General features: G+C 43.1%; 1 protein-coding gene across 10 annotated transcripts; it reads right to left on the reverse strand.

Annotated features, from left to right (window-relative positions):
- FCGR2B (Fc fragment of IgG, low affinity IIb, receptor (CD32)) lies at positions 629-19,831 on the reverse strand. Of its 10 annotated transcripts, none has more exons than XR_001308300.2 (9): positions 19,607-19,829; positions 14,452-14,472; positions 12,706-12,963; positions 6,861-7,115; positions 6,320-6,373; positions 6,060-6,179; positions 1,940-2,077; positions 1,333-1,370; positions 629-1,211 (listed from the first exon to the last, which is right to left on the reverse strand). XR_001308300.2 is itself a non-coding variant. In XM_021088750.1 (9 exons), exons 1-9 carry the CDS (start codon positions 19,716-19,718, stop codon positions 1,122-1,124), a joined length of 1,002 nt encoding a protein of 333 aa, XP_020944409.1. In that variant the 5' UTR covers positions 19,719-19,829; the 3' UTR covers positions 629-1,121.

Raw genomic sequence — 62,443 nt, forward strand, 5'->3', positions numbered from 1 at the left:
AAGGTCACATCTTTCTGGTAACTAATAGAAGGGCAGGGCAGGAAGAGTCAGCAGTCTCCACTGGGGACTCATCTGAAGCTTGGCTTCCTGAAAACTGGTGTTGCAAAGTGATTGTTTATTTGCCACGGAAGGAAGAGGAAGAGCACAAATTCACTGAGAGAAGGGTATTTGGTTTTAAGAAGAGGGACACTTGTCCTACATTCTAAATCTTTCCTTTCCTCTACCTCCTACCCATTACTACCTTCCCAAGATTCTTTTATCTTTTCTTTTCTTTTTTTTTCCCATTCTTTTGTCTTTTTAGGGCTGCACCTGTGGCATATGGAAGTTCCTGGGCTAGAGGTCTAACTGGAGCTGCAGCTGCTGACCTATGCCACAGTCTCAGCAACAGGAGGTTGGGGGTGGGGGAAGATGGAGCCATATCTGCGACCTACACTGCAACTTGCAGCAACACTGGGTCCGTAACCCACTGAGCAAGGCCAGGAATTTAACCCTCATCCTCATGGATTCTAGTTGGGTTCTTAACCCACTGAGCCCCAATGGGAATTCCCCAAGATTCTTACCATTGAAAACAAATGCATCGGATCAGTCTACGTCTCCAATTAATACAGCCTTTAAAAGGTAAAGAGAATGTTGTTTGTGTAGTATTTTATTATGAAAGTAATATATGATCTACACAGAAAAATAAAGGAAATGAAAAGCGCCAATAATTCCATCACCCTGAAACAATTGCTTTTAATATATTGGCATATGTTAGTCTGTTTCAACATTTCTGAAATCATGTATATTTATATAATTTTTCTCATGTCATCTGTAACATAAGTATTTCCCGTGTTGCTACAATCTCTTATTAAAAGTAATTTTCACTGGCTGTGTGGAAGTCTAACAGAAGAGTCCTAATGGTGAGAAGTGCTGAGGCACAGAAGAAATCAGCAGGTCAGTTATCTGAGACGGTATTGTCTGTGGCTTTCAGAAAAGGGAGCTTCAGGATTCATGTAGATAACTCTGGAGGGGTCGTTTTCCTTTGCAACTGCGAAATTCTCTTCTCCTCCCTAAGAGGAATTCAGGGCAGAAAACACCAAATCCTTATTCTCTTCCCCAAGTCCCAGGCAAGATAATGAAATTTAAATGTGGTTCTGGTAATCTGAAGCCTCTGCTTCTCCTTCTGCAGCTTCCGGATGCAAGAGAAGTGAATAGGTGATTGTATCCTCAGCCTAGAGAAAGCAGAAAGGAGTAAGGGGGATCCATAGAGAGGTCACAGGAATGGAGGCAACAAAAGAGGAGGCAGGGAGGGGTAGGAAGGAGAAGAAAAAGCAGGAGGCTGGCATGGCTCACCTCAATTTTGGCAGCCTCTTCAGCATCAGTGTGATTGGCTGTGGGCAAAAAAACAGTGATCAGCCAGGGCACTGCTATGGAATAGGGCCTACCCATGCTGCTGCTGAGACCCAAACCAGGCTTGAGGCAAGGACCACTGACTCCAACTCAGGCCTGTAGGCCAAGAGCTCCATTTCCCACCCACCCTCAGTATCCTAGACATGGCCTCTCCCACTGGCCACACTGATAAAAGGAAGTAGTCACTGGTGTTGCATTCTTTTTTTCAGAGAATCACTGAGTTTTCCTCAGAGCAAACCAGGCAGCTTTAGGGATCTGAGATCTTGGGGAAGAGATGGGGGGTGTTCAGTATTAGGGTGAAGTAATCCAGATTTTTGCCAGCCATAGTTGTGGCCTTTCCATATTAGCCAGATGTAATATATCTTTGTTGGAATTTTGAAGACCCTGATACTCACTGACCTCAAGAAGAAAAAAAGCATGAGAATGAGAGTGAGCAAGGGAGGCTGGAAGGAAGGAGAGAAGGAAGCAAGCAAGCCAGCCAGCGAATATTCTCCCTGGTTAACACCTAAAGCACATCCAAATTTCCTCATGTTTTTGCCAATAAACTCACTTTGCCAGTGCAAAAAGCAGCCTCAGTATCTGCAAAGCAGCATTCCTTAAGAAGTGGGGAAGGAGTCTGAGACAATGCATCTAGTGTCTTCATTCATCTCCAGGACATAAGGAGTTTCTGTGTCCCACGCTCCACATTCTGGAACAAACCATGCCCTGAATTCTCCTTCTAATGTATCCCTCAACAATCCCAGCAAACTAGTTGTGCTTTTTGAGAGACCATCAATCCCAGTGCCTTCTTGTGAAATAAATGCCTGGTGAAATACATTTATGCCAGGTAGAACCAAACATCAAAGGTGTTAGTCCACTTGTGTTTGGATTTGTTTCTACATTGGTTTTGTCCTGGTGCAAACTCAGGTCCACATCCCCACTTGGGCTGGCCAAGGGACATAGGGACTTTGCGCTAAGCGCAGCTAGGCAGCTGGGCCATTTTGCTCAAGCTCTCAAAGCTGTTGGCTCTGTTCTGAGTCATACTCCAGCCATCAGAGGTGGCGTCCTCAAAGGCTTCTTTTTCCTGTCCATTTCTGCTGTCTGGGAGCTTCCAGAGAAAGCTCCAGGTTTCCTTATGCTCTGGCTTTACCTACAGTCAGGAAATTGCCTGGAATACTCCTGTTCCTTTAACATACTCCCAGCTGGGCCAGGAGCTGGATGGTTACTGACCCTCAGAATGTCAGACCTGAAAGGACTCAGAGGTCCTCCAGGCCAACCTACTCATTTGCCCCCGAGAGGTGACTAAACCTCAGGATGAGGAATGACACTAAGGATTCCATTATACAATGGTGACAGGGCTAGTGCCAGGCCTGCATGTAATAAACCTACACAAGTGGGCATTAGAGCCAAGCTTTGCCCACAGAGTAAAGACCACTAATGCACCTAGTACCCCAGCACTTTCTTAAGCCAAAAATCTGCCCTTAATGTTCCACTAAGAGCTGAGCTCGGTTACCCTTTCCCTGTCACTCCACAGAGGGACACTCTGCTGCAAATCTAGGGTTTATTCCTTTGGCCTCCCTCTCCTTTCCTCCTAGAATCTTATCCCCTCAATTCTATTTGCCTCAGTCTTACAATTTCTAACCCCTGTCCTGTGCCAGCCCTTCCAAGTTTCCATGGAAAGACCTAAATATCTCTGATGTCCTGCTCTGGAAATATCCAGCTGGTCTAACCCCAGAAACTCGGACAAGGCCCTCCCCTCTCTATCTTGGACAGGTGTTCATATCTTCTCCCCATCTCCAGTGAGGTCCTCCTTAAGCCCAGGAGTTAGTCTCAGAACTGACCAAGAGATTTGAGCCCCTGCCCTCCTCCCACTGCCCCCCTCCCTCTCCTGTGCTCCCAGCAGAACTCACACAAGCCACTTCTGATGCACAAGGTGGGGCGTCACTGAGCCCCCAGAGGAGGAGCTGCACTCACCTGGTTCCTCAGGGAGGGTATCTCCCTTTTCCCTGTGCTTAGGGGTTCCTGGGAGAGCTAGGAGGGGCACATAGGAGGTTAGTAGGATTATGGGATAGGACCTGAGTCTTCAGGACCACGGACCAGAGATAAGACAAAGTTAGAGCCAACACAGACCCTTCTCCCACACAGACATCTCTCCTCCCCATTCCCCAGGGACTGCCTTAGCCTGTAGAAGGTCTAGGGAGATATAAGTTGGCTAAGCTAACAGACTGCCTTAGCCTGTAGCTGGTCTAGGGAGATATAAGTTGGCTAAGCTAACAGTAGGGACTGCTGGAACGATTAGAAAAGCCATTGTTCTGCCTTTTTTTTTCTTTTCTTCTTTTTTTTTTTTTTTTTTTTTTTTTGTCTTTCTAGGGCTGCACCTGCGGCATATAGAGTTTCCCAGGCAAGGGTTTGAATCAGAGCTGTAGCTGCTGGCATTTGCCACAGCCACGGCAATGCCAAATCCAAGCCTCACCTGCAACCTACACCACAGCTCACAGCAATCCCAAATCCTCACTGAGTGAGGCCAGGGATAGAACCTGTGTCCTCATGGATGCTAGTCAGATTCATTTCCACTGAGCCACAACAGGAACTCTGCTCTGCCTTTTATTTATTTATTTATTTATTTATTTATTTATTTTTTGGTCTTTTTACCATTTCTTGGGCCGCTCCTGCAGCACATGGAGGTTCCCAGGCTAGGGGTCGAATCAGAGCTGTAGCTGCCAGCCTACACCAGAGCCACAGCAATGCAGGATCCAAGCCGCGTCTTTAACCCACTGAGCAAGGGCAGGGACCGAACCCGCAACCTCATGGTTCCTAGTCGGATTCATTAACCACTGCGCCAAGATGGGAACTCCTGCTCTGCCTTTTAAAATCACCTTTCTGAAAATCATAGACTTGGAGAAAAGCCTTGTGGCTACCTGATGGGAGGGGGAGGGAGTGGGAGGGATCGGGAGCTTGGGCTTATCAGACACAACTTAGAATAGATTTACAAGGAGATCCTGCTGAATAGCATTGAGAACTTTGTCTAGATACTCATGTTGCAACAGATCAAAGGGTGGGGAAAAAATGTAATTGTAATGTATACATGTAAGGATAACTTAATCCCCTTGCTGTACAGTGGGAAAATAAAAAAAATAAATTAAATTTAAAAAAATTAAAAAAAAATAAAATCACCTTTCTCCCTCTCAGTATCTCTCCCTGTTTCTCTACATGTATTTATTATCAGTAACTGAGGTCTTGGCTATGAACCATTTGCAAAGTGGTTTGTGGTTTGCTGTGTGCTAGGTACTGTTATAAGAGCTTCAGATTCGTTTATACTCAACCCTATGATGTGGGTTCTATTTGTGTCCTCATTAATCAGATGAAGAAATGAGGCACAGAGAAGTTGAATGTGATGAGAAAAACTTTTGCTTTCCTGAAAAAAAACAACTTTGTTTCTCTGGGTTGCTGCCTAGGCATTTTACAGTGTTGATAACCCTGCTCACACCCAGAGTTTGGACATTTAAGATAAGGACCTGGGGAGTTCCCGTCTTGGTGCAGCAGGGGCGGATCTGACTAGGAACCATGAGGTTGCAGGTTTGATCCCTGGGTTAGGGATCTAGCGTTGCCGTGGGCTGTGGTGTAGGTGGCAGACGAGGCTCAGATCTGGCGTTGCTGTGGCTCTGGTGTAGGCCAGCAGCTATAGCTCCGATTAGACCCTTAACCTGGCAATCTCTATGTGCCACGGGTGCAGCCCTAAAAAAAAAAAAAAAAAAAGATAAGAACCTGAGTTTAGGATTCCCACCATAAGTTCTCACTCCGCTTCTCCTGGGGGCACCTTTTAAAATAATGCCTTTAGAGTTAAGCCCACAAAAAAGTTAATGTCCTCCACCCAATCGCCTTATAAGAAATAGTTGCTTGCTGTCCTGCTGGCTCTTCCCTGCTCACCCATGACCTGGGACAGAGGACTGCCACCCCCAACCCTCCTCATTTTTGGGATCTGTAAGTAACAAATCTTGTGACACTACTTCCTTTGTATGAGGGTATTGAAATTGTGCCTTCAATCAAAATGACCCCAGGGTTTTCACTTCCCCAATCTGGGGACTCAGCTGCTAAGGGAGCTGCTGACCCCATTTGGGTGATTTATGCCTCCTCGTTTATCACATCGCAAACTGCATGTTCTTAATTCACCAGCTCCATCTTGTCAACACATTGAGTAACTCACCCAAGGTTATTCAGTTGATGACCTGAGGAGCTGAGATTTGAACTCAGGTAGTCTGCCGCACCAGGTTGCTTCATCACTACACATCATTGCCTCCCTATGAAGCCTTCTCTAACTGCTCCAGTCCATTTTGGGTTATGCAGGCTCTTCTGTACCCAGTCATACCTTTTGCCTTCCCTAATACTGGTCTTATCCCCTCTTATTATCATGATCTATTTGTACTTCAGCCTTCTGCACAAAATTATGAACTCCCTGAGGGCAGAGACAGAACTTCTTTATCTTGGCATCATCCACAGAGTCTATTGCAGTGCTTGATACATAAGCAAGTTTGTTCTGGCCTTCTCAAATGAAAGGTTGAATGAATAAAATATGGGACTATATCTGAGTGCTAAGGATTCTCTAGCACAAAGACAGCAGTTCTAGCAATGTGTGGGGTTAGGGCCTTGGCTAAGTAGGACCTGATAATGAGGGACCAAGAGGAGCCACAAACCTGAAATCCGCTTTCGCCTGAGGCGGAACCAGGCTGCTATGGCAGCAGCAATAGCCATTGCAACAATCCAAGCAACCACAGCCACAACTATCGTCACCAGCAAGTTGTTCAAGCTGGACCCTGGGAAGACAGAACTCAGGACAGGCTGTACTCACCCTGCCCCACCTCAACCTCCCTGCCCTCCTCCAATGCTATACTTGGAGCTGTTTTCTCTTTGGGTCACTCACAGGTACTGGACTCACTTTCTCCCCCAACCTCACCTGCACCGGATTTCTGTGACTGGCCTTCTTCCTCCCCATCCTCAGCTTTCTCTGCTAATCAAATGAAGGTACACTGTGTAAGGCAGAGGGAAGTACTCCTCTTAGCCCTCGGGAATAGAACGGAAGGTGGACCTGAAGCCTCTGCCACTGTATCCAGCACAGCCTTAAACTGTCAGGGACATGCCATGCCTTTCAGAGCGGAATGGACATAGCATGAGACATAAGAGGAAATTAGGAAAACCTCAGCTCTTAGGAATGTCCAAGAGCTCAGGGAACCTCTGCACCAATGAGAGAGCTCTGTTCTGCTGCTGTGCATATTATGATGGGGCCTATATTTCAACAACCTTGTCACCTATCACCTGGAAGCTAAGGACTCTGAGCTTTAGCCACTACTTAGTAGGCGCCCATATCCCTGCCCTCTGCCCCAGTGCCCAGGTTTGCTGTTACGGCATTTCTCAGATCTCCATGTAGGTCCGTATGGCCTTATCCTTAAATGTCCATCCCTTCTACTCTCCTCCTTTCATCTTGACAGAGTTCCCACCTTGGACAGTGATGTTCACAGACTGTGATGAGTACGACATCTTCCCGATAAATCCTGTGCAGTGGTACTCGCCACTATGACTCTGGTTTGCTTGTGGGATGGAGAAGTTGGAATCCACATAGGAAAACTTCTTAGATTTTCCATTCTGGAAAAATGCAACCTTATGCAGAGGCTTGTTTCTCCAGCTATGGCACCTCAGCAAGATGGGCTCCCCTTCCTGGAAAACCAGACTAGAGGTTTGGAGCAGCAGCCAGTCTGAAAGACACAAAGAGACCACAGGATCCGGGAGGTCTGACTCAATACTGAGACCCAGACCATCCTTACTGGTGGGATGTTAGGTGTGGAGGGGAAAGCTTAAGTTTGGAATCAGATTGCCCTGGTTTCTAATTCTGGCCCCATCATTTATGAGCTCTGTAATTGTGAGCAAGTAATGTTAACTCTTCCAGGCCTCAGTTTCCTCTTATGTGAAAATGGTGACAATCACATCATTACCTCTCTAGAATTTGCAGGTGCTCAGGATATGCTTGTCATCAGGTTCCTGTCCTGGAAGAAGCCAGCTGCAGCCCTGTCACGCCTGACAGGGCTCTGTAGGAAAGATGCAGGAGACTCTGGGGTACAATCCCTTCTCTGAAGTGGGGGGGGGTCCAGTCTGTCATGGGAGATAGCAGGTGAGGGGGATACAGCAGAGATATATGTCTTTGGGGAAAGTCATGAACATCCAACAAATATTAATTTGGTGCATATTAGTAAATGTGGAATTTCATTTCAATAGGGTCTTTGTCTAAAGGCAGCCATGTCATGGGTGGGCCATTAGCTTTCTGTGTACTTTCTTCCCCTCAACTTTCATCCGTTCACTGAGGAAAACATATATTCAATTTCTTATTCCTCTTCCCCTTCTTCATCATCATCATCATCTTCTTCTTCAGGCTGTGCCCACAGCATGCTGAAGTTCCTGGGCCAAGGATCAAACTCACACCACAGCAGTGACCTGAGCCACAGTAGGGGCAATGCCAGATTCTTACCCACTAGGCTATGAGGGAACGCCTATATTTAATTTTTTTGTTGTATAGGGTATAGAGGCTAAGGTGGGTACTTGTAATCCTGACCTCAGCCCACATACTCCTTTTTCCTAAAGCTATAGGACTGAGCAGAGTTAGAATTGGAAGGAAAGTGAAGAAAACAATGGATACATGGAAGAGAACCAGGAGATGAGATAAAAATGACAAAAGCCACATGTGTGCCAGCCACATGTGTTTGGCTACAAACATACTAGGTCCCTGAAGCAAATCAGAACAATGCCAACAAAAGTCTCTACACAGATGAGGGAATAAGTGACAACAAAGAGAAAGCTCTGGGCCACAGCTACAGTGGGACAATCCAGAGGAAAGCTGGGGGACACCAGATCTTGCTACTTGTGTCACAGGAGCTAGAAAACCCCACTTCTCCCACTGGGAAGGAACCCCTCTGTCCCAGCCATTTCCTTCCCTATCATCCTGTGTATTCTTTCTCTTGGAAAACTCAGACCCTTGCAGGACATGCCACACCAGGATTAGGTGAGCAGTCCTGGTTCTCTAGAATGCCCCTCTTATAAAGCTTGAGTTAGGGTAGAGGTAGGGAAGGCTAAGAATTGTAAAAAAAAAAAAAATTTAATGAAGTGGAACCCAGAGAAAATGTCAAAGCTGCTTGCATGTAGCACCAGCAACCAATTCTTGCACTTCCCCTCCCTGCTTGGCTAAAATCCCCTCTACAGAAGGTGCACCTCATTAGAACAGCATGTTCTCCCTAGCAGTCTCAACTGGTATGAGCTTATAACCTGGAAAGTGGGGAGTGTCTGCCTAAGGCTGGTTTGTTCAAGAGGGCCAACTTACGCCTCCTTGAGGACAATTTCTTGGTGCATGTCTTGAGGGCAGGGCCCAGTTTCATGTCCATGGTACTCATGAGATGTTCTTTAAGAAATAAAAGGGCTTTTGCATCAATCTCTTGGGAAGAGAACTCCTCTGCAATCTTCTGGAAGTCTTGAAGAGAGGCGATAAACTCATACAATCTTCTACACTCCACTGGCTAAGTTTACTGGACAAGAACACAGGGTTGATGCTGTGAATCCTGGGGTAGGCAGAACTGTGTCAAAGTTCCCTGGGTCACACTCCCCCTGACCAGCTCTCACTTATAAAGACCCAGGGACATTGGAGAGAGTGCTTCATCCTAAGTGGAATTCTCTGAACCCTCGCTAGAGTCCTCTTACCTTCAGAGCCACTTGCCCTGGATCTTAGCATGGGTAATGTCAGAGGAGCTGCAGTAGGGTCCACACTGGTGAACACAAGCATTATGGACTTCTCAAGACACTTCCATGTGTTTTCCTCTTCAGGCAGAACTGAGGCTACAGCTCACACTATACCTTTTTTTTTTTTTTTTTTTCTTTTTCATTTTTTGCCACCCCGTGGCATATGGAGTTCCCGGGCCAGGGATCAGATCCGAGTCTCATTTGTGACCCAAGCCGCAGCTCTGGCAATGCTGGATCCTAAACCCCCTGTGCTGGGCCGGGGATCAACCTGCTTCCCAGGGCTCCAAAGACAGGGCCAGTCAAGCTCCTATACTCTACCTCTTAGTGCAACTCATGGAGTAGAAACTCTTGGAGCCACAGAACTGTTCTGCAGGAGTGCACTTGCCACAAGGCTGGAACTTCAGGAGATTTGTCCTCTTGACTACTCAGCAGGTGGGCTGTCCCCTCCCCAGGGGCCACCTGACTGATTCTCATTCAGCCTTGTCGGGAGGCCAGTCTACACAGAGCAGCTTCTCAGACTTTTGAGTAACAAACAAACCACTGGGAAAGGTTCTGCTCCATCCTGGATTCCAAAGCCCTCGATCATGTGGCTGAGCATGTGGGGCTTCACCATGGAGGTTTGAGTCACCCATTTGTCTGGACACCATGGCTAGTGTAGGAGGTGGTGCTGTGGGCAGGGGCCATGGCTGCCAGTTCCCCCTTTGGTGAATTAGCATTCCCTCTGGTCACTGGTTCAGCTTCTTCTCCAAACTGCTCTCCTTCTCCTCGGTGGCCTTGGAGCTCACTGCTAGTGCAGAACCCTTGGCAGGAACCCTGAACCCAAGGTGAAGACATCATCTCCTTCCTCCTTGCATTTGACAGCCAATGTCTGGGTTTGCACAGCAGGTACACAGACTGCATGTAGAAGACAACAGGGACCCAGACCTGTTGGCTGAGGGGCAGTGAGAGTCGTGGCTGCTGCTGCTGCTGCTGCTGCTACTGCTGCACCTACTGGAGGTGCTGTGGGGAGAAGTACCGGGATTGACAGTGCTGGAGCTGTCACCAGCGGTCGATAGCAATCTGCTGCCTGGTCATCACCTGTTTCTCCAAGAGCTGGATCCGTTGCTATTGCTAAATTGGTGAATGGGGCTGGATCTGTGTGTGGGTGACTGAGCTAGTAAGGGTCTGCCTGGGGGCAGGTGTAGCTCTCTATGTCAGGTTCATGCCCACATCCTGCTGACCACTCCCATCTGCTTCTGTCTTCTTGGCCACTGCACTTTCTGCCTCTGTCCAGCTGCCCTGGATCACCATCAGTGTTTGAAATGCAGGCAAGGGCTCCACCACATCTGCCTTTCCTGGGACAGCTCCCACCACCACCCATTCCAGAGGAGGAACTGACTCAATGGCCCATTTCTACCTGGACACATGGACCTCAGAATGCTATTCCCACTGCCTCCACCAAATGGACTAATGCTAAAGACTGGCATGATCCCTATAGAGGAAACCTGAGCCACAGCCAGATGTCTGGGGAGGCTAGAGACAGGGGAGGCTCAACGGGAGAACAGTCTTCTGGTTGGAGACTTGGGTTGAGGCCTGTTGGTTCCTCACTGCCCAGTGCTGCTCCTGATCTGCATCTACACGGACTCCAGGAGCCTGAGCAGCTGGCACCTCCAGCCGGACTACAGTCACTGTCCTAATAGGCATCAGGATGAGTTGAGAAGCTAAAGGCACATTCCAGCCCATGGTCTGGTTTACTTGGAAAAGGTTCCCCAGCTGTAGTCTTAGGTACATCTGGGCCTGGAACAGGTTGAGGGGAGGAGGAGGTGGTGTTTCCCAGGAGCAGAGCTTGGGTCAAAGTGGTAACATTGGGAGAGTTCACACTCGAGGACTGGCTGGTCAGTTGGGTGGCTGATGTTGTGGCCAGATTGACTGAGGCCTGGGTGTCGGTCAGCTGCTGTGTAGTGCTGGTGTTTGGGGAGCTGGCCTGCTGACTAGCAGCACTTGTGATCAGCTGCACAGAGGCCAGGCTATGCAGCTGGGTCCGCTGAGCAGCAGGTGCACATGAACTGGTAGAAAGACGGGGGCCCATAGAGCTATCACAGCAATGCCTGCAGAGCCTGTTCTGCTTGCTGTTCATACAGTGGCTTTGACTATCGGGGGCCAAGGGCTACCACCTGAGTTGGGACTCTCATTGGTGCAACTGGCATTCTGTTGGCTCTAATCTCCACTAGTGACCCAGGGTCCCCCAGGCTATTGCTCTGGCTCAAGACTTTCACATCGAGCTCTGCACTCAGATCTTCCAGGGCAGTGTTCAACTCACATGCTGGGGTCCCCTATTGCCAGGCAAGGTGGCTGGGGGTAGGGGTGATCATACAGTCATGAGGGGTGGAATTCCCTCATCTCCACCCCATTCCTGGAGGGTCGGGGCACTGAGGTCAGGGCTCTGCCAGGCCTCTGGGGATTCCCTCCAGGACCATCTTTCCCTGCTAAGCCCAGAGGGGAAAGATGATAGGTCTGGGGCCGAGGCCCATTTGGCCTATTAGCTATCTTTGAGGAAAATTTAGGAGCCAGGTAAGAGAAGGGGACAAAGTGAAGTATAACAATGACAATATTCATCATAATTGCATTACGCCTTTTCTTTATGGAGAACCTACTTCTTGCCAAGATCTTTGGAGAATCTTTTTTTTTTTTTTTTTGTCTTTTTGCCATTTCTTGGGCCGCTTTCCTGCGGCATATGGGGATTCCCAGGCTAGGGGTTGAATTGGAGCTGTAGCCGCCGGCCTACACCACAGCCACAGCAATGCGGGATCCGAGCCGCGTCTGTAACCTACACCACAGCTCACGGGCAACGCCGGATCCTTAACCCACTGAGCAAGGCCAGGGATCAAACCTGCAACCTCATGGTTCCTAGTCAGATTCGTTAACCACTGAGCCACGATGGGAACTCCCAAGGTCTTTGGAGAATCATTGATCTGTTCAGCAAACAGTCATTGAGCCCTGCCCTGTGCCTGAGGCTGGAAATACAAATAAGATTAAAACACCACTTTCACCTCAAGTTGCACAGAGAGCCGGGGTTGGGGGTGGGGCAGGGAAATGCTGATTCTCACCAAGACCTGATAGAGGAGACAGTAGTCTCTCCATTGAGCAGATGAAGAAACTGTGGCTCAAAGCTAAATGGAATCATCATGTTTACACGGCTAGTAAGTTCCAGGGCTAGGATTCAGTTGTGGTCTGTCTGTGCATTTGACTCTGCTGTAAAAATGGAAGCGGTCCTATGAGTTAGGGATTTCCTTCTGCCTCTCTCACACTCAGCTGCCTGTTTATGGCCTTCTTACCTTCTTGTTCAAGTCAGGACCGAGGCAAAATTGCCCAAATACTGAGAAATCTCTTAGGCAGTTCCACCCTACCGCACATACTAAACCAAGGTGGTGGGTGGGAAGGGAAATGAGTGGGCAAAAATGACTTCAGATTCATAGCCATGCTTCTCAGTAAACAGGCCACCCTCTTCCCTAAAAACCTCTGCCCTGTAAGCTGATTTCATCTCTCCTTGTCCTCCCAGACTCTCCCAGGCCTTCTTCCACTAACCAGAAATCACATCCAGATGCACAGGGTCGCTGAGACTGGAGTAGGCAGTCTGGCACCTGTAGTATCCGCTGCTAGCTCTCCTGGCCTTAAAGCTGAAGCTGGGCTGGTTCTCGGTCCAGGTGAAGTTCCCATTATGGAACCACTGGGTGGTGGTGTTCCCAGGGTCATGGTCGCCCTGGCACGTCAGTGTCACAGAATCCTCCTGGAGCACATTGATCCATGCAGGCTGAAGCTTCACCTCAGCCTTTGGGAGAACTGCTAAGGGGCAGAGAGAAGAGGCAGCATGAGGAAAGGGGTCCCCTAGGGCCCAAGTAGACCCCAAATGTTGGATAATGGGAAACTGTGGCCCTGCTGGAGACATCAGGAGAGGAACCCAACCAGAACTGTTGTGCAACTGAAGGCAATTCCTCCAACTCATATAGCCCACCCAGGGGCCCCAAGAAGCCAAGTTCTCCCAGGGAGCTTGTCTGCTCCTCAGGCAGAATAAGAAGGAAGGGAATAGGAGAGGGGCAAGGCAGACACATTACAAATACAAGTGCACCTGACCAAATGATGTCTAACCGGTTCCTTCTTTCTCTCCATCTCTCTGTCTCATCTCTCTCTCTCTGTTCCTCTCTTTCTCTCTCACACACATGCACTACACATACATCTTTTTGGGGAATCACTTTTCTCTCCTGTAAGTTGAGGCATTTGGACATTAGTAGATAAACACTCTCCACAGGTGGATGAAGACAAGTGGGGACATCTGGTGGAGATGCCAGGCTGAGAGTCAGATGTCATGTTTCTGTTCTAACCTCTTCTACTCCTTTACCTTAGAATAGACCTGTCCTGACACCCAAGCACAGAAGGGTCTCTGTGGTCTCAGTAGAATGAGAAAGGGAGAGAAAGACTGGAAAGCCAGTCCAGGGAAATCCCGACTTCAGTGCCGCAGGGAGAGCCCCATCCCCCTAACTAGTCCTGGGAAGTAGAGAGTTTAGTGGTGCAGAGAAAGAGGTGCTCAGCAGAGTTCACACAACCACACTGCAACCAATGGTATCTCCTCCTGTTAATGCCCAGGGATATAGGCCGTAAAGCCCTCAGATATATGAAAAGTACAGGATTTATCAAAACATGAGTATAACCTTAGCATGATTTTGCATGCAGCTACAATTAATTTTTTTTTTAAGTCTTTTTGCCTTTTCTAGGGCTGCTCCCGAAGCATATGGAGGTTCCCAGGCCAGAGGTCGAATCGGAGCTGTAGTCACCGGCCTACGCCAGAGCCACAGCAACGCAGGATCTGAGCCGCGTCTGCAACCTGTACCACAGCTCCCTGCAACGCCAAATCCTTAACCCACTGAGCAAGGCCAGGGATGGAACCCGCAACCTCATGGTTTCTAGTCAGATTCGTTAACCACTGCACCACGACGGGAACTCCAGCTACTACTAAATTTGCCTGGGCTTGTGAATTAGTATGGAGAGAGGAAGGCGATTGAAGTAGAAAGCAGTTCTTTTCTGTGACAGTATCTGTGAGGTCTCCTGGTTAACAGAACCAGAAGGCTGAAGCACCTGTACACAGTACTGCCCTCCCCCCACTTCCCTGGGAGGAAGGAGAAAGGGACAAGGCATCTTGGGGGAGCAATTACTCTTTCCTGGCTCTGCCTAGGTCTGGGGTTGCTGCTGCATGCAGACAGAGCATCTCCAGACAGGGTGCTGGGAACAGAGCAAGGGGATAGCTGTGGGGAAAGAGGATGTGGGTGGAGCACTTACCACGTGTCCCAGGAACAGGAGCTGTAAGAGAGAAAGCAAAGATCAGCATGGTGTTTGGATTCGTTGATTCATGGTTATAAATAATCACCTCCTTGCCTTTCTCCTTAATTCTCCTGTCCTTCTCTGGCTGCAATTCATTCACCTGTGTTGTCTGTCACCTTTACTTCTTCAGCTATGTGTTAATGAAATTTCCACATAGAGGCTGGATTCATATCTGTAAATTTACTGTCTCCATATTCAAAAGGACACCAAACTGCCATTCTGATGCTTTTCTCTAGTAAATTTGCTCTGAGGCTCTTGGTAGTGACACTTGGTTTTTTCCTCATACCTCAAACTTTCCCATCTTCTGCCTTCAGTCCCCTCTCATTCAAAGCTAATGTCCTCCTTTATCCTCACAGAGAAAACAAAAGCAGTTAGACAGAAGGTCTCACGTCTTCCCCTAACTAAACCCTCTATCCTATTTGTGTCTCTACCCATCTTCCTTTCTTGGTTTTCACTGGGACAATATCTTTCCTTCTATCTGTGGTCAGGGTCTATCCTGTGTCACCTTCCCTTTCACCCTCTCAAGGATTTCCCCCTCTCGGTTATTTCCTTTTGCTTCTGCCTCACCCATTTCTCCTTCTTAACTGGATCTTTCCTACCAAAATAATTATATTCCAGGATCTTTCATTAAAGGGAAAAAAAACACACACTTGGTCCCACATACAATTCCAAAATTATTTCTCTGCTCCCTTTCCCAGCCTGATTTCTCAGTTCTTTTTCTACATAGGCTGTCCTGATTCCTTCTCCTTCCAATCACTCTTTCATTCTCTGCAATTTGAACTCTGCCCTCACCAGTCCACTAAAATTTTTCTTGTCAAAATCGCCAATGACTTTTCTGTTGTCAAATCAAGTGGACATACCCTATCACCTCTCCCAGGTTCCCCGATAAAAGTGTATATCTCCACCATCTACCCAGGTAATCATGCCTGAAAACTGCAAGTATTTTTATTCCTCTCTCTCTCCCAAACTCCTTCTGCCTTTGCATCAATAAGTTGTATTCTGCTTCCAATTAGTTCTTGAATGCATCAACTTCACTCCACACTACTATTTTATTTTATTTTATTTTATCCTATTTTAATGGCCACGCCTACTACATATGGAAGTTCCCAGGCCAGGGATCAAATCCAGCTATTCCAATCCTCAACTCACTATGCCAGGCCTAGATTGAATCCACACTACCACAGAGGTAATGCCAGATCCTTAACCTACCAGATCCTGTACCACAGCAGGAACTGTCATACTGCTTTGTCACCACAAGCTTTCTTCCATCTCCTAATTTGTCTTTTCCCTTCTTTTGTTCACCCTGCAATTCATTCCCCATGGAGAAGCTAGCAGGTTTTGTTTGTTTGTTTGTCTTTTTGTCTTTCTAGGGCCAGACTCGCAGCACATGGAGGATCCCAGGCTAGGGATCTAATTGGAGCTGTAGCTACCGGCCTACAGCCATAGCCACAGCAATGCCAGATCTGAGCTGCATCTGCGACCTACACCACAGCTCAGGGCAACACCAGATCCTTAACCCGCTGATCGAGGCCAGGTATCGAACCCGCAACCTCATGGTTCCTAGTTGGATTCGTTTCCGCTGTGCCATGAGGGGAACTCCTAGAGTTATTTTTAAAATAACAAATCAGGAGTTCCCATTATGGCTTAGCGGAAATGAACCCGACTAGTATCCATGAGGATGCAGGTTCAATCCCTGGCCCTGCTCAGTGGATAAAGGATCCAGTGTTGCCATGAGCTGTGGTATAGGTCACAGACACACCTCAGATTCTGCCTTGCTGTGGGCCAGCAGCTGTGGCTCTGATTTGACCCCTAGCCCAGGAACTTCCATATGCCATACATGCAGCTGGCCCTAAAAAGAAAAAATAAAATAAAATAAAAAATTTTTAATAAAATTTTTAAAAATCAGATAATATCATATCCCTGCATACAAGCCTTCAATACTCTTCCTTTGCTTTTAAAATAAAATGTAAATATTTACCAGGCCACACCTGATAGGACCCTTGCTCACCTCTCCAGCCTCATCTCGAACCCCACTTTCCCTTCTCATTTAGCCCCAATAACACCAGCCCTCTTGAAATTCTTCAAACTTGGGGCTTTTCTGCGTGCTGATCTCTCTACTCCAAACCTCCTTCCTTTGTATCTTCAAATCACTTAATCCTTATCATCTGAGTCACTTCCTCAGAAAATTCTTTCCATATCATCCTGTTTGTGTAGGCGGTTCTCTCATCTCCTCCACAACAACTGTTCTTATCAGAATATCCTGTTTACATCTTCGGAGCCATTTTCTAACTTATATTTATATTTATTTTTGTGTTGCTTATATCCCTCAGTAGAAGGTAAGCTCAAAGAGGGCAATAACCGTGTTAATTTTATTTGCCAGCGCTCTGGAAATCATTCATTGAGTCCATCCAGGTGGGAGATAGGAGAGCCCAAAGTTGTATTGATAATAGAAAGTGAAGACGAGGAGTTCCCTTTGTGGATCAGAGAGTAACGAACCTGACTAGGATCCACGAGAATGTAGATTCGATCCCTGACCTCACTCAGTGGGTTAAGGATCTGGCATTGCTGTGAGCTGTGGTGTAGGTCGAAGACGTGGCTCGGATCCCACGTTGCTGTGGCTGTGGCTGTGGTCGGCAGTTGTAGCTCCAATTCGACCCCTATCCTGAGAACCTCCATATGCTGCGAGTGTGGCCCTAAAAAGCAAAAAAAAAAAGAGAGAGAGAGAGAGAAGAAAAAAGAAAGAAAGTGAAGATGAGATAATGGAAAAAATAAAAATCATTTTAAAAAAGTGAAAATGGGAGTTCCCGTCGTGGTGCAGTGGTTAACGAATCCGACTACGAACCATGAGATTGCGGGTTCGGTCCCTGCCCTTGCTCAGTGGGTTAACGATCCGGCATTGCCTTGAGCTGTGGTGTAGGTTGCAGACGTGGCTCGGATCCCGCGTTGCTGTGGCTCTGGCATAGGCCAGAGACTACAGCTCCGATTCAACCCCTAGCCTGGGAACCTCCATATGCCGCGGAGCGGCCCAAGAAATAGCAAAAAGACAAAAAAAAAAAAAAAAAAAAGTGAAAATGACATGGGCATGAGAGAAATTTAAGAGGCAGAGAGAACGTGGCACTTGATGAGATGTGGGGATGATATAAACAGCTGACTAGGAAAAAGGTTGATTGTGGTCACACAAATGTAAATGTAGAAAGGACAAGAACATTTTCGAGGGAAAGATGACAGTTAGATTATAAATACATTGTGTTCCTGAGGCGACAAAGCAATTCGGAAGTTTCCAACCAACAGGTAGAAATATGAAATTGTACTTGACACAAATAAGAAAGATGGGTTTGGAAATTACTGACATAGAAGTCATAGCTAAAAACCAGAATGTGTAGGATTGACAGCATGACAGTGCGGGGAACGGGTAAAGTAGAGACCAAGAGGAGAAGGAAGAAAATAGTTAAGAGTCCAGAAAAGTAAAGTCAACTTCCATTCATTCCTTCCACATTCAAGAAATATTTATGAATATTAAACAGCTTTACACTCAGTGTAGTCACTGTGAGGGAGACAAAGACCGTGTGCTCTAGGTTAGGAAGGCTGTCTCTCCTGTTTACAGATAAATCCCCAAGTCCTAGAACTGAGCCTGCACATGGCATTTATTTGATGTTTGAACAAGGAAGTTTGTGGAATCTTTGAAAAGCAGAGAGTTCAGAGTATACACTGCCTGGCTCTAAAGGAAATCCACTCGGAAGAGTAGAATTGGAGCTTTACTAAGCACTGGAGACACTGAAGGTATGTATGGAGGGCAGGGACTCCTCCAGAGCTGTAGTTGAGGAAGTCATGACTTCAGGGTGCAGCATGGATTCAGGCAAAAGGACACTAGGAGCAATCAAGAGTGGATCAGGAGGGAGTTCCCATTGTGGCACAGTGGTTAATGAATCTGACTAGGAACCATGAGGTTGCAGGTTTGATCCCTGGCCTTGCTCAGTGGGTTAAGGATCTGGCATTGCCGTGAGCTGTGGTGTAGGTTGCAGACGCAGCTCAGATCCCGTGTTGCTGTGGCTCTGGCATAGGCCGGTGGCTGCAGCTCTGATTCGACCCCTAGCCTGGGAACCTCCATATGCTGTGGGAGCAGCCCTAGAAAAGGCAAAAAGACTGAAAAAAAAAAAAAAAAAAAGAGTGGATCAGGAGGTACTGTGAAAATTGAGTTACTGAGCAATGAAGACCAAAACAAGGCGAGGTGCGGCAGATAAGGATCAAAAAGATGGAGTAAATCCTTGCTGACTTAGCAAAATGGCAAATGGAGGAAAATACCAAAGCCTCTCCCAGGAGTCTTGTCTAGGCATCACACTGGTATCACCCAGGCAGAGGTAGGGAAGCATACCACCTCTCCAAGCCTGAGCTTCTCAAAAAGGCTTTGCTGGCTTTCTCCTTGATCAGTGACAGGACCTATCCCCATATCTGGGCAGTACAAGGAACATGCCTGCTTCTCTGATCCCACAGGTGATGATCCCAGAATTGCCTGGTTTTTATTCTTGAGCCCCATTCCCTGGATAACCGAGACCCTCTTATGCTTTTTCCCAGGGGAATCTCCTTTCACTTCCGCTGCTTGAAGTGGTTTCAGGGGCACAGAGAATGGCCACTGCACCCCACCACAGTGTCTTATTGCTTCCCTCCCCCTCCTATCTGCTTAAAAGATGATTAGCCCTCCCAAGATTTGGTCCCAGTAAAACATAAATTTCAAAGGAAGGTAAACACCTTGGCCCCTCATTAGCCTTTCAAGTCTATGACACTAGACTTTCCTCAGAGCTGGCTCTGCTGTGCAGGGTGGCAGAGCACCAAGGACATGTGAACCCAGTGAGATTGGGCAAAGACTTAAAAGAGATTGGCAAAAAAACTTCCTGATTCTGCCAATTTCACAATTTGCCAAAGCCAGCAGGGTGGTCAGAATTTGATTTCCATCAGCCTGCCCTCACCCTCCTGACTTTCCTGACGTGCTTCCCATGCCTCCCAACCCCTCAACCTTGCTCAAGCTCAGCCCCAACCGAGGTGGCAGCAGCTGAGTTAGAAAAGCACACCTGCCTCTGCTCCTGCTCCACCGTCCCTCCTGGGGACTCTCACTCACCCAGGAATAGCAGAGCTGTCCACAGGAGCATGTGGCCCAAAGGATGGCAGGGCATGCAATCAGCCCAGTCACTCCTGGCAGCGGGGAGGGCTAGGAACGAGGGGATCCCCATCACCTCCTGGAGTACGCAGGTTGCCTCTGGCAGCGCCAGCGCAAGACAGGCTTCTCTCAAGGCTCGACAGATTCCACCCCAGAGGACAGACAAATTCTGGAGAGCAAAAGAGGAAGTGAAAAGAAATGTTTTCTCATTAGCTCCTCCCCTCCACCCTCTTTCATCTCAACTGTCTCCTCCCAGAAGATTCAGGGCTTCCCAGAATGGATGTTCCTCAGTCCCACTCCAAATTCACAGAAAATGTAGAAATTGGGAAACAACTTCTCTTCCTCTGGGGCCTCAGCTGGGCTCAGCCTCTGGGAGAAAGAGGGGACTAGTTACCCAAACTCAGCTCACAACCTCCTGTCTCTCTCTGTCTCTTTAGAAAAGGCGATGGAGGAGAGTGAGCCCCCAGTCTTTCTGTACTTCTAGATTCATTCAGAGGCCTAGACACCTGCATCAGATTCTTTCTGAGGTTGAGCTTGGCGGCTTGAGACCACCCACCATCATCATTTGATTTTCTATATTATCATAATCCCGACTCTGTTTTGGATTGTGGAACAAGGACAAAGAGGTGTGTCAGTGTGACAGTAGGATGGTCACACTAACCCTCTTTATTCCCTTTGTCATTCATCCTTTTACGCATTCCTCTGACACATCTCTCTCTCTCTCTCTCTTTTTTTTTTTTTTTAAGCCGCCCCTGCAGCAAATGGAAGTTCCCAGGCCAGGGATCGAAATGGAGCTGCAGATGCAACCTATGCCAGAGCCACAGTAACACCAGATCTGAGCTGCCCTGGTAAACTACACTGCAGCTTGCAGCAATGCCAGATCCTCAACCCACTGAGCAAGGCCAGGGATCAAACCTTCATCCTCACAGAGACAACATCAGGTCCTCAAACCTACTGAGCCACAATCAGAACTCCTAACAGCTATCTTTTGAGCAGCAGTTTGTGCCCTGGTTCTTTATCTTTGTCGCCCTCATTCCCATCACAGTTTTATCCTTACAGCATAGTGAAAGAGCAGGGCTTTGGAGCTGTACATGTCTTATTTTGGTTTTTGGTTTGGGTTTTCTTTTTGCTACAACCATGGCATGCGGAAGTTTCTAGGTCAGGTACTGAACTCAAACAATAGCAGCAACTCCAGCATGGCAGTAACCTGCCACGGGGGAATCCCTATGTAAGACTAATTTTGAATAATATTTTCTCAGAACTACAGATTCCTCATTTGCATAAATGTAGATTATCATGCCTATCCTTCAAGCAGGATTTCTCAGCCTCAGTGCTATTGACATTTGGGGCCAGTTAATTCTTGCTGTGAGGACCTGTCCTATACATTGTAGGATGTTTAGCCACATCTCTGGCCTCTACCCCCTGGATGCCAGGGGCACCACTAGTTGTGAAAATAAAAACACTTCTAAACATCGGCAAATATTCTCTTGGGGGCAATACTGCGTCTGGTTGAGATCCACTGCACTCAAGATATTTGAAAATTTAAAAAGAACGTGTAAGCTAGCAAAGTGCCTTGTGTACTGGAGGTATCTAATGAATGCTAGTAACCCTTTTTACTTGCTGTGATCATCCTCATCACCACTTGTTCCCTCTCAACATCCTCAGAACATGACATGCTCTTTGATGCCTCTTGGTGCTCTGTGCTAAGGCCTCTCTTCCAAATGCTCTCTCTGGAAGCAAGCTGTAATAGTCAAGGAAATGGCCTTGTAAAACCTGCTCTCATATTCTGTGGTCTTCAGAAACCTCCATGGCTTCACCCCCTTGACCAAGGCTTTTATCACTGGCTTCATTCTTCCCCATCCTCCTGCCCCTAATTTACTTCCAGGGCTTATCTGATTTTTAGGTGAAAAAAATTTCTTTATCAGTGACAAGACTCCAACGAAATGACATCAACACTTTAGAACTTAATTTATATAATGATACCCACAAAATTGGAGCCATCTAAGTAGACCAGCCCTTACCATAAATTTAAACCTAAGTCAGTCTGCACTTACAGGAAACTTCTTTTGAGGAACCTAACATACACCAATCACAGTCTTCCAATTCAGCTTTAGCCAGTTTACCTTACCCTAGAAACTACAGCCTGCTAGCCTTTTAAGGAAATTCCCCACCTCCTACCCAATCATGTTCTGTTTCCACATTGCTTCTTCTAAAGAGCCGTAAGGCTTGGTCTTGCCCAGATCCCTTGGGAAGAGTTCTCCACTGCTTATGAGGAACTGTATACACCCAGTCCACAGCTTGTCTTCTCTTGAATAAAGGATATCAAATTTGTAACTGAATTGGTTCAGTTTTTTCATTGAACAGATCAGGCATATCTCATTTTATTGTGCTTGCTTTATTGCGCTTTGCAGATAATTGCATTTTTTTTTACAAATTGAAGGTTTGTGGCAATCCCGGCTGAGTCTATCACTATCACTTTTTCCAATGCATTTGGCTCACTTTGTGTCTCTGTGTCATATGTTGGCAATTCTCACAATATTTCAAATTTTTCCTTCCTATTATATGTGTTACGATGTTTTGTGATCAGTGATCTTTGATGTTACCATGGAAATTGGCCCTTTTTAGCTATAATGTCTTCTTAAATGAAGATATATATGTTATTTTATAGACATAATGTTATTGCACACTTCCTAGACTATAGTATAGTGTAAACATAACTTTTATATGCACTGGGAAACCAAAATTTGTGTGACTCATTTTATTGCAATATTCACTTTATTTCAGTGGTCTGGAACCAAACCCGAGATCTCCCTGATGTATGCCTATAGTGTTATGAAGTGTGATATGAAAACAGCTACTGAAGATTGCAAGGTTGGCTCCTAGGCAAAGGTAAAGATTCCTATGGAACCACTTCAGTTTTCTGCCTCTCTATCTACTCTCCATGATCTCCAATAAATGTCTCTTACATTGAGTTCCACCTATTTCCCATTTTGAGCACAAGTTCATTCGTTCTAATCCTTGTAGTTTGAAAATGGGGGTGCGAAAGGCTCCAGTTTTTATTGTTGTTGTTGTTGTTGTTTGCTTTTTAGGGCTGCACCTGCAGCATATGAAATTTCCCAGGCTAGGAGCCAATCAGAGCTACATCTGCTGGCCTACATCACGGCCACAGCAACACCAGACCTGAGCCACGTCTGTGACCTATACCATAGCTCATGGAAATGCTGGATCCTTTAACCCACTGAGCAAGGCCATGGATCAAACCCATGTCCTCATGAAGGTTAGTCGGGCTTGTTGCCGCTGAGCCACAATGGAGCAACAACGGGAACCCCCAGATTTTTGACAATGTGGAAAACTGAAGTATGACAGACTCCAGATATTTCGTAGTGAGACGCAGGGGGCCACAACATCTGAGTGGGTGCCCAATCTCATCTCCAATGCCAACACCTTCAGAAGGTATTGACAGATCTCTAGAACAGAACCCGGCTAGCCAGAAACAGTAAACCTGGTTGAACTAGAGGAAAATACATAAACAAGGGAAAATAATAGGTGTCCCTCAATCAAAAGAAAACATGATGGCAGCCATTAGGAAACTCACAATGCTTGAGTTAAGTCCATGGCATAAACTGCTGGACAGGTTGGAGAAATTAATTAAGACAATAGATTTGGACTATTTTGGCCAAAAGCACATCAAAATATGTGTAGGCACAAATCCAACTATTGAAAGCCATCAGTACATCTGCCACTGTAAAGAAATACTCTCATGAAAGGAGTAAAGGTCTGCTGTGAATGGGAATCTCTGAAACCAGAGCAGCAAAAGTGGTGAGCACAGATCAAGCACTTAAAAAGCTGTTAGAGCCCTCATCGCCTCACTCTCAGACTCCTGGGCTAGGATAAATTGGTCAAGGAATGGGTGAGATCAACAGCAGGTCACATGACACCCTCAAGAAAATTTCCATGTAACCAGATACACTGTTACATACCACATAACCCCCAATCCAGTGGTATATCCCTATTAGGCTCTGAGAAATCCAAAGCTTAGCTACAGAAATGGACCCCTCAAATTTCAAAGAACTAAGCATGCCACCTTCTGGCACACATGCCTATTTTATATCTGAGGAATGCAGTCCAAAAAACGATAGATATCTACAAAAAACAGCATCATCTTACTAAAACAACCTGGAATTACAATGGCCATTATAGGGAATCTTCCAGTTACACAAGATCATTCCTTTAAGAGTGCACTTGAGGAGTTCCCGCCATGGCTCAGCAGAAACAAATCTGACAAGTATCTATATACTCAGACGGAAAGAAAATATTCCAAAGACAAACTGCCACACATCTAGAACATAGACTTCTTTTGATTTGTATCTTAAAGATCTTCTCCCTGGTATGAAGAAGCAAATTGGGAGTTCCCGTGGTGGCGCAGTGATAAAGAACCCAACTAGTATCCATGAGGATTTGGGTTTGATCCCTGGCCTCGCTCAGTGGGTTAAGGATCCGGTGTTGCTCTAAGCTGAGGTGTAGGTTGCAGACACACCTTGGATCTGGTGTTGCTGTAGCTGCAGCTACAGCTGCAATTTGACCCCTAGTCTGGGAACTTCCATGTGCCACAGGTGCAGCCCTAAAAAAGAAAAAAACCAAACAAACAAACAAAAAAAAGCAAATTGAAGATAATGTAGTTGTGTGGATGGGTCAACCGTTTGAGGTCATACAGGCTACAATCCAATTCCTTGAGGAATTAAAAACTGTCCTTGTTTTATAGGACCAGAAATGCAGTTCTAGAAACAATTCAAATCTCACGTATCCTTTTTACCAGTTCCAAAACTTCCTCATTCATCTCAAAAAGATCATAGGCATTGTAAAATTCTGGATTTAGAAAATAAAATTTTTTCTTGGAGGAACTTGCACTGTTTCCCTGTGACATTTCTTTGATATTCAAACTTCACATATATATATATATTTGTCTTTTTAGGGCCCAACCAGGGTATATGGAGTCAAATTGGAGCTATAGCTGCTGGGCTACACCACAGCCACAGCAATGCTGGATCTGGCTGTGTCTGTGACCTGCGCACAGCTCAAGGCAACGCCGGATCCTTAACCCACTGAGCGAGGCCAGGAATCAAAACTGCGTCATCGCTGATACTAGTCAGATTAGTTTCTGCTGAGCCATGACAGTAACTCCAGAGAGATAATTCTTATTAAGAAGAAAAAAAAAAAAAAAAGAGGAAAGGTTATTTGGAAGACATAAATGAAAAATTTTCAGTCTTCATAAAATTAGTAAAAAATTAAGCCATCAGAGCAGGTAGGCTTAACTTATTTCACCTGCCAGGAAAACCATTTTGATCCAACAGTTCTTTTATAAACTACTGAGTTTTGCATTATCACAGCTATTTTATTTTATTTTTTGGCCACAGTGTGCAACAGTTTGATGTGGGATATCAGTTCCCAAACTAGGAATTGAACCCAGGCCATAGGGTGAAAACGCTGAGTCCTAACCACTAGATCATCAGGGAAAGCCCTCGTGGCTAAAATTTTAAAATGAAAGCTTTAAGACTTCTGTTTGCTTCTGTCTCTATGTTTATGTATGTCTACATATGGATGTTACAAATGTGTGGATTTTTTCTACCTTTGGATGGCATTGCCAAAACTGATTTGTAAAGAGCTCTGCTTAATTGGCTTAAAGAAATTTAAGAATTTATATAAATCACCTATACTCTCAGTAATACAGAAATTAACTCAAATGTTTGCCAAGGACACATGGTCTAGGATAACCTCCTGTAAAACAAAGCTAGTTTAAATTTGTTGGTTTAATCCAAACAGGAGTGTCTTTAGAGTTATCAGCATTAAATATAATACTTTTAATCTACCTAGGTTTGCTAAAAACCAAATAAGCTCATGTTATCTCTGTTACAGAATTTGTGAGCAAGAAAGATAACATGATGATTAGCTGTTTAATGTCTTTTAAATTCTCAGAAGGAATCTAAACATAATTGTCAAGAACAAGTGAAGTTTAGAAGTGAAATTTTCAACAATTATTATGTTTTGTAGTACATCTACCTAAAAAAAAATAGTTTCCAGGAGTTACCGTCGTGGTGCAGTGGTTAACGAATCCGACTAGGAACCATGAGGTCGCGGGTTCGGTCCCTGCCCTTGCTCAGTGGGTTAACGATCCGGCGTTGCCGTGAGCTGTGGTGTAGGTTGCAGAGGCGGCTCGGATCCCGAGTTGCTGTGGCTCTGGCGTAGGCCGGTGGCTGCAGCTCCGATTCAACCCCTAGCCTGGGAACCTCCATATGCCACAGGAGCGGCCCAAGAAATAGCAACAACAAAAGACAAAAAAAAAAAAAAAATAGTTTCCAAAATTTTTTTGCTTACTTGAATCCTAAAGTTACACCAAAATAAGTAAAATGGTGACTATCCACTGAATATCTAGATCATTTCCCAATAAGATAAAATACTGAAATATTAATTACTAAGCATAGGTTTATCCACTTTTGGCTTCCTTTTACAGAAGAACTAAATATATTTGGATCTCTTAGTAAACATTGTTTGTGCCACACTGAAAAAAAAAATGTATTGAGGAAGAATACATTTCTAGAAATATTTGCAAATTTGCCAATCCACAGAATTCTAGTGCAATAGACAGTCCACAATTGTTTTCACTAGGAACTAAGAGATTCTTAGGTAAGAACTATAATTAATATATGTAATTAAAATTACCAGAAATAATAAGGGAAACATCACTATGCAAGATGTGGAAATGTGGGTTTTTTGTTGTTGTTTGTTTGTCTTTTTTTTTTTTTTTTTGTCTTATTAAGGCCGCACCTGAGGCATATGGAGGTTCCCAGGCTAGGGGTCCAACCGGAGCTGCAGCTGCCAGCCTACGCCACAGCCACAGCAACACCAGATCCGAGCCATGTCTGCCACCCACACCACAGCTCACGGCAATGCCAGATCCCCAGCCCACTGAGCAAGGCCAGGGATTGAACCCACAACCCCATGGTTCGTAGTCGGATTTGTCTCCGCCGTGCCACGACGGGAACTCTGAGAGATGTGTTTTTGTTAAGGAACAAAAGAGAGTAATTTTGTCCTAAAGTAAGAAGATTATCCAGAATGAGAAAGAAAGGGGGAAAAAAAAAAGACAAAATTAGAATTGATATAAAAAGTTGTGGAATATTTGTGGAAAAATATTCCTTGGAAAGAAATTTGGAATATGGTCAAGCTGGAAGGTATGGCTAAAATTGAAATGCATTTATTTAAGTTTTGGAATTTTTTAAATGAATTTTAATAGCAAAAATACTCTGGGGCAAAAGTTGAATTGGTTTTCTGTCTTTTAAAAGAGCAAAGTTTTATTAGACTATTGGTCTGCTCTTGACAAATGTTCGTGAAAGTTTAATATTATTATTTTTTAATTTTTCAGGTAATCTACCTGGAAAGCAAATATTTTATGCCTTACCAGAATAATTTCCTATGCTTCATGTTAACAAATGTCTTTGCTAAGTCATTGATTACTTAAGAAAATTCAGTCTTCTCAATATTGAAAGAACTAAGTCTTGGTCACAAATACGTAACCTTCTGCATTTGTCTTTAAAATATTTTTTTGTCACTTAGTTAAATAGATAATTAGGTACTGTTTCATAATCTCTGTGATCCTAGTTAAGTGTTCAAACCTTTTCTCATTTTCACAATTCCCCAAATCAAATTATAAATGCAGCATTTTTAACCCTCAATGTAAAAACTGGGATTTTTATTAGAGCACCCCTAGAAATTTCAAAGGCTTTTTCTCTGATTGTAAAGGAGAGATGTTAAATTAATTAGGTTTATTTGGCATATTAAATTACGTGGGAAACATTGGCAAATAGGAAGTGATGATAAACCTTAAGTTATATATGTGTGGATGTATGTTACTGATATAGGTATTCCAGAAATTGTTTAAAGATCCTAGAATTTTGTCAACACTCTCATTGTTGAATTATTATCTTAGTGTATTGTATGCCACAGAATTAACTACATTTCCTTTTGAAATGAACTCTCATCAGATTTTTATCTTGAGCATCTTTAATTTTTTTCATTAGCAGACATTTATTATTTTACTCTAATGCTTTTGCAAAAGTGAGACTCATGGAAGGGACTCTACCAAGAATTCTTGACCACTGACCCCTGTAGGCCAATTACAAGTTATTGAAACTTGCATGTATATTTCACAGCTTAAAAAGACTCCACCTGACATCTGGTCCTGAACAAACACTCGAAATCAAGCTTACTTGAATGAGAAGCTACTGACATCATGAAGTAGAATGCTTCCACCAGAGAACAAGAATCCCAGTCCCACTCTCTTCATGAAGCAGCTTCTCCCTTTTGTACCTGCTTCATCATTCTTCTTTCTCTTTCTGTCATTTATACAGATAATGCTATTATCTATATTTCTGGGGCCCTTGCAAAGGGGGAGACCTATTTGATTAGTGGGTTTGCCACCAAAGACCCCCACAAGGTCTAGGATGCTGGTGATCCTGCAGTTCTGCCTGTTACAAACTTCTCCCTGATTTCCAATGCCTCTTTCTCTGGACTAAATTAAACCCCCTCTCTATCCTGTCAGATTCCTAACCCTCACCCTACAAATCAATTTCTCTGCCTCCAGTTAACAACAAATAGAGAGGGAAATCAGAACAATATTCTCTGTGCAGTCTACAGACCCTTAAATCTTAAATCATAAGTCATCTGATTTCCAGAGCTTTAAGCTTTCCAATTTTGAGCCTTGGCTTATCACTCTGCACTCCCATTCCAATATTCTCCACCACAGATATACCATCTGTGCTCTTCCTGGATTCATCTTTATCTGTGGACAATTAGTGTCCCCTCCAGTATAGGAAGCTCAAATTTATTTATTTGTTTTTTAATCTTTTGTCTTTTTAGGGCCACACTGGAGCATAGGGAGGTTCCCAGGCTAGGGATCTAATCGGAGCTACAGCTGCTGGCCTACACCAGAGCCACAGCAATGCCAGATCCAAGGCGCATCTGTGACCTACACCACAGCTCATGGCAGCACCAGATCCTTAACCCACTGAGCGGGGCCAGGAATCGAACCCGCAACCTCATGGTTCCTAGTCAGATTCATTTCTGCTGTGCCATGATGGGAGCTTGGGGTTAATAGATGCAGACTATTGCCTGCTGTGTAGTACTAGGAACTGTGTCTAGTCACTTATGATGGAGCATGATAATGTGAGAAAAAAGAATGTATACAGGTATGTGTAACTGGGTCACCATGTTGTACAGTAGAAAAAAAATAATGTATTGGGGAAATTAAAAAAAAAGCCAAGGTACTGGACTAGATCAACCAGGTATGTACAAACGCCTTAAAACAGTGCCTGGTACATTAAAAGTTATCAATTAAAAAAAAAAAAAAAAAAAAAAAGAGGGAGTTCCCATCGTGGCTCAGCAGAAATGAATCCAACTAGGAACCATGAGGTTGTAGGTCCGATCCTTGGCCTCGCTCAGTGGGTTAAGGATCAGTGCTGCCATGAGCTGTGGTGTAGGTCAAAGATGCGGCTTGGATCCTGAGTTGCTATGGTGTAAGACGGCAGCTGCAGCTCCGATGCAGCCCCTAACCTGGGAACCTCATTACGCCGTGGGTGCGGTCCTAAAAAAAAAAAAGACAAAAAGACAAAAAAAAAAAAAAAAAAGAAAAAAGAAAGAAAACAGCCAACTAACTGACTGAGGTTTCAATATCCTAACCTATGGAGAGAGTCAGCCCAATTACAACATCAACAGTAAGTGATAGCTCAGAGTGGCACTAACACCTTATATTTTGATCCATGCTCTCAGAGCAACTGAATGTTTGATCACAATGAGAGGAATTGATATAGTTAATTAGTATATTGGAATTCTCCAGATGGTAGCCATTCCAGCGGCCCAGCCAAGTCACAAATCTAAACCTAAGTCAGAGTGCAGTTACAGATAACACCTGTCAAAGGAAACCTAAGCTGTATCCATCAGAGTTTCCAAATTCAGCTCTAAGTCGCTTACCTTCTAGAAAATAGGACTTTCTAGACTTATAGGAAAATACTGATCTGCCAGCCAAGCCTGCTTTGTTTTCACATTGCCTCTTCTAATGCCCTATAAAACTCACTCTTGCCCAACATCCCTCGGGAAATGTGCTTTACTTTCTATAAGACACAATACTTCTGTTGCTGAAACTCAGCTTCTGTCTGCCAGTGCCATATTGAAATACAGAGACAGAGTTTGGGGCAAAGGAGAATAAAATAGCTTTATTGCTTTGCCAGACAAAGGAGGGTCACAGCAGTCTAATGCCCTAAGGACTGTGCCCCCCATTAGAAAGAACTGTGAGGAGTTTTACAGTAAAAAGGAGAAAAGCGGGTTTTCAGATAGGAATCAGGATTGGAACAAGCAAGCATTCTTCTTTCTTTGGGGGAATATTAGTCATCAAAGCTGGAGTCAGGAGATCTTTGCATGATCCTGATGGTGGTCTTCTGGGTTACTGCCTAGAATAACAGTACTTGCGAAAAGGGCATATTGATCAGGGATTAGGACAAACTAGGAAAGTTCCTGAAAACTATCATGTGCTAATAATCTTTAACTCACAGGTGATTATGCTCAGGGTGCCTAATCTTTAGCTTTCAGGTGATTGTGCAATTAAGCCAGGGATGAGGACAAGGAAGGACTACAGGCTGTTTGGTTTTAAAGGGATTCCTTTCTGAAAGAAGCATAAGGAATACAACTTTTAGGCATATAAGATGCCTATATTATTATGTATATTCCTTAAGAGGGAACCAGGATCTTGCCCCAAGGCTGTACTATTTTTCCTTGACTGTTCCTCCCTTGTCTTTGCATCCCCTTCCTTCCCTGATCAGCAACTGTCTGAACCTGTCCTTGGGAACTCAGGGAAGGCCATGATGGCTGAGTGAGGCCCATTTCCTAAGAACAAGAAATAAGAGACACAGAAATGATTTTGTGCCCAGGAGCCCCACAGGGCCATGCTCGGTTTCACTCCCTCAGTCCATGGACTGCTTTTCCTTGAATAAAGAACATCAAACTTGGAGTTCCTGCTGTGGCACAGTAGATTAAGGATCAGTGTCACCACAACTGTGGCATAGGTTTCAACTGTGGCTCAGGTTTGATCCCTGGCCCAGGAACTTTTGGTGGGGACAAAAAGAAAAAACATCATATTTGTTCTTTAATTGTTTTAGTTTTGTCAGTGACAAGACAAAAGCAAAGACCAATATATGGTTAACACACTAAGAGACCAAAATTAATAGTTACTCTGTAAGGATATGAATGCTTACGCTGGAAGAGGCACTTTACACATATTACCTATAACGCTTACAATTTCAGAATGTAAATTTAGTCATCCTCACTTGCACACAAATAAACTATTGAGATAAACTAACACATATTAACATTTTTAAGAGTTTATTTGAGCAAAAATCAATTCCAATTGGGCGGTGCAAAACTAGAAATGATTAGGAGTGCTCCATAAATAAGAATTTGGAGAAATTCTTTTATAGAGAAAAGGTGAAAGCAAAGCAAGGAAATTATTTAATTGGCTATAGCTTAAGCTGTTGCATTCTTTGGAAAATACAATGGGCTCTTTTTAATTTATTGTAAATGGGACCAGAGTAGGCCACCCCAAAAATATGCCTCTTTGGCAAAAGTATTATCTTGATCTGGTTATTTTTAACAAACAGGGCATACTGGAAAAGCACTAAAAGCTGAGAAGTTACCCTTTGTAAGGGAAATTTACATTTATAAGGGAAATCTAAATTTATGAGTGTCTCTCTATATATACCAGGAAGAGAAGGCTGATTCTAAATCCCAAAAAATTCTTATCAATGGAGAAGGCTCAGACTCAAATCTTCCCAACGACTTTACCCTTTACTGTGCTTTTTTGATAACCTCCTATAACTGGATCCCCAAACTCCAGAGTCTTTCTTTTGCCTTCAGCAGATGATAGCATTTAAGGGTGATGGCTTGGACTATTTTGGAGAGTCACTCAGTTTTCCTAGGTATCTCCCATGTACCCAGGAGGTATGCGTGTTATTAAAATTCTGGTTTTTTTCCTGTTAATCTCTCTTTTATTAAGGTGAGAGGCGATGTCTCAGGCAAGACCTTGGAAGGGTAGAGGGAAAACTTTTTCCTCCCCTACAGAACCAAAACAGAAAGAGGAGTCTTTCTTTCCCATTATTGTTGGGGGGAAACAAACAAACCTAAAGAAAGGACAAAGTACAAGGAAATGTTTCTAAAGGAAAATGATTACAAATATAAGGGGCCCACTGTTTATTCAAAACTGAAATAAGCTAATGAGAAAGGAGAGTTCTTTAAAAGGGACAGATTGACTTAAAGTATATATGTCTAGAAATAGGAAATGTATGAATAACTCAAACATCAGAAAAGCCTGGTGATTAAGAGAGTGGACTGTAGATAGGTAGACATAGATCAAAAGCCTTTTTCCTTAACAGCTGTGTAATCTTAGATATTTTAATCTTTCTTTCTAAGCTCCATGGCCTCATCTGTAAAATGGAAATTACTTTGCTATTTACCTTATAATGTTGTGAAGATTAAATGAGAAAATCCATAAGCCATAAAATTCAACTGAGTAAATTTTAAATATCTTATTGGGTTTATTCAATAATTCATGAATCAGGCAGCATGCAATCTAGCAAACAGAAAGGAGCTCTGAGGAGCTGCACAAAATGAAAACCTTTTATAGGCACACAAGAGCAGAAAAAAGGAAGTTGCTCTAGGCCAAAAAGCAGATTGGTTATGGCAAGTTTACTTTCCTTTAGAGGATGGTATCACTGTTGGGCTGCATCCTGCAGGCCTATAAGCCTGCACTTGCCCAGGTTTAAAACCAAAGAAAGAGCCTGGAATCAGCAACAAAGACATCAATAGTTTAATGGATGGAGGAGTTTACACTTCTGAACCAAGGTCCTAGAATGATACCTCACCACGTGCAGCAGATGACAGGCAGGACAGGGCAGCAGGCTTCACTCCCTGAGGGAATGGGAGATTGCCAGTTACAGGAGGCTGGCTTATTAGTTACCAGGGAAGGCAGCAGAGGGGCACATCCCTCACTGCCCCTTTGACATGAACGATCACCCACTGGTGCCTGGGGCATGTAGGAAGTTCAGCCATGTGAATAAAGTACAGGTGAAGTAGACACTGGTCAGCCAGGGGATGTACAAAGAGCAAGAGAACGGCCATCTTTGGTGACCTGACCATACAACCACACTCCCTGATTTCAAACTATACTAAAAGTTATAGCCATCAAAATAGTATGGTTCAGACCCAAACCCAACACATAGATCCCTGAAACAGAATAGAGAGCCCATAAATGAACCCATACTTATATGTTTAATTAACCTATGACAAAGGAGGCAGGGATATACTATAGGGAAAGACAACCTCTTCAATAAATGGTATTGGAAAAACTGGATATCTACATGCAAAAGAATCAAACTGGACTATGTTTTCACACCATATATAAGATGGGTTAAAGAATTAACTATAAGACATAAACCATAAACATTCTAGAATAAAACACAGGGGTATGTTCTTTGACATCAGTCTTAGCAATATTTTTTTGGATATACCTTCTCAGGCAATGGAAACAAAGGCAAAAATAAACAAATGGCACTACATTGAACTAAAAAGATTTTGCACAACAAAGAAAGTGATCACAAAAATGAAAAGACCGCCTGCTGAATGGAGGAAGATACTTGCAAACAATATCTGAAAGGGGTTAATATTTCAAAGTATACAAAGAACTCACACAACCTCACAACGAAAACAAAAAAATTAAAAAACAACGCAATTAAAAAATGGCAGAGATTGGAGTTCCCATTGTGGCGCAGCAGAAGTGAATCTGACTAGGAACCATGAAGTTGCGGGTTTGATCCCTGGCCTTGCTCAGTGGGTTAGGGATCTGGCGTTGCTGTGAGCTGTGGTGCAGCTCCCAGACGCGGCTTGGATCTGGCATTGTTGTGGCTGTGGCTGTGGTGTTGGTCAGCGGCTACGGCTCCGATTAGACCCCTAACCTGGGAACCTCCATATGCCGAGGGTGTGACCCTGAAAAGACAAAAAAGACACATACACACACACAAAATTGGCATAGATTCATGTGCCCCCTCCAAAAAACAAAAAAAGAACAACCAAAAAAAGGCAGAGGACTTAAACAGACACTTTTCCCAAGAAGACTTAGAAATGGCCAAAAGGCACATGAAAAGATGCTTAGGATGAGATATCACTTCACACCTATCAGAATAGTTATTATCAAAAGAATCAATAACAAGCCTTGCTAAGGATGTGGAGAAAAGGAAACCTTTGCACACTGTTGGTGGGAATGCAAATTGGGCAGCCACTATGGAAAACAGTATTTGAGGAAATGCCTCAAAAAATATATGATCTAGCAATCCCACATCTCGGTAGCTATCTGGAGAAAAACATAATTCAAAAAGGTATAGGCAGGAGTTCCCATCATGGCTCAGAGGTAACGAACCCAACTAGTATCCATGACGACATGGGTTCGATCCCTGGCCTCGCTCTCAGTGGGTTAAAGATCTGGCATCTGTGGTGTAGGTTGCAGACTCAGCTCAGATCCCAAGTTGCTGTGGCATAGGTTGGAGGCTGCTGCTCTGATTTGACCACTAGCGTGGGGACTTTCATATGCCATAGGTGTGGACCTAAAAAAAGCCAAAAAAAAAAGATGCATGCCCCCCCCCTCAATATTCATTGCAGCATTCATTACAATAGCCAAGTCATAGAGGCAATCTAAACATCCATTGACAGAGGAATGGATAAAGAAAATGTGGTTTATATACCCAAAGTGATATTATCAGCCATAGCAAATAGTGAAATAATGCCATTTGCAGCAATATGGATGCACCTAAGATTATCCTACTAAGTGAAGTTTGTCAAACAGTAAAAGACAAAGACCATATGATATCACTTATATGTGGAATCTAAAAAAAGGATACAAATAAAATATTTCTTGTTTGAAGTTCAGAAACAGATTCACAGACATTGAAAATAAACTTATGGTTACCAAAGGGAACATGCAAGAAGGAGGGATTAACTGGGGATTTGGGATTGGCATATGCACACTGTGGTATATGGAATGACTGGCCAAATGGGACCTGCTATATAGCACATGGAACTCTACCCGGTATTCTGTGATAATCCATATAGGAAAAGAATCTGAAAAAGAATGGATGTGTATATATGTGTAACTGAATCAGTGTTTTGTACAGCAGAAATAATTACAACATCATAAATCAAGTATACCTCAATAAAACTTTTAAAAAATGAAAAAAATATATTAAAAAAAATTTTTAATTCGAGCCACCATACAATCCAGCAATTCCACTCTTGCGTATTTGATGAAAAGGAAAACACTAATCAGAAAAGATATATGCACCCCAATATTCATTGCAGCATTACTTACAACAGCCAAGATATGGAAGCAACATTAGTGCCCATCAATCAATGAATGAATAAAGAAGGTGTGGTGTATATACACAATGGACTATTACTTAGCCATTAAAAAAAAAAAAGAAGAAATCTTGCATGTTTTACACCATGGATGGACCTAAAGAGTATTATGCTAAGTGAACTAGTCAGAGAGACAAACACTGCATAATTTCACTTATATGTGGAGTCTAAGAAAATAAATGAACAAGCATAACTAAGTAGAGGCAGTCATAAATACAGAAAACAAACAGGTAGTTGCCAGAGGGGAGGGGGATTGCCAGAAAGAGAAACAGGTGAGGGAGATTAAGAGGTACAAACTTTTGGTAGCGAAATAAATGAGTCTTGAATATGAAATGTACTGGGTGGGTAACATAGTCAATTAAAAAAAAAAAGACTGGGATAGTCTAGCCCACTGCTTCCAGTGGGGGATAGTGTTCAAGGACCTGCTTTGGGAAAGACAGATAAATGCTATAAACTCAAATGACTTCAGCTCTAGACACTGTCAGATTCCAGCCACTTGATTCAGAAGATGCTCTTTTCTCTTTTCTCTGCTTGATTGGGTTTTGTTGCTCTTCCTCATAAAACTCTGACTGCCCTTTCAGTGGATCCCTGTAATTGCTTTATCAGTCCTTTCTAGGGTTTCCTTTTTACAGCCACTTCCTCAAGAGCTGAGCCACCCTAGGCAACACTACAATCAACTGCTGACCTCAAAGGAGGAGGAAGTCTGGTAGGAAAGGCAACCACAGAAGGGGAAGAAGAGAGAAGGAATGATGAAGTTATAAAAGACGGTTTGAAGGAGCTCAGCTAGATCTACACAACGGCATCGCCAGTCTACCTAGGAAATCTTCCTGTGGGAATTGATGTCTTTGTGTTAAAGCATTTAACACACATTGAGGTCTTTAAAGCACGTCACCTTTAACAACCTTTTAGAAATGCAGATACCCTAAACTCTGTGGATTACTAACTTCAGAGTATGGATTTGTTCGGTCTTTTTCAGAATAGCAGAGTGCTGAAGAATTTTCATGAGAGGAGAGAGAAATCTGAGAGAACGAAGGGCTATTTCTCAAGAAGCAAGGACCCGTGAAAAATGAGGGGCTTAAACAACAGAGGGCTATTTATCTCCGAGGACCCATATTGGGAAGGGAAAGATAAGACAGATTTCAGACCCAGCTTTGCCACTATGTGGTCATGGGAAAGGCACTTTTCTTCTCTGGGCTCAGTAAAGTAAGGGGGATGGACATGATGCTCTTTATCAGATATGATTTTTGCAAGTATCTTCTCCCAAGTATGGCTTGTCTTCTTACTCTCTTGACAGTGTCTTTTGCAGAGCCAAAGTTTTAAATTTTATTAAAGTCAAGTATCAATTATTTCTTTCACACCTTTTTTTTTTTTTTTTTTTTTTTTTTGTCTTTTTGCTATTTCTTGGGCCGCTCCCGCGGCATATGGAGGTTCCCAGGCTAGGGGTCGAATCAGAGCTGTAGCCACCGGCCTACGCCAGAGCCACAGCAACATGGGATCTGAGCCGCGTCTGCAACCTACACCACAGCTCACGGCAACACTGGATCGTTAACCCACTGAGCAAGGGCAGGGACCGAACCCGCAACCTCATGGTTCCTAGTCGGATTCGTTAACCACTGCGCCATGACAGGAACTCCTCTTTCACACTTTTGATGTTGTATTTAAAAAATCATTGTCTGGACACAATAGAGATTGTCATACTAAAGGATAGGTTCCCAGAAGGATAGTGACAGGACCCCACCCCCACCCCACCCCCAGCCCCTGAATGTGGCTGTTCTCCTTGGAGACCTGCTGCAGACATGGGTATGGCCAGCACGAGATTTATTCCCTTTCCCAGAATGCAGATGCTCAAGTGGGGCAGCAAGAAACAATGGCCTACAGGAAAACAACTGCCTGCATAGATTAACAACCCACAAGGATTAACTGCCTTCTGTCATGGGACTTCATCCCCTACCCTTCCCCTCTTCTTCCTTCACTGTTCCTGTCACAAGTTCCCCCCATAAACTCCGACCACAGATTGCCCCACAGATCCCTTATAAGCCTAGCATCCCCTCACAGTTGGCGCTGGTACCATCTTGAGCTCAGCCCATCCACTTCAGATGCCTTAGTAGATCTCTCTCAATTTACTGACTTGACTTTGCTCATTCCTCCTTTGGCAAACACTAAGTGAAGTAAATCAGAGATAGAAGGACAAATACCATATGATATCTTGTATATGCAGAATCTAAAATACATCACAAATGAACCTATCTACCAAACAGAAACAGACACATGGACAAGGAGAACAGACTTGTAGTTGCCAAGGGGGAGGGAATTGGGGAGATAGATTGGGAGGTTGAAGTTAGCAGATGTAAGCTATTAACATGGAGGGGATAAACAATATGGTCCCACTATGTAGCATAGAGAACCATATTCAATGTCCTATGATAAACCATAATAGAAAAAAATATTTTATTTTATTTTGGTTTTTTTTTTTTTTTTTTTTGTCTGTTTGCCATTTCTTGGGCCGCTCCCATGGCATATGGAGGTTCCCAGGCTAGGAGTCGAATCAGAGCTGTAGCCACCGGCCTACGCCAGAGCCACAGCAATGCGGGATCAAGCTGCGTCTGCAACCTACACCACAGCTCACGGCAACATCAGATCTTTAACCCACTGAGCAAGGCCAGGGATGGAACCCGCAACCTCATGGTTCCTAGTCGGATTCGTTAACCACTGCGCCATGACGGGAACTCCATAAAAAAAGAATATTTTAAAAAGAGTGTATGTGTATATATATATTCAGAAATATATCTGAATCACTTTGCTGTACAGCAGAAATTAACACAATATTGTAAATCAACTATACTTCAGTAAAAAAAGTAAAATTTAAAAATACATGATAAGTCATTTTATACTCAAGGTCATTTAGATTTTTCACCTTTATTATCTTCTAGGGTTTTATAATTTTGTGTTTTGCATTTAAGTCTATGATCCATTTCTTCTTTTTTTTTTTTTTTTGTCTTTTGTCTTTTGAGGGCCACACCCTCAGCACCCAGAGCACATGGAGATTCCCAGATTAGGGGTCAAATCGGAGCTGTTGCTGCCGGCCTACACCAGAGCCACAGCAATGCCAGATCTGAACTGTGTCTGCAAACTACACCATAGCTCATGGCAACACCAGATCCTTAACCCAGTGAGCAAGGCCAGGGATTGAACCCGCAACTTCATTGTTCCTAGTGGATTCATTTCCACTGCGACATGACAGGAACTCCTATGATCCATTTCAAGTTAATTTTTTGTGAAGTGTGTATGTTTGGTATCTAGATTCCTTTTTTTTTCTTTTTGGTCTTGGATGCCTAGTTGTTGAAAAAACTATCTTGGAGTTCCCGTTGTGGCTCAGCACTAGTGAAACCCGACTGATATCCATGAGGATGTGGATTTGATCCCTGGCCTTCCTCAGTGGGTTAAGGATCTAGCATTGCCCTGAGCTGTGGTGCAGGTTACAGACAAGACTCAGATCTTGCATTGCTCTGGCTGTGGCATAGGCCAGCAGCTGTAGCTCTGATTCAACCCCTAGCCTTGGAACTTCCATATGCCACAGGTGTGGCCATAAAAAGCAAAATAAATAAATAAATAAATAAAGGCAGTGAGGAAAAAGAAGACTATCTTTTCTCTGTTATACTGCCTTTGCTTCTTTTTTTTTTTTTTTTTTTTTTTTTGTCTTTTTGCCATTTCTTTGGCCGCTCCCATGGCATATGGAGGTTCCCAGGCTAGGGGTTGAATCGGAGCTGTAGCTGCCAGCCTACGCCAGAGCCACAGCAACGCGGGATCCAAGCCGCATCTGCAACCTACACCACAGCTCACGGCAACGCCAGATCGTTAACCCACTGAGCAAGGGCAGGGATCGAACCCGCAACCTCATGGTTCCTAGTCGGATTCGTTAACCACTGCGCCACGACGGGAACTCCCTTTGCTTGTTTGTAGACAATTCTGTTCTAGTGGTTTGTCTATTTTTTTGCCAATAACAGGATATTCTTTAAGATTTCTTCCTGTTCTAACCAGTTCTTCCTGTTCATTAACCTATATGTAAATGAAGAAAAACACAGATTCCTTTCCAATTTTACCCAGCTCAGACTCCAGACTCTACTTCCTCTTCAATAGTGATTTCCAGGCTGAAAGTGACCAATCTTCCACAATCTGTAGGGAACAAGAGAGTATTGGGATCCTGGGTCACACCAAGATGGGCTGCTCTCTGGGGCAACCACAGAAGGGTGTGGACAAAGAGATAGCTTACAGCGACTGCTATCCTAAGCAGGTGCTATGCTAGAAGGGAAGAATAATGCCATCACCAGGAAAGAAAGTAGAAGAGTCAGGAGATGAGAAGACCATTAATCAGGTATCTGGAGCAGAAATACTGAAAGATGAGAAGTTGGAGACAGATGGAAGGGTGGTAGGTCCAGATTCAGTCTGAAACAAATCTTGTCAACATGAAGTTCCCTCCATACATTCCTTTCATGCAATAACTGGCAGATTTCTAGGAAAGGACAGATCCTAAAAGGATAAGAATATAAATAAAGGGATCTCCTCTGACCATAACAGTGAGGTAAAGTCACAAATATAAAACTAGTATTATTGCTAGCTGAAGAGTGTTATGGAAAAGTCCCTCCATAGGGGTCACTTTATCAATCTAGAAACTGGGAAAAATTACTTTGTACAAGAAGACAGTGGGGGAGTTCCCATAGTGGCGCAGTGGTTAACGAATCTGACGAGGAACCATGAGGTTGTGGGTTTGATCCCTGGCCTTGCTCAGTGGGTTAACGATCCGGCGTTGCCATGAGCTGTGTTGTAGGTTGCAGATGCGGCTCAGATCCTGTGTTGCTGTGGCTCTAGTGTAGGCCGGTGGCTACAGCTCCGATTCAACCCCTAGCCTGGGAACCTCCATATGCCATGGGAGCGGCCCAAGAAATGGCAAAAAGAAAAAAAAAAAAAAAAAAAAAAGACAGTGGGGGGAGTTCCCATCATGGTGAAGTGGAAACAAATCTGACTAGGAGCCACGAGGTTGTGGGTTTGATCCCTGGCCTCGCTCAGTGGTTATGGATCTGGCATTGCCCTGAGCTATGGTGTAGGTCACAGACGTGGCTCAGATCTGGCATTGCTGTGGCTGTGGTGTAGGCCAGCAGCTGCAGCTCCGATTGGACCCCTAGCCTGGGAACCTCCATATGCCGCGGTTGTGGCCCTAAAAAGACAAAAGACAAAAAAAAAAAAAAAAAAAAAAAGACAGTGGGCATTCCCAGCTAAGCATCTGTTCTTTCCTATGGCCCCCAGTGTCACTACAGGCCCCAAAAAGAAGACTTTTCTCTGGCAAAGGTACAGAGTAAGTGGGCAGGCTGGAGTAAACTTGGGCCCTGTGAGAATTGTAAAATGATACTAGATCCTCAGGGATAACTGCAGGGCAATAATGCTGAGGCTGGCAATAGCATCAAATACTAAGTAAGGGAGAACTTGCCCAAGAGGAAGCAATTAACTAGAGACTGAGTGACTCAATGAACATCCAGTGCTTTAACCCTCTGTTGTCTCTATACTGATAAAATGGGGGGATGGTGGGAGGAGAAGATGAACAAATAAGTAGAGACAGGAGTCTCTGCTCTGGGGAACTCTCATTATAATGGCAATGACAGGATATATGCAGGAAACATATATAAAAACAGAATAAACACATCCTATCTTTCACCTGTGTTACCATAGTAGAAATGAGCTTTGAGTTTGTGACTAGAATTAGAAATTGAAGACAATTATGAGGATTTGAAAAGATAATTATTAACTGTAGAGCCAAATCATTTTATCAAAAGGGTTTTGATTTCAGACACAGCTGCCAATTAGCTGCAAGGTAGGTCTGAATCTCAAGCAGTATTAACATAAATTTGAGAAAACACTGAGCAACAATAAGAGAGAAGCTAAGAGATGAAAGTTTACACCATCAATAGTTATGATAGTCATAAAATCAAAATCATATTTGTATTATAAGCCACAAAGCCTCAGTGAAAACAAATACCAACATCACCAGTGGTGAAAACTTAGCACAAAAAAGATTGCAAACTGAACTAGTGATGAGAAGAACATATAGGAATCCTGACATCATTGCATGGCTCCTGCTTATGTAAACCCCTGTCATAATTAGGGTCTAATTCTTAATCACTTTTGATGAGGAGATTTAAAACACACCAGATAAGACAGAAACAGAGGGAAAAAGAAAAAAAAAATGGAGGTACTAAACAACCAGAAGGCAAATGATAATATGGCAGTAGAAATTACTTACATATTGATATAAGTAGATTAAATTCACCAATCAAAAAATACAGAGGTGAGAAAGTTCCCACTGTGGCTCTGGAGTATTGAGTCAACTAGTATCCATGAGGATGCAAGCTCAATCCCTGGCCTCACTCAGCGAGTTAAGGATCCAGTGTTGCCCTGAGCTTTATGTAGGTTGCAGACACAGCTCAGATCCTGCCTGGCTGTAGCTGTGGTGTAGGCCAGCAGCTGTAGCTCTGGTTTGACCCCCAGCCTGGGAACTTCCACATGTCACTGATGTGGCCCTAAAAAGCAAAGCAAAACAAAACAAAAATAAACAAACAAAACAACCCAAAACCAACCATCCAAACAAACAAAAACCAGAGTGGGAATTCCCCAGCATTTTAGCAATTAAGGATTCAGCATTGTCACTGCTATGGCTCAGGTTCTGTCCTGGCCTAGGAACTTCTGCATGCTATGGGCAGGGCCAAAAATAAATAAATAATACAGAGTGACTGGATGGATTTAAAAAAAAGAAAAAAAACAAGACCCAACTATGTATTGCCTACACGAGATTCATTTCAATTCTAAAGACATACATAGGCTCAAAATGAAGGGTTGGAAAAGGATATCCCACACAAGTGGAAATCAAAAGAAAGAAGGCATAGCCATACTTATATCAGACTAAATAGACTTCAAGCCAAAAGTAGTAACAAGAGACGAAGAAGATGGTTATGAAATGGTCACTACATCAAGGAGCTATTACACTTGTAAATAAACACACACACACAATATCAGAGCACCAAACTACATTAAGCAAATACTAACAGATATAAAGGCAGAAGTAAACAGCAATACAATAATAATAGGAACCAGAGTTCCCGTTGTGGCTCAGTGGTTAACGAATCTGACTAGGAACCATGAGGTTGCGGGTTCGATCCCTGGCTTTGCTCAGTGGGTTAAGGATCCAGTGTTGCCATGAGCTGTGGTGTAGGTTGCAGATGTGGTTCGGATTCCAAATTGCTGTGGCCCTGGCGTAGACCAGCGGCTACAGCTCCGATTCGACCCCTAGCCTGGGAACCTCCATATGCCATGAGAGTGGCCCAAGAAATGGCAAAAAGACAAAAAAAAATAATAATAATAATAATGGGAACCCAGGAACTTTACTGAAAAACTGGAAAATAATAAAATTATTTTCAGAATGGGAAAAAAAAAAACCAATAGTAGGGGAATTTAACACCTCATGGTTAGCAATGGATAAGTCATCCAGATAGAAAATCAAAAATGGACAAGTACCTATTGAGTTAACAAACATATATAGAACACTCAACAGTAGCAAAATAGACAGAACACTCTCCAAGACAGATTATATGATAGGACCCAAAACAACCCTTAGCAAATTTAAGATTTAACTCATACCAACCAACTTTTCTGATTACAGTGGTATAAAACTAGGAATCAAGAGCTGAAGAAAGCCATTGGAAAATCTGACAACCTCATGGAAACTAAATGACACAGTTCTAAACAACCAATGGGTCAAAGAAGAAGTCAAAGGAGAAATAAAAATTATATCTAGGAGTTCCTGTCATGGCTCATTGGTTAACAAATCTGACTAGGAACCATGCTGCAGGTTTGATCCCTGGGTTAAGGATCTGGAGTTTCCATGAGCTGCAGTGTAGGTGGCAGACGCAGCTCAGATCCCATGTTTCTGTGGCTCTCGCGTAGGCCGGCAGCTACGACTTCAATTGGACCCCTAGCCTGGAAACCTCCATATGCCATGGGTGTGGCCCTAAAAAGACAAAAAGACAAAAAAAATTATTTCTAAACAAATGAAAATGGAAACATTATATCAAAACTTATGGGATGCAGAAAAAGCAGTTCTGAGAGGAAAGTTAACCACAATAAATGCATATATTAAGAAATTAGACAGCAACATGGATGCAACTAGAGATTCACATACTAAGTGAAGCAAGTCAGAAAAAGAAAGACAGATATCATATGATATTACTTTTATGTGGAATCTAAAATATGACACAAATGAACCTATCAACAAAACAGAAACTGACACACAAACAGAGAACAGAATTGTGGTTACCAAGAAGAAAAGGGGAGGAGTGTCTTGGACTGGGAGTTTTAGTTGGTAGATGCAAACTATCATATTTAGAATGAATAAGCAATAAGATCCTATTGTATAGCACAGGGAATGAAATCCAGTCTCTTAGGACAGAACATGATGGAAGATAATATGAGAAAAGAATATATATATATGTGCGATTTTTGTCACTTTGTTGTACAGAAGGAATTGATAGGACAGTGTAAATCAACTATACTTTAATAAAAAATAAAATTTAAAAAATGCCTTTGAGAAAATAAAGATTTTTAAAAAGCTGAGAAAAAAAAAGAACTGGAGTTCTGTCATGGCTCAGTGGTTAACAAACCCGACTAGCATCCATGAGGATGTGGGTTCAATTCCTGGCCTACCTCAGTGGGTTAAGGATCTGGCATTGCCAAGAGCTGTGGTTAGGTCAAAGACACGGTTCAGATCCTGCATTGTTGTGGCTCTGGCGTAGGCTGGCAGCCACAGCTCTGATTAACCCCTAGCCTGGGAACCTGCATATGCCACAGGTGTACGGCCCTAAAAGATAAAAGGGACAAAAAAATCAGAGTTCCCATCATGGCTCAGTGGTTAACGAACCCGACTAGTATCCATGAGGATGTGGGCTTGATCCCTGGCCTCAGTGGGTTAGGGATCCCACATTGCTGTGGCTGTGGTGTAGGCCGGCAGCTATAGCTCTGATTTGACCCCTAGCCTGGGAACCTCCATATATCACGGATGTGGCCCTAAATAGACAAAAGACAAAAAACAAACAAACAAAAAAAACTAATTTTATTCACCTCATGAAACTTGAAAAAGAATAAAGTTAGCAAAAGGAAGTAAATAATAAAGATCAAAGTGGAAATAAATAAAACAGATACCAGAAAAAAACAATAGAAAGGATTGACAGAACTAAGAAATGGCTCTTCAAAAAGCTAAACCAGGAGTTTCCATTGTGGTGCAGTGGAAACAAATCTGACTAGTAACTATGAGGTTGCAGGTTCAATCCCTGTCCTCCCTCAGTGGGTTAAGGATCCGGTGTTGCCAAGAGCTTTAGTGTAGGTCGCAGATGACGCTTGGATCCTGAGCTGCTGTGGCTGTGGGGTAGCCTGGAAGCTGTAGCTCAGATAAGACCCCTAGCTTAGAAACATCCATATGCCGTGGGTGCAGCCCTAAAAAGCAAAAAAAAAAAAAAAAAGCTAAACTGACATTTAGTTAAACTAAGAAAAAAAGAGAAGATTCAAATAAATAAAATTAATAAAATTAGAAATACAAAATGAGACCTTACAACTGACTACAAAAATACATAGTATCATAAGAGATTATTATGAACAATTAATTATATGCCAGAAAATTAGGTAACCTAGAAGTGGATAAATTTACAGAAGCACACAACCTACCAAGACTGAATCATCAACAGCTCTGATTTGACCCCTAACCTGAAAACCTCCATATGCAGCAAGTGCAGCTCTAAAAAGCAAAAACAAAACAAAACAAAACTGAATCATCAAGAAATAGAAAATTTGAACAAACCAATAACAAGCAGGGAGATTTAATCAGTAATAGAAAAACCCCAGAACAAATGACCTCACTGGAGAATTCCACCAAACATTCAAAGAACAATTAACACCAATTCTTCTCAAACTCTTCCAAAAAATTGAGGAGGGAATACTTCCAAATGCATTCTACTAGGTCAGGATTATGTTATACACTATAACCAAGTGGGATTTATCCCTGGGAGGAAAGAATGGTTCAGCACATGTAAATCAATAATGTAACATATCATATTAATAAAATGAAAGATAAAATCACATAATTTTCTCAATAGGTGCAAGAAAAATATTTGACAAAATAAAATATTCTTTAATGATTAAAAACCCTGGGAAAATTGGGTATAGAAGGAATAATAACATAATAAAGGCATATATGACATAATAAAGGCATATATGACAAAACCACAGGTAACATTATACCCAATAGAGAAAAGTTGAAAATTTTTCCTCTAAGATCAGGAACATGACGAGGATGCCAACTTTCACCACTCTTATTCAATATAGTACTGGAAGCCCTAGCTAGACTAGGGCTAGACAAAGGAATAAAAGGCATCCAGACCAGGGAGAAGTAAAAATTTCACTTTTTGCCAATGATACGATTTTATACATAGAAAATCCCAAAGACGCAACAAAAATTTTTGGAAATAATCAACAATTTCACTAAAGTTGCAGACTACAAAATCAACATACAGATATCAGTTGCATTTTTGTACACTAATGATAAAACAACTGAAAAAGAAATAAACCTATCCTAGTCACAACAGCTTCAAAAACAAAAAAATACTTAGGTACAAATTTAACCAAAAGAATTGAACAGCTAAAACTACAAGACTTTGCTGAAAGAAATTGGAGAAGACATAAACAAATGGAAGGACATTATATGTTCATGGATCTGAACAATTAATATTATTAAAATGTCCATACACTCAGGTCATCTATAGATTAAATCCCCATCAACATACCAATGGCATTCTTCACAGAAATAGAAAAAAATAATCCTAAAATTTGTATGGGACCACAAAAGACCCCAAATGGCTAAAAAATACTATTCAGGAAAAAGAACAAAGTCAGAGATAACACACTTCCTGATTTCAAACTACACTACAAAACTATAGTAATTTAAAAAAAAATAGGAGAGGACAAGATGGCGGAGGAGTAGGGGGACACGCTCGCCCTCTCCCACAAACACAACAAAAAAAGCACATCTACAGAAGAAATGACTCACACAGAACAACAACCAATTGCTGGCAGAGGAACCTAAACTCCAATAACGGCAAGAAGTTCGTGACATTATTGGGCAGAACGGGAGAAAAGAGGAGAGTGAGAGAAGGTGAATCCGAGCGGGACGGGCGCTCCCGAAAGGGAACTGCGGAGGAGAAAGGGATCCCGCACCCTGGAAAGTCTCCTACCGGGGGAAAGATCAAACGAACCGGAGGAATCTCCAGATGCAGAGAAGAGTGTAGCAGTAAGTCGGAGTACGGAAAAACGATCAAGAACCCAACGGACCATCTGAACTACGGGCACAGTCACCAAAAATTGAGACGCCTGGGTGGGGGCTGGGCACCGAATCCTCGGCTCCAGAGGTTAGTCCCCGGGAAAGGGCCGGGGGACGCCTGGGTGGGGGCTGGGCACCGAGACCTCAGCTCTGAAGGTTGGTCCCCGAGAGGGGGCCGGGGGACGCCTGGGGGGGGCTGGGCACCGAGACCTCGGCTCCAGAGATTAGTCCCCGGGCTAGGGGGGCGGGGAAGAGCGGAAACTGCTTGGGAGGTCTCTAAACCATTTGACGGGGCAGAGACTGCCTGGGAGACTAGAAAACAAAGCTGTCGGCAGAGGAAGGGAGCAATACTCTAGGGGCGGGGAAGTGGAAAGCCGCCTCAGAGGGAACCTGGGAGAAGAGCCTGGTCTGCGCCCGTGCTGGGGAGCGGAGAGAAGAAGGGGTGGGTCCCCATAGAATACCCCCCACGCCACAGCAAGCTTACAGGCCCGCTAGCTAGCAGAAAGCTGTGCTTCCCAGTGCATTCCCTCCCCCCACCCCCGCCACCCCCTACGCTCTCGCGGAACCTGGGGCTGCCTGCCATCCAGGAGGGCTGGCCTCAACAATTGCCTGAAGCCTACCACCGCAGGGGCTCTCCCTGCACAGGCCTGCTTGCCCTTTGGAGGGGCTACACTTCCACAGAGCAGCACCAAACACCACCAGCCCCCTAGAAAAGGCCTGCAGCCCAGAAAAGCTAGAACAAGCCTAGCCAGGCCGTGAATAGATCGACCTAATTCTCCAACGGTTTTTCTGAGACGGGCTCCCCCGGGGAGGAGCCTCTTGAGTCTCCAAGGGCCTTGCTACACGCCCAAGACCCCAGGGGGTGCTAAGACCTAGTGGACCAGCTGCATAGGACTGCCAGCTCCAGGCAGGACCCCCTGCAGCCCAGAAAAGCTGCAACAAGCCTGGCCGAATTGGGAAAAGATCTCAGACGGTCTTTCTGAGTCGGGCTGTCCTGGGGAGGAGCCTCTTGAGTCTCCAAGGGCCCTGCTACCCGCCCAAGACCCCAAGGGGTGCTGAGACCTAGTGGACCAGCTGCATAGGACTGCCAGCTCCAGGCAGGACCCCCTGCAGCCCAGAAAAGCTGCAACAAGCCTGGCCGAATCGGGAAAAGATCTCAGACGGTCTTTCTGAGTCGGGCTGTCCTGGGGAGGAGCCTCTTGAGTCTCCAAGGGCCCTGCTACCCGCCCAAGACCCCAAGGGGTGCTGAGACCTAGTGGACCAGCTGCATAGGACTGCCAGCTCCAGGCAGGACCCCCTGCAGCCCAGAAAAGCTGCAACAAGCCTGGCCGAATCGGGAAAAGATCTCAGACGGTCTTTCTGAGTCGGGCTGTCCTGGGGAGGAGCCTCTTGAGCCTCCAAGGGCCCTGCTACCCGCCCAAGACCCCAGGGGGTGCTGAGACCTAGTGGACCAGCTGCATAGGACTGCCAGCTCCAGGCAGGACCCCCTGCGCCCAGAAAAGCTGCAACAAGCCTGGCCGAATCGGGAAAAGATCTCAAACGGTCTTTCTGAATCGGGCTGCCCTGGGGAGGAGCCTCTTGAGTCTCCAAGGGCCCTGCTACCCGCCCAAGACCCCAAGGGGTGCTGAGACCTAGTGGACCAGCTGCATAGGACTGCCAGCTCCAGGCAGGACCCCCTGCAGCCCAGAAAAGCTGCAACAAGCCTGGCCGACTTGGGAAAAGATCTCAGACGGTCTTTCTGAGTCGGGCTGTCCTGGGGAGGAGCCTCTTGAGCCTCCAAGGGCCCTGCTACCCGCCCAAGACCCCAGGGGGTGCTGAGACCCAGTGGACCAGCTGCATAGGACTGCCAGCTCCAGGCAGGACCCCCTGCAGCCCAGAAAAGCTGCAACAAGCCTGGCCGAATCGGGAAAAGATCTCAGACGGTCTTTCTGAGTCGGGCTGTTCTGGGGAGGAGCCTCTTGAGTCTCCAAAGGCCCTGCCCCCGCCCAAGACCCCAAGGGGTGCTGAGACCTAGTGGACCAGCTGCATAGGACTGCCAGCTCCAGGCAGGACCCCCTGCAGCCCAGAAAAGCTGCAACAAGCCTGGCCGAATCGGGAAAAGATCTCAGACGGTCTTTCTGAGTCGGGCTGCCCTGGGGAGGAACCTCTTGAGTCTCCAAGGGCCCTGCTACCCGCCCAAGATCCCAGGGGGTGCTGAGAACCAAGTGAAATCTGCTACCATCGTGGGGTGGACCTCCCAGTCCTGTCTGCCCTCAGGAAGTCCTCCTTTGCTTCAAAGAAACACTGTTAGCCCCATCAACACTCCAGAAAAGCCACACTGCCTCAAAAAAAGATTGACCAACAACGACAGCCCTCAGGAAATATTCCAGGGCAGTGACAAGGCAAACACTACCCGATAACGGAGAGTACAACTCCCTCAGGAGAAAGAAGACAACAAGCAAGATGAAGAAGCTGAGAAACCACCCCCAGTCAAACCAACAGGAGAACTCACCTAAAACAGTCAACAATGAAACTGATCTCTGCAGTCTGACAGACCTGGAGTTCAAAAGAGAAATAGTGAAAATACTGAAGGAATTAAGAGAAGATATGAACAGCAATGCAGATACCCTCAGAAAGGAGCTAGAAAATATAAGGAGGAGCCAAGAAAAACTAGAACATTCATTTGCAGAGATGCAAACTGAACTAGGGGCAGTAAAAACCAGAATGAATAATGCAGAAGAACGAATCAGTGATATGGAAGATAGAATAATGGAAATCACTCAATCTGGTCAACAGACAGAAAACCGAATCAAAAAACTGGAAAGCAATATAAGAGACCTATGGGATAATATAAAACGGGCCAATCTACGCATAATAGGAATTCCAGAAGGAGTAGAAAAAGATAAAGGAATGGAAAATATATTTGAAGAAATTATCACTGGAAACTTCCCAAATCTAAAGGATACTGGATTCAAGATACAAGAAGCACAGAGGGCCCCAAACAAACTGAACCCAAACAGACCCACACCAAGACACATCATAATAAAAATGGCAAAAGTTAGTGATAAAGAGAGGATCCTAAAGGCAGCAAGAGAAAAACAGAATGTTACCTACAAGGGAACCCCCATAAGAATATCAGCTGATTTCTCTACAGAAACACTACAGGCCAGGAGGGAATGGCAAGAGATATTTAAAGTGCTCAAAGGAAAAAATATGCAACCTAGAATACTTTATCCAGCAAGAATATCATTTAAAATAGAAGGGGAAATAAAAATTTTTCCCAACAAACAAAAACTTAAAGAATACAGCAACACAAAACCCAGGTTAAAGGAAATATTGAAAGGGCTTCTCTAAACCAAAAAGAAAGGAAGGAAAGGGAAGAAAAAAGAAAAGAAAAAAAAAAAAAAGAAGAAGAAGAAGAAGAGGAAGAACTAGGACTGAGGAAGATACAATCAGAGAGCAGTCACTCAAATAAGCCAGCATACAGATTTAATCATGAACATGCTTCAAACAAAATAAAATTAAAAAGAAAAAAATAAAAGAGTCATCAAAACCATAAAATGTGGGCAAGGGATGTTAGGAGGTAAATAATCCTTTTTGTTTGTATGTATGTCTCTCTTCTTAATTTTAATATAATAATGAAGTGTTTGAACTTACAGGACCATCAGGCTAAAACACACAATTATGGGAAGGGGTTAGCATACTTAAAAAACAGGGCAACCACAAGCCAAAACCAAATATTGCATTTGCAAAAAATGAAAAAAAAAATACACTCAAGCAGATAATAACAGGAGACCATCCAACCAAAAAAAAAAAAGAAGAATGGAGAACCATAGAATCAACTGGAACACGAGGATCAAATGGCAATAAATAATCATCTATCAATTATCACCTTAAATGTCAATGGACTGAATGCCCCAATCAAAAGACACAGATTGGCTGAGTGGATAAAACGGCAAAAACCTTCAATATGCTGCCTACAAGAAACTCACCTTAGGACAAAAGATACATATAGATTGAAAGTGAAAGGCTGGGGAAAAGTATTTCATGCCAATAGACATGACAGAAAAGCAGGAGTTGCAACGCTCATATCAGACAAAATAGACTTTAAAACAAAAGACATAAAGAAAGACAAAGAAGGACACTATTTAATGATTAAGGGATCCATCCAAGGAGAGGATGTTACTATCATCAACATATATGCCCCAAACATAGGAGCACCCAGATACATACAACAAATATTAACAGACATAAAGGGAGATATTGATGAGAATACAATCATAGTAGGAGACCTAAATACCCCCCTCACATCAATGGACAGATCCTCTAGACAGAAAACCAATAAAGCAACAGAGATCCTAAAGGAAACAATAGAAAAGTTAGACTTAATTGATATCTTCAGGACACTACATCCAAAAAAATCAGAATACACATTCTTCTCAAATGCTCATGGAACATTCTCAAGAATCGACCACATATTGGGACATAAAGCGAATCTCAATAAATTTAGGAGCATAGAAATTATCTCAAGTATCTTCTCTGACCACAATGCCATGAAATTAGAAATCAACCATGGGAAAAGGAAAGAGAAAAAACCTACTCCATGGAGACTAAACAACATGTTACTAAAAAACCAATGGGTCAATGAGGAAATCAAGAAGGAAATTAAAAACTATCTTGAAACAAATGATAATGAAGACACAACCTCTCAAAATCTATGGGATGCTGCGAAAGCAGTGCTCAGAGGGAAATTTATAGCAATCCAGGCCTTTCTCAAAAAAGAAGAAAGATCCCAAATTGACAACTTAACCCTCCACCTAAATGAATTAGAAAAAGAAGAACAAAGAAGTCCTAAAGTCAGCAGAAGGAAGGAAATTGTAAAGATCAAAGAAGAAATCAATAAAATAGAGACTCAAAAAACAATAGAGAAAATTAATAAAACCAAGAGCTGGTTCTTTGAAAAGGTGAACAAAATTGATAAACCCCTGGCCAGACTCACTAAAAAGAGGAGAGAAAGAACCCAAATCACCAAAATTATAAATGAAAAAGGAGAAATCACAACGGATACAGCAGAAATACAAAAAACCATAAGAGAATACTATGAACAACTATATGGCAATAAGTTTGACAATCTGGAAGAAATGGACAATTTTCTAGAATCTTACAGCCTGCCAAAACTGAATCAAGCAGAAACAGACCAACTGAACAGACCAATCACTAGAAATGAAATTGAAGAGGTCATAAAATCACTCCCTACAAATAAAAGCCCAGGACCAGATGGCTTCACAGGTGAATTCTATCAAACATATAAAGAGGAATTGGTGCCCATCCTCCTTAAACTCTTTCAAAAGGTTGAAGAAGAAGGAATACTCCCAAAGACATTCTATGAGGCCACCATCACCCTCATTCCAAAACCAGGCAGAGATACCACCAAAAAAGAAAACTATCGCCCAATATCATTGATGAATATAGATGCAAAACTTCTCAACAAAATCTTAGCCAACCGAATCCAACAACATACGAAAAAAATTATACACCATGACCAGGTTGGGTTCATCCCAGGTTCACAAGGATGGTTCAACATACGCAAATCAATCAACATCATACACCACATTAACAAAAAAAAAGTCAAAAATCATATGATCATCTCAATAGATGCAGAAAAAGCATTTGACAAAGTTCAACATCCATTCATGATCAAGACCCTCGCCAAAGTGGGTACAGAGGGAACATTCCTGAATATAATCAAAGCCATTTATGATAAACCCACAGCAAATATAATCCTCAATGGGGAAAAACTGAAAGCCTTCTCACTCAAATCTGGAACAAGACAGGGATGCCCACTCTCACCACTGCTCTTCAACATAGTTTTGGAAGTCTTAGCCACAGCAATTAGACAAACAAAAGAAATCAAAGGCATCCATATAGGAAGAGAAGAGATCAAACTGTCACTGTATGCAGATGACATGATTCTATACCTAGAAAACCCTAAGGACTCAACCCCAAAACTCCTTGAACTGATTAATAAATTCAGCAAAGTGGCAGGATATAAGATTAACATTCAGAAGTCAGTTGCATTTCTGTATACCAGCAATGAAGCATTAGAAAAGGAGTACAAAAATACGATACCTTTTAAAATTGTACCTCACAAAATCAAATACCTCGGAATACACCTAACCAAAGAGGTAAAGGACCTATATGCCGAGAACTATAAAACCTTAATCAAAGAAATCAAAGAAGATGTAAAAAAATGGAAAGATATTCCATGTTCCTGGATTGGAAAAATCAATATTGTGAAAATGGCCATCCTACCCAAAGCAATCTACAGATTCAATGCAATCCCTATCAAATTACCCATGACATTTTTCACAGAACTAGAACAAACAATCCAAACATTTATATGGAACAACAAAAGACCCAGAATCGCCAAAGCAATCCTGAGAAACAAAAACCAAGCAGGAGGCATAACTCTCCCAGACTTCAAGAAATACTACAAAGCCACAGTCATCAAAACAGTGTGGTACTGGTATCAAAACAGACAGACAGACCAATGGAACAGAATAGAGAATCCGGAAATAAACCCTGACACCTATGGTCAATTAATCTTTGACAAGGGAGGCAAGAACATCAAATGGGAAAAGGAAAGTCTATTCAGCAAGCATTGCTGGGAAACCTGGACAGCTGTATGCAAAGCAATGAAACTAGAACACACCCTCACACCATGCACAAAAATAAACTCCAAATGGCTGAAAGACTTAAATATACGACAGGACACCATCAAACTCCTAGAAGAAAACACAGGCAAAACACTCTCTGACATCAACATCATGAATATTTTCTCAGGTCAGTCTCCCAAAGCAATAGAAACTAGAGCAAAAATAAACCCATGGGACCTCATCAAACTGAAAAGCTTTTGCACAGCAAAGGAAACCCAAAAGAAAACAAAAAGACAACTTACAGAATGGGAGAAAATAGTTTCAAATGATGCAACCGACAAGGGCTTAATCTCTAGAATATACAAGCAACTTATACAACTCAACAGCAAAAAAACCAATCAGTCAATGGAAAAATGGGCAAAAGACCTGAATAGACATTTCTCCAAGGAAGATATACAGATGGCCAACAAACACATGAAAAAATGCTCAACATCGCTGATTATAAGAGAAATGCAAATCAAAACTACCATGAGATACCACCTCACACCAGTCAGAATGGCCATCATTAATAAATCCACAAATAACAAGTGCTGGAGGGGCTGTGGAGAAAAGGGAACCCTCCTGCACTGTTGGTGGGAATGTAAACTGGTACAGCCACTATGGAGAACAGTTTGGAGATACCTTAGAAATCTATACATAGAACTTCCATATGACCCTGCAATCCCACTCTTGGGCATCTATCCGGACAAAGCTCTACTTAAAAGAGACACATGCACCCGCATGTTCATTGCAGCACTATTCACAATAGCCAGGACATGGAAACAATCCAAATGTCCATCGACAGAGGATTGGATTCGGAAGATGTGGTATATATACACAATGGAATACTACTCAGCCATAAAAAAGGATGACATCATGCCATTTGCAGCAACATGGATGGAACTAGAGAATCTCATACTGAGTGAAATGAGCCAGAAAGACAAAGACAAATACCATATGACATCACTTATAACTGGAATCTAATATCCAGCACAAATGAACATCTCCTCAGAAAAGAAAATCAATCATGGACTTGGAGAAGAGACTTGTGGTTGCCTGATGGGAGGGGGAGGGAGTGGGAGGGATCGGGAGCTTGGGCTTATCAGTCACAATGTAGAATAGATTTACAAGGAGATCCCGCTGAATAGCATTGAGAACTATGTCTAGATACTCATGTTGCAACAGAAGAAATGGTGGGGGAAAAACTGTAATTGTAATGTATACATGTAAGGATAACCTGACCCCCTTGCTGTACAGTGGGAAAATAAAATTAAAAAAAAAAATAAAATAAAAAAATAAAAAAAAATAAAATAAAAGACCAATGGAATAGAATAGAGAGACCAGAAGTAAATCCTTGCTTATATAGTCAACTAATATTTGGTAAGGGAGCAAAGAACACTCAGGGGGGATAAAATAGACTCTTCAACAAATGGTTTTGGGAAAACTGGACAAACACATGTAGAGCAATGAAATGGGACCTCTATCTTACAAAACCCACACACACAAAAAAATCACTCAAAATGTATCAAAGATTCAAACATGAAACCTGAAGCTACAAAAGTCCTGTAAGAAAATATAGGGTAGAATTTGTCAATTTTTTTAGATATGACAACAAAAGCAAAATTGGCAAATGGGATTACATAAAATTTAGAAGCTTTTGCATAGCAAAAGAAACAATGAACCAAATGAAAAGACAACATACAGAATGGGAGAAAAAACTAGCAAGCCTTGTATTGGATTAGAGGTTAATATACAAAATATATAAAGAACTCATAGAACTCAATAGCAGAAAAAGACCAAAACAAAACAACAACGAAACTGAACAACCAAAGAGCCTGATTAAAAATTGGCCAGGGGATTTCCTGTTATGGCGCTGCAGAAACGAATCTAACTAGTATCCATGAGGACTCAGGTTTGATTCCTGGCTTCTCTCAGTGGGTTAAGGATCCAGCTTTGCTTTGAGCTATGGTGTAGCTTGCAGATGTGGCTCAGATCCTGTATAGCTGTGGCTGTGGCATAGGCCAGCAGCTGTAGCTCTGATTCAACCCCTAACCTGGGAACTTCCATATGCCACAGGTATGGCCCTTAAAAAAAAAAAATGACCAGAATAGCTAAATAGACATTTTTCCAAAGACATCTAAATAGCCAACAGGTACATGAAAAGACACCTAACATTACTAATCAGTAGAGAAATACAAATCAAAACCACAGAGAGATATCACCATATACCTGTTAGAATGACTATCATTAAGAAGACTGTTGAGGATGTAGAGAAAAAGGAAACTTTATACAGTGTTGGTAGAAATGTAAATTGGTTCCACCACTATAGAAAACAATATAGAAGCTCCTTTAAAAATTAAAAATACTGGAGTTCCTGTCATGGCACAGAGGAAATGAATCTGACTAGCATCCATAAGGATGCAGGTTCCATCCCTGACCTTGCTCAGTGGGTTGAGGATCTGGCATTGCCATGAGCTATGGTATAGGTCGAAGATGTGGCTGGGATCTGGCATTGCCGTGGCTGTGGTGTAGGCCAGAAGCCACAGCTCCGATTCGACCCCTAGCCTGAGAACCTCCATATGCTGAGGGTGTGGCCCTTTAAAAAAAAAATGTTTTTTTAAGTACTACTACCTTGTGAATAAGAATCCTACTTCTCGGTTGATATTCAAAGGATATGAAAACAGGTTTAGAAAAGATAAATGCACTCCCATGTTCATCATAGCATTGTTTTTATTTTTATTTTTTCCATTATAGTTGATTTATAGTGTTCTGTCCATCACAGCATTATTCACAAAAGCCAGGATTCGGAAACAACCTAAGCACCTAGGAACAGATGAATGGATTAAGAAGATGTGATATAAACATGGAGGGTATCCTGCCATTTATGACAATGTGGATAAAGCTTGAGCAAATTATGCTAAGTGAGATAAGTCACAGTAAGACAAGCACAAGAGTATGATATCACTTATATGTTGAATTTTTAAAAGTGAAACTTGTGGAGTTCCTACTGTGGTTCATTGGGTTAAGACTAAAGCTGCAGCTTAGATTCATCCCCACCCAGAAATGTCCATATACTGTAGGTGCGGCCATTAAAACAAAATTCATTTATTCCTTCCAAACTTGCACTTGTTTGTCTATGATCTACTCTGTTACCTAAGTCAAAATCCTTCACTTATCCTAAATCCCTTATTCTCCTTCATCATTGCTATCCAATCAATAATTAAATTTTCTCAAAAAAAACCCTTCCTGCTAGTTATTAGCAGTATAAAACTTTGAGCAAGTAACTTAATTTCATGGTGCTTTGCTTCTCCCACTTGTAAAATAGGAGCAATAATAGTTCAATTACCTCACCAGTTTGATATGAGGGTTAAATAAGTTAATTATTTATTGTTTAGAATGATGCCTGAACATAGTAAGTGCTATGTAAGTACTTGCTATTATTATTTTTTCATGTCCTAATTATTCTCTGCCCAAAATATTGAAATAGAATCTTAACTAGTCTTCCTTCCTCTCAGTCTGGCTCCATTACAATCCATCTTCAATAACTGTTTTCAAAAAGACTTATCGAAATATTTTTCAACACAACACATCATTTAAGAAGGGAGGGACCACAGACTAGGAAAAGATATATGTAATAGTTATATTTGACAAAGGATTCATATCAACAATACATAAAGAATTCCCCACCCCCCTCAAAAAAAGGACTTCCCATCGTGGTGCAGCTGAAATGAATCTGACTAGGAACCATGAGGTTGCAGGTTCGATCCCTGGCCTCGCTCAGTAGGTTAGGGATCCAGCATTGCCGTGAGCCGTGGTTCAGGTTGCAGACACAGCTCGGATCCCAAGTTGCTGTGGCTGTGGCATAGGCCAGCAACAGCTCCGATTAGACCCCTAGCTTGGGAACCTCCATATGCCGCAGGTGCAACCCTAAAAAAACAAAAAAGACAACAACAACAAAAAGAATACATAAAGAATTCCTACAAATCAAAAAGAAGAAGACAGACAAACAAATTGAAATGTAAGTAAAAGATTTAAACAAGCACTTCACAAAAGAGGACATTTGAATGGCCAATTAAGCACATGAAAAGATACAACATCATAACTTATCAGGGAAAAGCGAATTAAAAATACAACAAGATATCACTATACATTGATGGGGTTCAAGATACACTATCCCAAAATGTAGTAGCTTGGTAAATTGAATATTTTAAGCTGAGGGAGGTTGTTTTTTTATTTTATATTGGCAGAATCTAGAAGTTCACTCCGACCTCCTCCACCTTGCCCTTTCTCCCTGAAAACAGGAGATAAATATCCCAAGTAAAAACACCCTCCCTATACCAGAAGAAGGGGGGGGGGCATTCTTATCAACAGAGATGGGAAGTTTAGGGCCAAGAAGGCTGTATAAACAAACCTTGTTTACTCTTCACTATTTATTTACTACCCATAGCCCAAACCCCTCTGCCTTGTCAATTCTTCAAAAATGTGTTGTTTCATAGCCAGGACATGGAAACAATCCAAATGTCCATCGACAGATGATTGGATTCGGAAGATGTGGTATATATACACAATGGAATACTACTCAGCCATAAAAAAGGATGACATCATGCCATTTGCAGCAACATGGATGGAACTAGAGAATCTCATCCTGAGTGAAATGAGCCAGAAAGACAAAGACAAATACCATATGATATCACTTATAACTGGAATCTAATATCCAGCACAAATGAACATCTCCTCAGAAAAGAAAATCATGGACTTGGAGAAGAGACTTGTGGTTGCCTGATGGGAGGGGGAGGGAGTGGGAGGGATCGGGAGCTTGGGCTTATCAGACACAACCTAGAATAGATTTATAAGGAGATCCTGCTGAATAGCATTGAGAACTATGTCTAGATACTCATGTCGCAACAGAAGAAAGGGTGGGGGAAAAAACTGTAACTGCAATGTATACATCTAAGGATGACCTGACCCCCTTGCTGTACAGTGGGAAAATAATAAAAAAAAAAAAGAAAATAAAATAAAAATCATCATTGTTAATGGCAAAAAAAAAAAAGTGTTGTTTCTTTGTCTGAAAGGCATAAAATCTTCCTGCTATGTTCACTTCTTCAAGTCTTTTATCTTAGTGGGGCTCCCGTTAACACATATACAGAATTAATTTTTCTCCTGCTAATATGTCTTATGTCACTTTAAAAATTAGACTACCCAAAGACAGAGGAGAAGAAGTGGGATATTCCCCCCGCCCCCCAGCACCCAAACTTTAAAAGATTGAAAATACCAGAATATACCTCAGTTGAAACGAAAAACTGAAAACCAAAATTGCCCAACACACCAGGTCGCTGCCCTGTTCAAAATCCTTCGATGACTTCCCATGCCTTCAGGATAATGTTCAACCCTTCAAGATGACATGCAAACCCTTCAGGGTAGCACAAAATGTCTGAGAGCATACCTTTCACTGCCATCCTCACCCCCATCCTATGCTCCAGCAGTACCAAACGTCTTGCTGTCCTCCCAATTTGCCATGTATTGCCATATTTTCCCCCCTGCTGTTTTCTGTGAACAAAGCCATTTTGCCAACTCGCCCATTCCTTAAGACCAAATTCCTTCTCCATAAAGCCTTCCATAAGTTGCACATAGCTAAACTTTTGTTTGCAAGAAGAGTCACCTAAGTGTTGCTGACTGTCCAGAGGCTGCCCTGCCTGGACAGAGATCTCTCCCATTTATGAACACACAGGAAGCATGATATGCCATATTTCGGCTATCTTGACATTAGGATAATGTTTTAGACTGACTTTAATCCGCTCCCTGCTGGGTTTAGGAAAGCAAGCTGTTTGCTGCTTTCTACTGCCCTCTGTTGAAACAAAGTGGACAATGTGAGTCTCATCTCTAAGGACAAAGAGTCAGTTTTCTTCTTCCTTTTTCTTTTTTTGGCTGTACCCACAGCATGTGGAAGTTCCAATGGCAGGAACTGAACCTGGACCACAGCAGTAACCGGAAACAGCAGTGACAAAGCTATATTCTTAACATGCCATGCCACAGTGGAATTCACTTTTTGGGGGGCGGGGGGGGGGGGCACAAACCCACCACATGTGGACCTTCCCAGGCCAGGGATTGAACCCAGGCCACAGAAGTGACCGAGGCCACAGCAGTGCAATGCCAGATACTTAACCTCTAGGCCACCAGGGAACTCCACCCAGTTTTCAAAAAAAAAAAACTAAAAAATATCTAAGTAGTTTAACATAACAAGTGGCTAGCTCATGGGTTAGGGGAGTGAGAGTCAGGTTCAGGAGCAAGAATCTGGGGATGTTCTTTTTTAAGCCACTTGTTCTGCTCTTCTGCTTGAGTGACTCTTAACCTCAGACAGTAGCATCAAAGTCTCACTTTCATTCACTTGCACTCTGGCTTTAGGCCCTTAGCAGTGAGGACACAATTTGAAGTGGTAGCAGAAAACTAGGAATTAGATTCCAACATCTAGGGTCTGCAATCAAATGGCTTAGTACCTCCCCCTCAAGCCTACTTTGTCCTTTAACTGAATCAAGTGCATGGTTTCCAGCAAAGGTAAAGATTCAGAAGGGTAAGAACACTATCTTATGCTAAATATGCTGAGAATTGCTGGAAACTACTTCTGCGGAGGGCTGAAGCTGACCTTCTTAGTAGTAAGCAAATATTTGGTAAGACTATTTGAATAACTATAAATGAGGTTCTAAGTGATTCAAAATTATCTTCTTGTCACTGAAAATAGACCTACCTCAAGGCCTCAGCAAATATAGGAATCACTTCTCTGGCTTCCATTTGATTTTCTAAAGCACAGTTCAGCTGGAGACCACCTCTCTAGTTCTGGCCCATACCTCTCCTTCCAGGTATCCAGCTCATCCTGACCACTCCCCTGGTATGTCCCACAGGCACTTCAAACTCATAATATCCACATCTGAACTTATTATATCTCCCCCCTCTATTCCAGCTAAACTTCTCATCATAGTTCCCACTTCAAGTAATAGCACCTCCTAAGCCAGAAATCTAGGTGTCATTGTGGTTTCCTTACTGTCTTTCATAACCCACATCCCATTTCACCAGATCTCCTTGTTTTTTGTTGTTGTTTCGGTTTGGTTTTTGTTTTTTGTTTTTAGGGTCATACCCGCGGCATATGGGCTTCCCAGGCTAGGGGTCCAATAGGAGCTACAGCTGCCGGCCTACGCCAGAGCCACAGAAATGCCAGATCCAAGCTGCATCTGCGACCTACACCACAGGTCACGGCAATGCCAGATCCTTAACCAACTGAGCGAGGCCAGGGATCAAACCCATAATTCCTAGTCGGATTCATTTCCACTGTGCCATGATGGGAACTCCCAGATCTCCTTGTTAAATATCTAAACCCCATGACTATTACCTTAGTCCCAAGCTGTCTTCATCTGCCACCAAGACTATTGCAAGAGCCTAACTTTGTCTTTCTGCTCAACTTGTTTATAAGCTGCAACTAGAACAATCTTCTTTAAGTACAAATTAGATTTTTTTACTTTCCTACTTAAAATAATTCACTGGTTCCCCATGCTTCAGGACAAAGCCCAAACTCCTTAAGGTGGTCTATAAGGCATTGTGGTACAAAGACCTACATATTCCTTTGCAGATTTATCTTGCTACACTACTCTCCTTATGTTCAATATCAAACTAACTCAAACCTGGGGAAGGGGGGATGCCATTGTGGCACAGTGGAAACAAATGCAACTAGTGTCCATGAGGATGCAAGTTCAATCCCTGGCCTGGCTCAGCGGGTCAGGAATCCAGCATTGCCATGAGCTGTGGTGTAGGTGGCAGACTGAGTTCAGATCCTGAGTTGCTATTGCTGTAATGGAAGCTGGCAGCTGTAGCTCCGATTGGACCCCTAGCCTGGGAATGTGCTGCAGGTGCGGCCCTAAAAAGCAAAAAAAAAATAAATAAATAATAAAGTAGGGAAATTTTTTTGGTCCCAGTGTAGATATTGCCTTCTCTGGGAAGCCTGTGCTGGCTTCCTAAGGTTGAACAGTTTGAGAATGTTCAGTCATTTCTATCCAAATGTGCTTCTGCCTTAAATTTAAGTCCTAATCTGAAAAGAAGTATACATGGGGAAAAGTTAATAATATGAAAAAAATGGTACAAGCACATCATATTTCTTTATAACCTCTTTTATATCTTTTCCAGGGGAGGGGTTCCTAAGGAGGGTTAAAAAGTGGAAGCTAGGAGTTCCCACTCATGGCTCAGTGGTTAACGAATCCAACTAGGAACCATAAGGTTGGGGTTCGAGCCTTGGCCTTGTTCAGTGGGTTGAGCATCCGGTGTTGCCGAGAGCTGTGGTGTAGGTCGCAGACGCGGCTTAGATCCCGCATTGCTGTGGTTGTGGTATAGGCTGGCAGCTACAGCTCTGATTAAATCCCTGGCCTGGGAACCTCCATATGCCCCAGGTGTGGCCCTAGAAAAAAAAGACAAAAAGACAAATAAATAAATAAATAAATAAAAAGTGGAAAACTAAATTTCTACAACTCCACAACCAAAAAAATAAGTTACCCAATTTAAAAATGGGAAAAGGACTTAAATAGACAATTCTCCAAAGAAGATATAAAAATGGAGTTCCTGCCGTGGCACAGTAGGTTAAGAGACTACAGCAGCTCTGGTTGCTGCAGAGGCATGGGTTCAATCCATATGTCGCTGGTGCAGCCATTAAAAAAAATTAAAGACCAACAAGTATATTAAAAGATTTCAACATCACTAGTAATTAGGGAAATACAATCAAAACCACAGTGAGGTATTACATCACACCTATTAGGATGATCACTATAGAAAATTAACAAGTGCTGGCAACAATGCAGAGAAATTGGAACACTTGTGCACTGCTGGTGGGAATGTAAATGGTGACACTTTTATAGAAACAGTATAGAGGTTCCTCAAAATATTGCTACCATATGATCCAGCAATCTTGCTCCTGGGTATATATGCAAAATAATTCAAAGCAGGATTTTAAGAGATATCTGCACTTCCATGTTCATTTCAGCATTATTCACAATAGCCAATATGTGGAAACAACGCTAATGGCCACTAAAAGATGAATAGATAAAGAAAATATGGCGTGTATACACAATAGAATAGTATGCAGCCTTTAAAAAGAGGGAAATTGGAGTACCCACTGTGGTACAATGGGATGGGTGGCATCTCTGGAGTGCTGGGACACAAGTTTGATCCCTGGCCTGGCAC

The sequence above is a fragment of the Sus scrofa genome, chromosome 4 (genome assembly GCF_000003025.6).
Source record: "Sus scrofa isolate TJ Tabasco breed Duroc chromosome 4, Sscrofa11.1, whole genome shotgun sequence".
NCBI classification, from domain to species: Eukaryota; Metazoa; Chordata; class Mammalia; order Artiodactyla; family Suidae; genus Sus; species Sus scrofa.

Coding starts and splice junctions, on each gene's coding strand:
- FCGR2B (XM_013996818.2), bottom strand. CDS start 19,718: ATGGGGATCCCCTCGTTCCTAGCCCTCCCCGCTGCCAGGAGTGACTGG. Junction 7,116..12,705: donor GCATCTGGATGTGATTTCTG/GTTAGTGGAAGA, acceptor TGTGTCTTTCAG/ACTGGCTGCTGCTCCAAACC. Junction 6,180..6,319: donor GTCACAGAAATCCGGTGCAG/GTGAGGTTGGGG, acceptor CTGTCTTCCCAG/GGTCCAGCTTGAACAACTTG.